The sequence below is a fragment of the Salvia miltiorrhiza genome, chromosome 2 (assembly GCF_028751815.1).
Source record: "Salvia miltiorrhiza cultivar Shanhuang (shh) chromosome 2, IMPLAD_Smil_shh, whole genome shotgun sequence".
Taxonomy (NCBI): Eukaryota; Viridiplantae; Streptophyta; class Magnoliopsida; order Lamiales; family Lamiaceae; genus Salvia; species Salvia miltiorrhiza.
The window spans coordinates 8,335,411-8,407,499 of NC_080388.1; the positions used below are offsets into that span (position 1 = coordinate 8,335,411).

Sequence of the window (72,089 nt, forward strand, 5' to 3'; positions counted from 1 at the left end):
CCATAGTCCTTCAACTGTTGGACTAACCATAGGAGTTGTGAACAACAGCTTCCCGCAGCAACATATTCAGCTTCAGTTGTGGAGGTGGTGACTGAAGTCTGCTTCTTTGAAAACCATGAGATGAGCTTGTTGCCTAGGAATTGATAGGTTCCGGATGTTGATTTGCGATCAATTTTGCATCCCGCAAAATCTGAGTCTGAATATCCGGTGAGCTTGAAGTCGTCGTCAGCTGGGTACCACAATCCTAAATTGGGTGTGCTTTTAAGATATCGCAAGATTCACTTTGCTGCCTCCATGTGAGCTTCCTTTGGATCTGACTGATATCTCGCACAAACCACGACTGCAAACGCAATATCTGGTCTGCTCGTAGTCAAATACAACAACGATCCAATGATTTCTCTGTATTTGGTTGACGATACAGATTTCCCTTCTGATCCTGGATCAACTTTCCAGTTTGTATTCATTGGGATCTTGACTGATTTCATGTGCTGAATACCGAACTTGGCGATCAGTTCCTTGGCGTACTTGGACTGATTGATCAGTATTCCTTTGCTGGTCTGCTTGACTTACAATCCTAGAAAGAAATTCATTTATCCCATCATGGGCATCTGGAACTTATTGGTCATGATGTCAGCGAACTTCTTGCACATGCGTTCGGATTTGGATCCAAAAATTATGTCATCGACATAGATCTGAACAAGTAGGAGATCTTCTCCTTCTTTGAGAGTGAACAGTGTTCTGTCCACTGATCCTTTCTGGAACCCTTGTTCAATAAGATACTCAGAGAGAGTATCATACCATGCTCTTGGAGCTTGCTTCAGTCCATAGTGCGCTTTCTTCAGCTTGTACACCTTTTCTGGACCTGCAACCTCAAAGCCTGGAGGTTGTTCCACGTAGACTTCATCGGTGAGCACTCCATTGAGAAATTCACACTTCACATCCATTTGGTGTACCTTGAATCCTTTGTGAGCTGCGAAGGCTAAGAAGAGTCTGACTGCTTCCAATCTGGCAACTGGTGCAAAAGTTTCATCGTAGTCGATTCCTTCTTCTTGACTGTATCCTTTTGCAACTAGCCTTGCTTTGTTTCTCACAACGTGACCTTCTTCGTCTTTCTTATTTTTGAAAATCTATTTCAAACCAATCACCTTTGCATTATCTGGTCGATCCGCAAGCTCCCAAACTGAATTCTGATTGAATTCATTGAGCTCTTCTTGCATTGCAATGACCCATTCAGTAGACTTCAGAGCTTCTTCAATATCCTTGGGCTCTGTGGATGATAAGAAACAACTGAAATTCTTATCTTCGTTGATGCAGTTCTGGTTGATATCAAAGACGAGGTTGCACATTGATCTTCGAGTCTTGACACCGTCTGATGGTTCTCCAATGATGTTTTCCTTGGAGTTCAAACCATCTTCGATACTTCTTGATTTCTTCTGGTGATGGAGGAGGTTCTTCAGTCAGAATGGTTCTGAGAAGTTGAGCATTGTTCTGAACTGGGGAGAGATGAGTTGGATCTTATTCGGCTGGTTCAGCTATTTCCTCATCAACTGGAGTTCCCCCTTGACTGATGCCATCTGCATTGGCTACAGTCTGAACTTCTGACCTTTGACTGATCTTCTAATACTGAAGCTTTTCAGTATCTTCATCTTTTCCGGGTCCCCACACCAAGACTGTAGAAGATTCGGTGTCCTGCTCTTCAGTTCTGGAAACTTCAGCAATCTCAGTTTCCTGTTTCCTGAATTCATCAGCAGACTCATCAAAGACAACATGTGGTGTTTCTTCAATACAGAGAGTTTGAGAATTAAACACTCGATAGGCTTTGCAGGAACGCTCAGTTCTAGAATATCCAAGAAAGATTCCTGGATCTACCTTGCTATCAAATGTGTTTAATCACCTCTTATCATTGTTGTGAATGAAACACTTAGAACCGAAAACATGAAAATAAGAGATTGAAGGCTTTCTGTTCTTCCATAGTTCGTATGGAGTTTTTCCATGTCTTTGAGTGAGGAAGGAGCGATTTTGCGTGTAGCATGCGTTGTTGACTGTTTCGGCCTAAAACTTCAAGGGGAGTTTTGATTCGGCTAGCATCGTCCTTGCTGCTTCCTTCAAAGACCTGTTTCTTCTTTCTGCAACTCAAGTCATCTCACACGGAAGGCTTAACAAGGCTTCAATTGTGCTACTCACAGAAAACGATAAATCCTAAACACTCCAATCAAAAGTTGGGTCTGGCACTATCTCGCTCTTTCATTCACCAAAACATAATTGAAAGGAAGCATATAACATTAAATAGGCAGTAGATAAGTAGCAACTAAGAACGTAGTGATAAAACATTAAAACTATCAAACTAGGGTTGTACTCTAACACTCCAAACCAAACGATCATAAAACCATAAATAACGATCAACCACTACCTAGGCAAGAGAATAAAATCAATTGTCAAATTCAAATTCAAAGAGAACTTTAATTGCCATTAGGGAGATTCCTTAACACACGCAATCAAAAAAGGGGATTCCGCAAGCAAATCAATGACGAACTAACTAAGCACTCAAATTATCAAGAATCAACCACATCAAGGAAAGTAATCTAAGAGCTCTAATACATCAAGAACATAAAGGAACAAGAAAGACAAACCAAAGGATTCAATAAACTAAAATGAGAAAACAAGTGATGTCTTACAAAAGAGTACGATCCAAAAATCCAATCAAACGGAATATAAACTGACATGAACTGTAATCTAACGAATCCACAAGATGTTGTTGATGTTTAAAATGCTCAAAAACTAAGGGAATAAGGGTGAAAATCCTAATTGTGGATTCGGCCGGTGTCAGGACGGCGGCCACCGTGAGACGGCGGTGGCCGTGAGCTCTATTTCCAAAAGTGCTCCCAAACGATGCCAAACAGCTCGACCACTCCCGATTCCTGCGCACAACAGTAACACCACCAAATAACATCGAGCAAGTGAAGAATAGAGAAAAAAGACACGAAGCATGCTCGAATGTACAACAAAAAGACCCACAAATATCACCCAAAAATGAGGTAAACATCGTTGAATCGGTGAAGATTGAAGTGATCCTTGAGCACTACTTATAGGAGAGATTTTGAATAGATCCGTTGGCAGAGAACGTCTTCAAGATTTTTTCCGTTGGAGAGCTTTTTGAATTTGGGCTGAGGCTTCAATCTTCGAGGTTCCTTGTTTGGTAGGAACGGCTATGTTGAAGAGCAGAAGATGCGACGCATTTGATAAAGTAGCCACCCAATAGGAATGACCTCTGCAGAGAGAGATAATCCTGAGATCTCTGCATTTAATGCGGCTGTACTATGTGAGTACGTGGCTTCCTTATGAACGTTGGAAGTTCAGTCCGAGAAAGAATGTTTAACTGATACTTGTCTTTAGTATTAGTCCGTTGAGTCCACGTGGCACGCATTAAGTAATCAGTTCCGAACTGATTCTTCAGTTGGTAACTTCAGTCTTCAGTCCTTCGTTTTTCATTCTTCAGTCTTCAGAACCGCAAATTAAACTAGAAACGGACTCTAACACTTGAGTTCAAACAATTCTAGTCTATTACATATTAAACCTAAGGATTTTGGTATCATTAAAACAAAACAAGATATTCCATGGGGTTCCCAACACTTAGGCGTTTATTTCAAGTACAACTCCCCGACAGAGTCCCTTCTTGAAGTTGTGTGGTCTAGTTAAGGTCCGTTTATTGGTCCCATTTTATCATAAGGATAAGTTGACAATGGAATGGGACCGAAGACTAGGTGTCTGGTCAAACAAAGAGCACATAAACGTCCACACGAACGTGGCTTGCGTGTACTTCGATTGGGCTAACGGAGGTTTCAATAATATTGTTTTATCAAAAGGTTACAATAACGTGTTTTCTAATGTGCGCTTGTTTGTTTATATTTCAGATATGACTGTTACCCCGCTATTGAATGTTTTGTCTGCAAAGCCGCTTACCGGTCCGAATTTTTCGGAATGGAAGCGCAATCTGGGATTTGTCCTAGACGCGGAAGAGTATAAGTTTGTGCTTACTACTCCTGCTGCCGCGAACCTTCATACTCGGTCTTCCGAAGAGCGAAGGGAGGCCCACAAGCGGTGGCTGCTATCATATTCTTATCGCATACATGCTACATTTTAGTAGCAAATCATAACATAGTTCATGAACCATGTAGAGACACAGATTACATAGTTCATGAACCATGCAGAAACATGCAGAAAACACGACACTTAATATATCATCATCCAATACTACTCATCTTCATCACATATCTCACTATAAACAACATGCTCATCTAGATGGACTCTACAATAAACTTAACATATAGTTCATAACCTTTCAGTTAACTTGTTAATCTATAACTCATCTCATAATCATTTTAGCTTATAATTAACTCAACAATAATTCAATGCTATCATGACAGTTCGTATAAGTAAATTACGTAAGGCATTACTCTATCCACATCATAATTGTTCATAATCATAGATCATGGATCACATTGCTTATCATATCCACACTCACATTTTTTAAAATAAAAAAAGCTACGCATACTTAGCATATTTCTTATAATCTTTTAAACTCATGAACAATTCCACAATTAATCATTATTAGCATAGTACTTCACTAAAGGCAATTATATCATGCTTAACTCACATTTTCAAGTAATTTATGTAGAGGTTAATTCTACAATTGAGGATGAAGTCAGCACGTCCGGATCGATTGGGCACTAGCAACTTGTCAACACAATAACACGTAAGAGCCCTAGGTTGAGCACCAGGAGGGGGTGTCTGATAAACATGCATTTTTATCTCTTGGTGTGTCATTTTGATGTTTAGTTATGAGGATTTTGTGTGTTTGATGATTTATTTGAGCTTATATTGGTTTATGGTCAAGAACTTGTCACTTGCTTATTGTTTGAACGAATTTTCAGAAATAATGAAGCCGAATTTGGAAGAATTGGATAAAATACAAGTTGTAGTTCATCTCGAGAGGAGTTTGTGAGCGCAAACAGATCATAAATCGGAGTTCGGACGAGGGAGAACGAGCCAAAACAAAATTTCTGCGCAAAGCGTTAGAGGTCGCACGGTCCGGGCATGCGGCCGCATGCCACGGCCGCGCGACGAAACAGAAAATTTTGGAACTTCATGCGGGAATGGGGCGCAGCCGCGCGAGCCGACCGCGCGAGTCGCCGTATTTTTGCCTTCAAGTCCGTTTTTTAGCTACTTACGCGATCTTGGGGTATTTTTGGAGCTACAAGACCTAGGGCATATAAATACTCCCCAATAACTTATTCTCAAGGACCTTTTATCACCTTCTATCATATTTTACTTTTCCTGAGAGCTGAGAGAGACAGAGAACGGAGCAAGAGCAAGAACTGAAGATTCTCAATTCTACTACGGTTTCATTGTTGAATGTTTTACAGTTTTATTGAGATATTGATTTTTAGTCATATATCTATATGTGGCTAGAATCATTTTCCCAGGGTTTAGGGAGTAGACATGATTTGAATTTCTGACTGTTTGATTCAATTAATTGAGACTGTAATTCCTTTTAATGTTCTTATTTTAATTGTTTGCTTTATTACCTAAACTAAGAACATATAACACATTTATTTTAATTCTAAAGGGAATGGATAATTGTGAAAGCATTAATCCTAGGAACTTTTAGGAGTTACGTGTTAGAAGTGCGATCCAGGGATGGTAGCCTTGCATGTAATCAACGGTTTGTATGCCACGGGAGTGGGTATGGACTTGCTTAGAGATTGCCTTAGGAATCATCTTATTAATTGAATTGAACATGTTAGTTAGGAGAATCTGTTGAAACCTTTGCCTTGGGAAATCTTCTCTTATCTGTTTATCTGTTTCACAGCTTGATTTATTTTGTTTCCTGTTATTTTTTGTATTTAGTTTTAAAAACAAAACTCTTAATTTCGTTTGTCCAGATAGAGTAGAATAATTTAGGATAAGAATTGGTTAATTCAGTCTCTGTGGAATACGACCTTGCTTGCTAATGTACACAATTGCACCCATACACTTGCGGCGTGTCAAATAAAATAGCGAACAAGTTTTCGGCGCCGTTGCTGGGGACTGTTTTTTTATCAGTACTATCTGTTAATTGTTTGAGACTAATTTGGATTTTATTTCTGTTTATTTATTTATCTGTTCTTTATTTTTCCTGTGGTACTAATTCTTGTATTTGGAGCTTTCCAGGTAGTGAATGAACACACGATCTCAGAATCTTCCTCTTGAAGATTTTGATCCCGAGATTGAAGCTACGCTCCGCCTTAACAACAACAAGAAATCTCAAGCCACACTCAATACTATGGCCACCGCAGAAGAAGTTCGTGCCTTGAAAGTGAAGGAATATTAAATTGAATTAATACTCGATTGCCCGATAATCATTTCTTGGATTATTATTAATTCATCATACAACGATTAATTCCTAACATGCTCCTATGAATTTAACAGCTGCACACAGGTGTTAGGAAAACTTACTTGAGAATCGGATGCACAGATGGTTGATGATCGCGTCGAATGATTCAGACTCCAGCTCTGATCTTCTCGACTGTATCCCGCTCAATTCCCAACGTTGGATGGACAACGAGCTATGAGAACTCCCAAGACAGAAAAGCCAATCACGTTTCTGCGCCTCCCTCTGCTCTCAAAACCCTAATTTTGATCAGTGTATTTACCTGAGAGCTGACAGCTGTATTTAATAGATAATAAAATACGTATGGGAGCGCTGCAATTCTTTGTGATAGGCGACTTCTGCCCTACTTGGGCTAGGAGACATTGGGCCAGCCCAGGGACCAGATACAAGGAATAAAGATGGGCCTCAAATAAATTAATTTATCTATGGTCAGCCCAGACCATAATTAATTTATAAATATCAGTTCATTCCACTAGAGAACCGATACTGACTTACCCCTTTATTGCCGGTGATGAGTCGGGGCTTGTATTTAGACTTATTAAATCTCCGTATTTAAAATATCCGACATCCATTAATTAATTAGAGCTCTGACAGCTTAAATTAATTAATCTCTTAATAATTCCTTAAGCAGTACCACTCAATCTTTATTATTACGCCTGAACTTAATCAACCTGCAGGGTTTAGCGCAATAAACCTTATTGAGCTCCTTAAGGGGATGTCATTATCCTATACCGGATACGGGTACTAATACAGATAATCAAATATCATATATTAACCGATATCACCCAAGATACAGAGTACTCGAGTTAGTATATAACTTTCACCCATAGTAAGTCAAAGTGATATACGAATTAACATATATATCTGAATACTTATTAGTATTAAGATTTATGAGTCACCGAGATCTTGATTCTTCACTTAAGTCAGATAGAAGAATACATCTCAAACTGTGGTCCTATCAATACGTAATGACGTACCAGTATAGACAAGTAGCCAAGACAAACTACTTCCATCTATACTGCAGCCTAAACCAATAACTTGTCCTAGAGTTATTTCGGCTGTGATCATATTATATCTCTTAAGGTTATTCCAATTATATGGTCTTCTGTGATCTACAACACACCATATAATCTACTTATACAGAGATAAAGAACATACATATGCAATCATGAACACAATCAGATAGGAGATAAGAATAGTGAATAACAGGAATCATTGTATACAAGCATAAAGTTCTTGCTTTCAGTATACAAATCCAACAATCTCCCACTTATACTAAAGCAAAACTTTTAGTATACAATGTGTCTAAATACTAGCTATTACAAAAACTTCACTTCATCTCTCCCACTTATACTGAAAGTTTTTCTCTAAGTGGGTGGCATCAACCGCAATCCCATCCCTCGAGCATGCTTCTCATAGGTCTTTTGCGGTAAGCTTTTCGTGAAAGGATCAGCTAGGTTCTCCAATGTATCAATCTTTTCTACTAGCACATCTCCTCTGTTTACGATTTCTCGTATGATGTGGTACTTTCTCTCTATGTGCTTTTGACGCCTTGTGGCTCCTGGGTTCCTTAGAATTTGCCACTGCACCCGAGTTATCACAATAAATTATGATACTCTTAGGCAAATTAGGGACCACTCCTAGATCCAAGAGGTAGTTCCGGAACCATACAGCCTCCTTAGCAGCTTCCGAAGCAGCTACATACTCGGCTTCCATGGTGGAGTCTGCAATGCACTTCTGCTTTGCACTCCGCCATGATACGGCTCCACCTCCCAAGGTAAACACATAACCAGAGGTAGATCTCTTCTCATCCCGGTCAGCCTGGAAATCCGAATCGGTGTAACCCAAAGGAAATAGACTGTCTGACTGGTAAACTAGCCTATAATCTCGAGTCCGTTTTAGGTACTTGAGAATATGCTTTACCGCAGTCCAGTGTCCTGGTCCAGGGTTCGACTGATATCTTGCAACCATGCCAACGACATAGCAAATATCAGGTCTCGTGCATAGCATCGCATACATGAGGCTACCTACGGCGGAAGCATAGGGTATCTTCCTCATCTCCTCAACCTCACTAGGCGTCTTAGGACACATGTCCTTAGACAGAGGAATGCCATGTCTAAAAGGTAGCAAGCCTTTCTTGGCATTTTGCATGCTAAAACGAGCAATCACAGTATCAATGTAAGACGCTTGAGATAAGCTCAACATCCTTTTCTGGCGATCACGAACGACCTTGATCCCCAGGATGTACGCTGCATCTCCTAAGTCTTTCATTTGAAACTGTTCGGATAACCACTTCTTTATGTCCGATAATAGCTCAACATTGTTGCCAATGAGGAGGATATCATCTACATAAAGTGCAAGGAAAACCACGTCACCATTGGCATCTAAACGGTACACGCAACTTTCGTTCTCACAACGAGTAAATCCATAGGATTTAATGACCTCGTCAAAACGTTTGTTCCATGACCTCGAAGCTTGCTTAAGTCCATAAATGGACTTCTTAAGCTTCCATACAAGATGCTCTTCGCCCTTCTTCACAAACCCTTCAGGTTGCTGCATATAGATGTCCCTTCCTTCTTCAAGGAAACCGTTTAAGAAAGCGGTCTTGACATCCATTTGCCAAATCTCAAGGTTCATGTGGGCTGCTATGGCAAGGAGTATTCGGATAGACTTGAGCATGGCAACCGGCGAGAAGGTCTCATCATAATCTATACCCTGTTCCTGGGTATAACCTTTCGCCACCAGTCTAGCTTTAAAAGCTGCGACTTCGCCATCCTGAATCTCTCTTTCTCTTGTATACCCACCTACTACCTATAGCTAAAAAGCCATCTGGTAGTTCGGTCTTTTCGTATACATCCATAGCACCCATGGATTCTATCTCAGAAACCATGGCCTCGTACCAAGAATCTGCATCTTGATCTTTCATCGCTTGTCTATAGTTATCAGGGTCGACATCCTTTTGTTCATCAACAGGAAGAAGATCCGAAGATTCTCCCAAGAACATAAATCGATCAGGTTGAACTACAACCCTCCCACTACGACGAGGCGGTGGTGGTACAGCTGTGACAATGGTTTGTGCAGTGTCCTGTGGTGCATTCACTTGCACACTTGGCTGGGGTGATGGAATCGCCTGTCCATTGCCTTCGATTTCTTGAAGGACAATCTCGGACTTAGACTTGTGATTATTTATAAAATCCTGTTCCAAGTATCGTGCGTTGGTGCTAACAACCACTTTCTGATCCTTAGGATTATAAAAATAACCACCTTTTGTTTCTTTTGGATATCCTACAAACAGCATTACCTCGCATCTAGGATCCAACTTTCTTGCCTCTTTGTCAAGCACGTATGCAGGACAACCCCATATCTTCACATGGCTCAGGCTAGGTATTCGACCTGACCATAGCTCAATGGGAGTCTTAGGCACAGATTTGGATGGTACTAGATTCAGCATGTAAGCCGCTGTTTCCAAGGCATATCCCCAAAACGAAATAGGCAACGATGCATAACTCATCATAGATCGTACCATTTCCAAAAGGGTTCTATTTCTTCTCTCCGCTACACCATTCTGTTGGGGAGTACCAGGTGCAGTCAATTGGGATGTGATCCCAGAATCTGACAAGTATTGCAAGAATTCGTTTCCGAGGTATTCGCCACCGCGATCAGACCGCAATGACTTGATAGATTTACCCAACTTCTTCTCCACTTCCGCCTTGAATTCTTTGAATTTCTCAAAGCATTCAGACTTGTAGCGAAGTAGGTAAACATACCCATATCTTGAATAATCGTCAATGAAAGTGACGAAATACTCATACCCTCCACGAGCCTTTGTGGACATCGGTCCACACAAGTCAGAATGAATCAATTCTAACACATGCGATGCCCTATTCCCCTTGGCCTTAAAAGGCCTTGCCGTCATCTTTCCTTCTATACAGGATTCGCAGGTTCTAAATGGAACAGCTTGAAAATCTTTTAAGATTCCATTTGAAACGAGCCTTTGGATCCTGTTTAGATTGATGTGGCCTAACCTTAGGTGCCACGCATGTGTATATTGTTCATGAGAATAATACTTCCTCTTATTTGGATTTGGAAGAATTTGTGATGTAGATGCAACATGGACAGAGTTATTCATTGGACATGTAATAGTATAGAGAGAGTTGTTCAAAATTCCAGAACAAATAATCTTGTTATCTCTCATGATAGAGACACCCCCATCAAAAGTAACAGAATATCCATTCAAAAACAACTTTGAAACAGAAATTATGTTCCGCCGAAACTCCGGCACATATAAAATATCTCTCAAAACTAAAATGTCATCACCAAAACATAAAGATAAATCTCCAATAGCAACAGCTGCGACCTTCGACGCATTGCCCATGGAGATGGTGATCTCATCACTTGCTAGCTCCCTTGTTGGCTTGAAGCCCTGCAAGGTGTAACAAACATGGTCAGTTGCCCCCGTATCCACTACCCACGAATGAGTAGAAAACGAAGCTAAACATGTTTCTGTTACTAAAACTTGTGACGTACCTTGTCCCTTTGCCTTGAGCACTGGACAATCTTTCTTCCAATGCCCAACCTTGCCGCACTTGAAGCACTTTCCCTTGGCCGTTGGCTTGTTCACGCCGCCGGTAGGGCCATCTACTTTGGCTTTACCGCTCCCACTAGCCTCATGGTCATGCTTGCCCTTTGGACCTTTCCACTTCTTTTTCCCGCCTTTCGACGAAGAAGTAGATCCCTTGGCAGCAACAAGGACCTCTTTCCCATTGCGCGTGCCCATGACTCCCTCCGCCGAAACTAGAGCATTCAATAACTCATTGAGAGTATAGTTGGCCTTGCTCATAACGACGTTGAGACGGAAGTTCTCATAGGATTTGGGGAGAGTGTTGAGGATGATATCGACCTTGGCTTCGCCTTCGATACCCCCTCCTAGCAGATCAAGCCTGTCAAACAAATTTGTCATATGCATGACATGATCGTGCACAGGACTGCCCTCGCTCATCTTACAAGATAAGATTTCTCTCATCAAGTTAAAGCGAGCAGACCTCTCAGACTCCCCATAAACCTCCTTGAGGTTTAACATGATGGTCGCTGCGTCATCCATGACCTGATGCTGGAGTTGCAAAGTTTGCGACATAGTCATCATAATATAGCACTTGGCCATATTATTCGACTTATGCCACCTTTTATGCGCCTCACGTTCCGCATCAGTCGACTCATCAGTTAAGGCCGCGGGACGTGGAGTAGTAAGCACAAAACTGTGCTCATCAGCGTCAAGTATGTACATAATATGGCGTTTCCATTCGGTATAATTAGGACCGATGAGAGGATTATTTGCTAGAATGTTAATGATCGGAGACATAGACATATCTGAAAGTAAACAAATAAACATGTAAGAACATGAAAAGCATATAATTCGTAACAATAATATTGTAACCTTTTGATAAAACAATATTAGTGAAACCTCCAACTGCCCAAGAAAACTCACGAGTAAGCCACGTTAGGGTGGTCATTTACACATGATTTCCTCAACCAGACTATTTACCTAGTCATTTAATTTCCATCCATGTCAACTTGACCTTTTGACAAAGGAAATTAATTGTTGGACTTTTAACTAGACCATATCATATTCAAGAAGGGACTCCGTTGGGGAGTTGTACATTGTACTTGAAATGATATCTAAGCAGCGACCACAATTTAACCTTGAGTATTAAATTCTTGAAATTGGCATACTCACTAGGACCATACCGCTTTCAATTTAATCTCTTGGTTATCTTATTTAAAATCCATCCTCTAAAGTACTTATGAAAATCATACGAGTAAGCCACGTTAGGGTGGTCGTTTACCGCATAACTCCCACTACTTAAACGGATCTAAATATTTTAATAGAAATCTCAACTTGACAAACTCGTGAAATCAAATATAAAGTAAGCCACGTTAGGGTGGTCATTTACTCACATTCTCAATCACTTGTCTTGAGACCGCATGTGGAGGTCTAAAATAATTTTTAAGTACTATAAAAATTATTAAACAGCTTAGTCTTTTTCTTTCAAAAGGTTTGTTCATGCTCAAGCACATAAACCTAAACATGCTTCTCTAGAACGCAACATGTAAATCATGCTCGCAGAATTCTAAAACATGCTTAAGAAAACGGCAAACCTACTATCATGCTTGTCTAAGCGCAATTAATAAACAAATATTAATAAACAAAGACGGGCAAAAGCAGGTAAAGAGCATAAGGGATTAACAACCACGACATGCAAAGAAACATAATTAAAGAATTAAAATTCTTCGTGACCCATTCGTGGAAACCCAACATCTATTCTATTACAAAATAAAATAGAAATAAATAAAAATGGACCAAAAAAGCCCAAAAAACGCCTAAAAAAGGCTGAAAAAACGGACCAGTCCTTGCTTGGGCCCAAAACGCGCGGCCCAGCCGCCCAGGCCCGTCCAGCAGCGGCCCAGATCCACAAGGAGCAGCCCAGGACCCGTCGACCCGCGCCCTGCCCGTCTGACCCGCCTCGACCCGCGTCTGGATTAGGGTTTGCGAGAAAACAGGCGCCGCCTAGGGTTTCGCCGCTTAGCGCGGCGCCGCCACCTTCTTCGACCGCTGCACCAGCTCCCTTCTGGCAGCCTCCAGCAGCAGCAACTCCTCGTCGAAATCGGCGACAGCAGCAGCAGCAGACCTCGGCGTGGGCGGAACAGCAGCAGCGGCAGCGGCAGTGCGTCGCCCGCCGGGCACGCCGCGCGGTCGCTGACCTGGGCACAGCAGCGGCCGCGCGGTCGCTGACCTGGGCGCGCTGCGCGCGGTGTGCACGCACCCGCGCGCGCGCCGCCCCTCGGCGCCCGCAGCCCCTCGCTCTCGGTCGCCTCGCCACGATCCGGCAGCCTCGGTGACAGCAGCACGCAGCAGCAGACGGCCTGACCAGGCGCGCGGCCCTCGGCGCCGGCAGCCCGTGCCGCACCGTGCCCGTGACGTCCTCCTTACACCTTCCTCGTCGTTGATTCGTCGTCATCCTCGTTTCGTTCCTCAGTTTTACAGATTTACAACGGAAAAACAAATACAATTGAAATCCTAATCTAACCACGGATTTTCTCGTGGTGAAAAACGATTACAACGTCAAACGACGTATCCCACGAATCAACGAATCACGAAGAACAACAGCAGTAAAAACAACGCACATTATTAATCGTACACAAATTAATAATAGAGCCAAGAAATTAATCCTGGGCTCTGATACCAATTGAAGGAATATTAAATTGAATTAATACTCGATTGCCCGATGATCGTTTCTTGGATTATTATTAATTCATCATACAACGATTAATTCCTAACATGCTCCTATGAATTTAACAGCTGCACACAGGTGTTAGGAAAAACTTACTTGAGAATCGGATGCACAGATGGTTGATGATCGCGTCGAATGATTCAGACTCCAGCTCTGATCTTCTCGACTGTATCCCGCTCAATTCCCAACGTTGGATGGACAACGAGCTATGAGAACTCCCAAGACAGAAAAGCCAATCACGTTTTCTGCGCCCCCTCTCTGCTCTCAAAACCCTAATTTTGATCAGTGTATTTTCCTGAGAGCTGACAGTTGTATTTAATAGATAATTAAAATACGTATGGGGCGCTGCAATCTTTGTGATAGGCGACTTCTGCCCTACTTGGGCTAGGAGACATTAGGCCAGCCCAGGGACCAGATACAAGGAATAAAGATGGGCCTCAAATAAATTAATTTATCTATGGTCAGCCCAGACCATAATTAATTTATAAATATCAGTTCATTCCACTAGAGAACCGATACTGACTTACCCCTTTATTGCCGGTGATGAGTCGGGGCTTGTATTTAGACTTATTAAATCTCCGTATTTAAAATATCCGACATCCATTAATTAATTAGAGCTCTGACAGCTTAAATTAATTAATCTCTTAATAATTCCTTAAGCAGTACCACTCAATCTTTATTATTACGCCTGAACTTAATCAACCTGCAGGGTTTAGCGCAATAAACCTTATTGAGCTCCTTAAGGGGATGTCATTATCCTATACCGGATACGGGTACTAATACAGATAATCAAATATCATATATTAACCGCTATCACCCAAGATACAGAGTACTCGAGTTAGTATATAACTTTCACCCATAGTAAGTCAAAGTGATATACGAGTTAACATATATATCTGAATACTTATTAGTATTAAGATTTATGAGTCACCGAGATCTTGATTCTTCACTTAAGTCAGATAGAAGAATACATCTCAAACTGTGGTCCTATCAATACGTAATGACGTACCAGTATAGACAAGTGGCCAAGACAAACTACTTCCATCTATACTGCAGCCTAAACCAATAACTTGTCCTAGAGTTATTTCGGCTGTGATCATATTATATCTCTTAAGGTTATTCCAATTATATGGTCTTCTGTGATCTACAACACACCATATAATCTACTTATACAGAGATAAAGAACATACATATGCAATCATGAACACAATCAGATAGGAGATAAGAATAGTGAATAACAGGAATCATTGTATACAAGCATAAAGTTCTTGCTTTCAGTATACAAATCCAACAGCTATTGAGCTTAAATATTTCAATGAAATGCAAACTGTTTATCCGATAAAATATTTTTGTGCACTCTGCTCTGTTTAAGGCTCGCATAAGTTAATCGATCGAGGTTCTCTCTTGACCTAACACATTATTTGAGAATTGTGTACACCTATTAGTTGACTCGGTGGGTTGATCTCCATTCGGGCACTAATCATGCATAAGGCGTTATAAGGGTGCTCGACGGGATGTGTTCCGGAGCATTGGGTCCCAAATGGGAACTTGGCTGGGTTACGCCTTCAGTTCAAGTAAGCAGGAGTAATGGATCCGTCGGTGGCTAAAAGGTCCGGGATCACAGCGAGTAACGGAAAGAGAGTGTGACAATTGCACGCAATATAATAAAATATTTTAACATGCTTAGAAGTTATTTCACTTAAAAACCTTCTAAGTCATGTCAAGTATAATTGGATAAACTGCTCTTATGATTATGAAATGTTTTTAAAAATGCTAGCCCACTAAGTACATTAGTACTTAGCCCAAAAATACTTTTAAATGTTTTTCAGGTTAATTGGTCGGTGCTGACGGGGCAGAGCTGAGGCTAGGGTTCAACTCCGTATTTTGTCTTCCGCTGTTGCACTAGCTCTTATTGTCTTTTATTCTCTAACTTAAGACTTTTATGTTAAATTCTGAATTATATTCCTTGTCGAGCTTAGACTCTAAACTTCTAGTACTATGTTATTTAACGTTGGTTATCAGAAGCATGAAATCAAACTTGTGATCCTGAGGTTTAGAATGTTGTTGATTGATTAATATCACTTGATTTCTATCTTTCTTCATTCAAAGGGCGTTGCTCGACCTTTTTATCCCATTATTTGAATTTCACAAGGTTCTTCCCTTATTTATTTCTATGATTTTAGTCGCACCTCGATTATAGTTTATTCCTTCAAGAATTGAGGTGTGACAATTCTAAATCTTACCATCCATAATCTTCCTAATTTGAAGGCATATAACGCAGGCATGAGATAGTGTAGGTGATAATTGTCATTTTCACAATTCAGGAACGGTTATTAAGATCTCTTTAATTAATATCAAAATTCCTTCCATATCTAATATAATCTTTAAACTCTATCTCCTAACCTAAACGTGAATGAGCAGTATTTTTTTTCTACAAATTTGTATAGTGACGTATTGTATACACATAATCTCATGAACTATGCATTAATATATTACGAACTCATTAAATATTAAAGTAGTTATCACATAATACAATACTTGTTTTTTTGTTTCTTCACTACCATATAATTCGTAACAAAAGTACTTTCAATTCGTAACATTGAATGAAAATTTTCCATGTTACATGAAACTATAATTCGTATCAAAAAGTACTTCCAATTCGTAACAATGGCCGAAATATATGATTCCTAGGGCACGATTCAGAAAAAAAAATGTTATTTTAGAGGAGAAAATAATATTCCTTCGTCTGTGAATTCATCTTTCTGAAAATATCAAAAAAATATACTCCCTCCGTCCACGAAATGAGTACCCATATTTCCTTTTTCGTCCGTCCACGAAATGAGTACCCATTTCCCTTTTTGGCAAGTGTACCCCACACATCTCTTTAATTAATACACTCAAAAAGTGGGACCCTTAAACTATTCATACTACACTCCATATATTTCTTAAAACCCGTGCCGTCCACAAATGGGTACTCATTTCGTGGACGGAGGGAGTAATTCGTAACAGATGACATTAGTACAAAGCATATAATTCATAACAGATGACAATAAAATTCGTAATGTACTATATTTAGACATATAATTCGTAACAACTACACAAAATAACACTTTGAAATATCATTAGACATATAATTCGTAACAAAATTAATGGCCGCTATTAGGTCCGGGGGTCTCGAATAGGTGTATGGGGGGGGGGGAAATACACCTATAGGCTATTTTTATGACAATCTACTAACCTCAATCAGAGGGATCTCAGTCAGAGATTAAAACGAAACTTTACACGCAAACTAAGACTCCTGTTTTACTGAAATCAGTTTTGATCAATATGGTTGACGACTGATACTGAAAGCTCTTCAGTAATGAGTTATCAGTTAAGTTACTGGAACTTAACTGATCCAAGTAAGGGCTTCAGTCGTGTTTGCTAAGATAGAGATGATATTGCTCTTCCTTACTATCAGAGGATAGTTCAGTCAGATTGATATCATACGCAGCGGAAATTAAACTTAGTTTCGCAATAGCCTCGGTGGAGCAAGTTGTTGGATTAAGGTTTCTCTTTGCTGTTAGTCAGTGTTCAGTTTTATCAATTGAAATAGCACAAGTATGAATGTAAAACTGAAAGCTGTAAATAACACAGAGACTTTTACGTGGTTCGGAAAAACCCTTTCCTACATCCACGGCTGGTTGATCAGACCAACAATCCACTCCGCAAGTGCTTGTCTGGTGCACTGCAAACCGTACTCGTGTGCTTGCATGGTGCACACAACCGTAAACTGAAGATAACCCCTCTTCAGCACCCACACACCTCGCGTAGGATTTCCCTGCTAAGCACACCTCGTGCTCAAACTTTTCACTCAGAGTTCAGAGTACCTTCCTGAACTCCGAATCACTCAAACACTCTTATGGGGGAGAGGTTTAAACGAGTGCCAACTATACTTACAAAGAACAAGTTCTTTGAAGCAAGTTTGACCTTTGGCTTCTGGGTAAACAGATATATGCCTAGGGTCTAAGAGAATGTATGTAATCAGCAGTGACTGATTTTGGCTTTGGAATTCTCTTCTTCGATTCAAGCTTTGGGCAATTAAACTTTAGGCTGAGTAGCTATTTCGGCAGAGATTCAGCTTATGTTGTTGAATCGGTGAAGATTGAAGTGATCCTCGAGCGCTATTTGTAGGAGAACTCTTGAATAGATCCGTTGGCGTAAATCGTACTCAAGATTTCTTCCGTTGGAGAGCAATTCGAATTTGGGCTGAGGCTTCAATCTTCGAGGTTCCTTGTCTGTGTGAAAACGGCTCTCTTTGATGGACATGAGATGTGACATCTCTGAAAAGTAACCACCAGATAGGAATGACCTCTGCAGAGATAAGATATTGAGATCTCTGCATTTAATGCGGCTGTACTTGTGCGTACGTGGATTCCTCTGAACGTTGGAAGATCAGTCCTAGGAGGAATGTTCAACTGATACTGGACTTTAGTATCAGTCCATTGCGCGCATTAAATAATCAGTCTTCAACTGATTCTTCAACTGATACTTCAGTTGGTATCTGCAGTCTTCAGTCTTCATTCTTCAGTCTTCAGTCTTCGACACCGCAACTAAACTAGAAACGAACTCTAACACTTGAGTTCAAAACGATTCTAGTCTATTACATATAAGTCCTATGAATTTTGGTATCATCAAAACAAGGGTTAGGATATTCCACAAGGTTCCCAACAGCCACAAATAAGCTAAAAAAAAAGGGTTAATAGCCGAAAAATACACGAAGTTTGCCCGAATTTGCAAATTGCACATGACCTTCAAAATTGGCCTCAGAATACATGACCTTTTGATTTTATCGTGATTTGCACACGGCGAGAATTCCGGCTATAATTAAAGTTGACCGGCAACAACGTGGCAATACGCGTGGCATTTTTAATGATGTGGCAATACGCATGGCATAAAAATTAAAAACAATGTAATTTTTTTATACATGTGGCATAAGAGAGAGAGAGAGAGAAGCAGACAAAATCGCCTAATTAGTCCTCTTCTTCTCCAGCATCGGGCGCGGCGGACGTCTTCCGCTTCTCCTGGTGGCACTTGTCGGAGGCCTCGCCGGTGACGAAGCTGATGAACTCCACGCGCATGGAGAGAAGGATTGTGGTTTCAGATCTGGGGATTTCTTCCCATTTGACTCCGATTGTTCCTCATCACTCCTTCGATTTCATCCGGCTCGACTCCAATTTTGGAAGGTTGGAGGCAGAGGGGGATTGTGGCTTCAGATCTGGGGATTTCTTCCCATTTGACTCCGATTTTCCCTCACCACTCCATCAATTTCATCCGGCTCGACTTCGATTTTGGAAGGTTGGAGGCGAAGGAGGATTGTGGGGGATTTGTGGATTTGGGGGTTCTGCAAATTTGGGGATTGTTGGCTCTTCGCTACTGAAATTCGTGGCATGGTGTAGTGCTTGTGTCGTGTCGTCGCTGTGGTGTTTGTGTTGTGGCTGGTGGAAGGCGGCGGCTGGAGACGAGGCCGCGCTGTGCGGTGCGGCGGAGATGGAGAATGGCGGCGGGTGGAGGATGGAGATTCAGGGAAAGGGGCGGAGATGGAAGATGGCGGTGAGGCGACATTCATATGAGCGAAGAAAAGGCGAGCGATGGAGGATGGAGGACGGCGGTGAGGCAGCGGAAAAAAAGCGATCGATGGCCTGTGACGGAGAAGAAGACCGCGCTGTGCTCGGCGGTGGCGGTGGTGCTCGGCGTCTAGAGAAGAAGACCAAGATTTTCCTCTTCTTTTTTTAAATTATACTCACTCCAGAAACGACGTCGTATTACTTGCCGGACGGTTAGTCCACGTCTGCAATTTCCGGCAGCCACGTCAACTAGACTTAAAGTTATGGTCAACGCATGTGCAAATCACAATTAAATTAAAAGGTCATGTATTCTGAGGCCAATTTTGAAGGTCATGTGCAATTTGCAAATTCGGTGAAAGTTCGTCTATTTTTTTTGCTATTAACCCAAAAAAAAAGTAGAGAAATGATTGTTAAGATATGAAAAATTAAAATTGCATTCACGTATGGTTCAGATATGGAAAATGAAATCCCAAAATTAATGGCCGCAAATTATGGAATGTCAACTTTATGCAATTCCCCTTACGCCCTTATTTTGAAAAATGCCACGAATTCAGAGCCTAACTGTTATGAATTGATCTGAAATGCCATCGATTAGGTAGAGATCTGTGGTGATATACGGCCATGTTCATCAGTATATATATCTTATTCATTACGAATTTTTTAAATTTTATTTTTCATCAGTATATACATCTTGTTCATTAGATATACGTTTTGTTCATTAGTATTATATGTCTTATTCATTGTACTCATGTTACACGAAAAATAGGGGGTCTCACTAGAGCGCGCCCCTATATATATATATATTATACTCTCCGTCCCATAAGAGTGTATCACATTTTTCATTTTCGTCCGTCTCTTTCATAAGAGTGTATCAATTTTATTTTGGGACATGACTCCACTTTATTTTTTTTTTATCCACAATCATTCATTTCTACATTACCTTATAATCAATTTAACCACAACCACTCGTTTTTACTAAACACATTATTTACCAACTTTTTAATAAAATTCGCGCCCTCTTATTTATGATATACTCTTACGGGACGAATGGAGAATGGAGCATCATTTTTTAAAAGTTCAAAATTAATATTCTACGTTGGAGGTCAATGGGACACGTCACAAATCCATAATTGAAAATTGAATAGCGAGGCTTTCTGGTACCTCTAATAAGTTCCTATTTATTGTAATTAATTCTCCCTTCGTCCTCTCTAATAGGCTCATTTTCTTTTTTTGGGAGGTCCCACTAGAATCGGCTCGTTTTTCATTTTGAATTAAAAAACATACTTAATCTCCATGCCCAAAAGGAGTAATAGTTTGAGATATTTTTGTAGATATTCAAATAGTTCATATTCTATTATAACTAGTACGCTCATGCGTGTGATAGACGACGTATATTGACATTAAACCATATATTTAAATAAATATATATAGATATTAAACAAAATTAAAATATAAACAAATACAAAATAAAATAAAATAATCGACATTAATTATAATTATTAGATAAATTTAAAAATTATTCGATAATGAAAATTAGTATTATGCATTAATAATATAGAATATTCTGTGTCATGGTAACTAAATAAATATTTTCAAACACAAACATAAATAAAAAGTTGTAAAATTTTAATGAAGAGTGAAAATAAAATATTTTAAATTTTAAATTTTTCATAATTTCATCGTTTTAAATTCCTTTTTGATGATTTTATACTATATTAAATTTAAGATGCATTTTGAATATTTTTTTATGAATCAAATTTGACGATATTTAGAAAAGAATTAAAATATAAAAGAACATGCAGAAAAAAAATAGTTGAAAAATTGGTAGGAGAAGAGAGAAAAAAACAGAAAAAATTGGAGGAAAAAACTCATCTTTTATATATTATATAGATTATTATACTTGTAATATTCAAATATACTTTATTATAATTATTAATAAATCAAAATATTTTTGTTAAATGACTCTTAGTTTCTTAAATTTGAATATGAACAAAATTATTCATACGCCATCCGTCCCTTAAAATTATGTCTTTATTTCATTTTGTTTCCCAAATATACGTACTTTCTATTTTTTCCTTAATGTGCCATCATTTCTCCACTATTAATATTCTCAATATGGGACCATTTTTCACTATCAATATATTTTACACCCTCCGTCTCTCAAACATCTTCCTCTCTTTCCATTTTGGTCCATCCCCAAAACATCTGTCGAACCTACTTTTGAAAATAATTTCACTCGCTATTATTCTTATAATCTCCATTTTTGTGTGTGACTCATTTTCCACTCATCTAATACACAACTAATTTTTATTAAAACCTGTGTCACCCTCCTTTAGGAAGATATGAAACGGATGGAGTATTGATTATCAATACTCTAAACAACTTTCTCAATCAATTTTTATTAAAATTTGTATCGGAAGATTTTAAGCATAAATATGAGGGACGGATGGAGCATGATCTACCTAGGATTTCCAAAACATGATATGGACTTTGCCAGTTTTTTCTTGGAAGATGTGACACCATTGGCTAAAGAATAAGGAGTACTCCCTCCGTCCACGAAATGAGTACCCATTTGTGGACGACACGGGTTTTAAGAAATGTATGGAGTGTAGTGTGAATAGTTTAAGGGTCCCACTTTTTGAGTGTATTAATTAAAGAGATGTGTGGGGTACACTTACCAAAAAGGGAAATGGGTACTCATTTCGTGGACAGACAAAAAAGGAAATATGGGTACTCATTTCGTGGACGGAGGGAGTATTTTTTTTATTGGATAAACATGTATAATAGTTTCCAAGGCATACAAAATAGATAAATTATAGTACATGATTTTCCAAATATGACAAGCTCAAACCTATGAACTCGTTGATCCAATTCAAATATGAGATATTTAGCTAAAAATACCCATTCCAACCCGGGATGAGATCCAGTGTCTCACGATCTTATGTGTGTCACTGTGTCCCATGTTTATATCTATTATTTTAAAAATATTTTTTTATAAAAATAAAATTTATTATAATACTATGAATTATATTTAATATTTATTTCAAAAAATTAAATTTTTTAAAAAGTATATACCATCACTTTGAATTTATCAACCTATTATTAGCTAATAAAAGTAAAATTAAATGATAAAAAATAATTATATACCCTAAATTGATGGAATAAACCCTAGTTAATAATCACAAAATAAAGCTAAAGCATATAAAATTGAAATTGAAGAAAATATATATAAGAAATTAAACAAAATTGAAAATGGAACACAAAGTGGGACATAAAATGTGGTACACTGAATCTCATTCCTTCCCACCCTCAACCATCCTCATGTCGTCTTTAATTTTTCAACCACAACTACTTCTATTCTACATTGAACATTCAAATTTTGTGTGCCTTTGTTGAAATTTCAACGTGCCTCTACATATGACACTGACATGTCATTTATTGAACAACTCTTGACCTCGTGTTGTGTCGGGGTTTTTTTAACCAATGCTCTCCCAATGGTTAAAGCAGGATTTCTTGGTGATTCTATGCTTCTTTTTTCGTTGTTCAGCATCCCAACAATATCAGAGATTAGTGGTCTATCAACGGGATTTTCTTCGACGCACAGTAGACTTATTTGAATGTATCTGATAGCAGTTGATGATGAACCATTGGAGAGTTCTAATATGGGATCGATGAGTTCATCAACACAATCACTCTTCCATAAATCCCACGCCTAAAACCAACAACAATATTCCTACATTATGAGAATTAATTAATGTAAATAATAATCTATTATCATTTCATTATTCACACTAGGACTTACGTATCTAAGAAGACTACGATACTCAGAACCGTACAAACCAATGTTCTTCTTTCCACTGATAATCTCCAGCATCAATATTCCGAAGGCAAACACGTCGGACTTCACAGAGAAAAGCCCTTCCATGGCATATTCCGGTGACATATAACCACTGCATTTGGGAAAATTAGCAATCTGCATGCAAATTAAAATTTCTTGCCAAATTGCAATATTTTACTTACTAAGTTCCAACAATCCGTTTAGTATTTGCTTGAGAGTCGTTCCCTCCAAATATTCTTGCCATGCCAAAATCAGATATTTTGGGATTCATGTCAGCATCTAGCAGGATATTGCTAGCTTTCAAATCTCTGTGAACTAGTCTCAACCGCGAATATTGGTGGAGATACAAAAGCCCTTGAGCAATGCCTGAAATTATATGAACGTGTTTCTTCCAATCTAGAATTTCTTTCTTGTTGTTGTCTGCATTCAAATCATAATAAATTTAATTAATCCAAGCTTTTGTTGGGCATGTATTCGTAGACTAGTATCATCTCATCTTTCTCGTTGCAGCATCCTAAGATTCGAACAAGATTTCTGTGCTGCAGTTTGGCAATAATTTCCATCTCAATTCTGAACTCCTCTAATCCTTGACCAGACCTTTTTGAAAGCCTTTTCACAGCCACAAACTGTCCATTCAGCAACTCTCCCTGCAAAATATTTTACTATCCTCAACTCTTGATTGTATGTAGACAATGCAAATAAAAGTGAGATTATAATATTACCTTAAAAACAGGTCCAAAACCACCATGTCCAAGCTTGTTAGTGATGGAAAAGTTGTTGGTTGATGCTGCTATGCTACTCAAACTGAAGACTGGCAACTCATGCCCACTTTCTTTCCCTTCTGCATTCGTCTTTTCAGATGAATTCAAATCAATCAGTAATAGGTTCTGATTTCTTTCCCCAGAAACTGAACAGAGACAATACAAAAATATATTAGCTAAAAGTTCATCACAGCAACTAGAAATGCGATTTGAACAAGAAACTTGTTAGTAATTACCTTTTCTTTTGAGCTTTGGGCAGATATAACAGAAGCAAAAACATGACAAAATGACCGCAGCAGCAATGGACACGACTAGAGCCACGACATGTACTTTTCTAGTATGAGCTGATTCTGTTCTGATATAAATATCCACCCCAACAGAAGTGTTTTGTGGGCTTTGCAGAGCCAACAAATCTCCTATATACCATAAACATGACCCGTCGCTATCATAGGCATAAGCAGAGCATGAGCAGTTTCTGGAGCATGCTACATTGCATAAATCATTTGAAGCCGTCCAGTGCTTACGGTTTGCAGGCAATCTAGCTACGGTTACCTTTATAAATCTTATTTTATTCTGGTCACATTGAAGGGGTATGTTTCTCTGACATCCATTAGAAAACTCGGATGAATCCCAATCTTGTTGAACCCGTGGTTCGAACCCATCCAAGCATCTGCAAGCGGGTGAATGATTTGCATCACATATTGTATTAGACCAACACATACGATGCGCAGTAGAAGCCACCACAATCCAATCCTGCGTAGCCTCGGACCATCCAAAACCGGTGAGTTCACCTCGAGACTCTATCACAACTCTCGACAGAAGTAGTGATTCATCGTAGAAATCATGCATGTCATATACCCCAACATCAGTAGAGTGAAGGGCAAGAATGTGAGATTTGCTAAAACTTGAGAGGTTACTACATATCCCTCTCTGCCAACCCCCACTTTTCTCCAACTCTACGGATATACTTCGGCTGTCTGCAATATATAAAGAGTACTTTCCGGAAGCAGGGTCGTTCGGATTCGTCCAAGGATGAAGTGGATATAAATATCCAAGAAAAAATCTTCCCATATCTGGCAGCCACGTGTCGGTCGGGTAGTCAAAGCTCTGCCATAGAATGCCGCCTGAAGCATCTCTCAACACGAAATTCCCAGTGTCGAGAATGACTGCCTCACTAATAATATTTGAATTATCGCCTAAACATCTCATAAGAATTTCCGCGGGCAGCAAACACAATTTAGAATTGTCATCGGGCAGGAATTGCAGTTGTGAGTTGTTATAGGAAGAGTAAGGTATAGGGAAGTCTCTATTAAGCACCCAAACAACAGTTCGAAGGGGTATGCTTTTGTACCATATGCCCAAGTAATAGTTGGTGGAGTTACCTGGATTGAAGAATCCCAACTCAAATTTGGCCCCTTTGGATATTAGTGTTTGATTTGGCAGGAGAGATTGGCCGGGTAACAAGGTGTCTGATCCATTGCAAACCAAACCCAACTCAAATACAATAACCGCAAACACCAATGTTAACAACACCACCATGAAATGAAATTTTGTACGACTGCTTAATGATCACACCGTTGGGAGAAAAAACAGAGAAAGGGAATCAAGTAAGGTTTTAAGCTAAGATGTCTTCCATGGGGTGAGCTACGTGCAGACGAAGAGATTACTGAAGAAAATGGAAGAAGGTGAGAGATTAAGGATATTGATTTATGGAAATTAGACAAGCTGAATCATAAAACAGAGTGAAGTATGCTACTTTCCACAATATTGGTGATTAATAATTGAAGCACCAATCTCATTGGGATGGCCTAGTGGTTAGGGTGGTTGCCTGTTGTCCAAGAGGTCACAGGTTCGAATACTCTCGGCCACAATAACCACTAGGTGGTGTGTGTGGTTTGTATTATTTATAATGTAATTTCATCAAAAAAAAAATAATAATAATAATTGAAGCACCAAGACTCTGGGTCAATCAACGACTTTGGAATTATCCAATTATTGTTGAATATTCCAACTCCTATTGTCATTGGGCGAATGTCACTTGCGCCAATGAAAGAGAATATTTTTATATTTAATGTAACGGATATTACATTATTTTACTAAGAAGACATTTATTTTGCATGATTGACTATGTTTATCCCCAAGAATAGGATATCTCCAATCTCACCCTTTCCATGGGATAAGAATTAAGCAAAATTAGAGGGTCTTGGGATATTCCAAAATTACAACCCATCAAAGTAAACAAGGGATTAGCCATACTATTTTTATCTATTAAGGCCAATCCTCCAAAGTAAACGCCTCCTACGAGTATCTTCAGCAGGGTGCGAGTGCTCTCGAGCCACCCCGCATCGCGCCTTGCTGCGCTGCCTGTTGTATACATGCGCCTTCAATTAAAAACAAATTGAAAATAAATATTAAAATTTGAAACTTTGATTTATTTTTTTTAAATTCAGACAGTTGGCAACAGTCTTATTCACCCTTGTTTTCTTTTTTTAATTTTTTTTAATATATCTATAAATATTTCACTTTCTACACACTTTTTATATCAAATCCTTCTCTCTTTTTTTAATTGTTATTAACTTATTTTATATAGTCTAAAAAAATTATTTTATATGTTATGTAATCTTGAATATATATTATATTTTTGCATTTCATGCTTTGCTATATAATTTATATCTTTAATATTTATGTATATTTTATACATTATACATTAGATCATTAAGAATAATAAAATACAAATGATAATTTTATTTTTACGCCTTTAACTTGATTAGCCCGATGGGCTAGCCCGAAACCCGAACGTTTAGGGTTAGGGTTGAAGATTTACAATCCGAAAAAATCTCCAGACCGATTAACCCGGAATCCGATAGGACTAGCCCGAAAATCCGGTGGACTGGCCCGATTGACATCCCTAATTGTGTATGCGTGTGTGAGACTGTGAGTTTTAAGAGAAAGGAGGAGAGGGTTTGGGTGTAAGTTGGGCTGCAGATGCTGGGCTATTTTTAATTTAAAGTTGGCCCTTGTTTTAAATCATTTGGACCATGTCTATTCTTTGAGGGTAGGGATGGCAGTGGATCCTGGACCCGGTCCAGATCCGTGGATCCAGATCCGATTTGACGGATCTGGATCTCAATTTTTTGGATCCGCGGATCTGGATCTCATTTTCTAAAACGGATCTGGATCTGGATCTTGACATTTGAGATCCGGATCCGACCCAGATCCGACCCGTGGATCCGATTTAATTAAAAATATATTATTTATTTTTTATATTTATTTTATTAATAATATTAGATATATTAAAAAATAAAAAAAATAGAATTAAATTTGAAAACCTAATTTCTAATTCATCTTCTTCTCACTCCTCGCGCCGCACGCCTCCATCTCTGCCATCTCTAGACTCACTCCCATCTCCCTCAGTCGGCGTGCCTCACCTCCATCGCCGGTCGTCTTCTCCGATTCGCTCGCCCGCCCGCCGCTGGAGTCACGCTCGCCGCTCGATCCCTGCTTCGCTCGCCCTCCCTCCCTGCTTCGCTCCGCCGTTGTTGCCTCGCTCCTCCGCTGGAGTCACGCCGCGCTCGCCCTCCCTCCCTGCCTCGCTCCGCCGCTGGAGTCACTCCGCGCTCGCTCGCCCGACAGCAGCAGCGGCAGTGCAACACACTCCAGTTCGCCGTCGTTCCAGTTCGGCTCGCCGCACTCGACCGCCGTCGCCGCCTCTGTCACTCCAGTCCGGCTCGCCGCACTCCACCGCCGCTGTCGTTCAGCCATGAGCTTGGACGGATCTGGATCTGGAAGCTTGTGAATTTATTTCTGAATTTAATTTGAAAACACTAGATCCATGGATCTGGACCCGCGGATCCGTGGATCTGATGGATCTGGATCTGGATCCAAAATTTTCAGATCCGCGGATCCAGATCCGGATCTGGATCTGGTATATGAAAACGGATCTGGATCTGGTATTGGCCAGACCCGGTCCAGATCCGGCCCGTTGCCATCCCTATTTGAGGGTGGGCTGCGAATTTTATACAAGAAGGCCTATTTTTTTTATGTGGGTCGGTTTAATTAAAGTATGGGCTATGTTTTTAATTAAAGCATGGGCTGCCCTTATTTAATTTTGGGCAGCCTCCCTATTTTTAATTAGTTGGACTACCATTAGTTTAATTGTATTATGTGCATTTTTTAGTGACTACTTATTATATGTTTAAGCATGTTATGAAATTGCACTTGCATTATGCAATAAAAGTATTTATGATATGATTGGTTTTATTTATAAATCCAATTAGTAAAGAAAATCGAGTAAGGATATTGTGCGGTGGATTCTCCGTGCAAATAAATTTATGGTTTTCCTATGCCCACAGCTAGGTTCCGCTAGCGGTAAGTATAGGGTCAATCCCACGAGAAGTTGGTGTATTCTTCACTCTTGTCACGGTCACGATCACACACTCAAGGTTGTGCCCTGATCAGAGCACTGGAAACAAAGATCCTAAAATAAAACAAAAGAAAAATCATAAATAAAAGCAACTTAGTTTGGGCATAGTCTCGTCAAGTCTGGGCACAGTCATCGCTCATGGGTTCAAGGATTGTCATTGTGCCTTCACGTCATTGTTTATGGGCAGTCGATCAATAGGCTGGATCTCATTGGTAATTGTCACGTGCGCAGCCTACCCCGCCCTCATCCGCTCGGACCCAATTGACCAATAAGCATGTCCGAGGACATTCGATCACCTTTCCCACAATTACCGTACTTCGTGGAACCGGATTTCTCATAACTTGTGCCCACATACTGCTTGTAACTTGGCTGTGCCCGAGCATTACCGTCCGCATAAAATACCGTGTTTGTCCAAGTTATATTGGAATCAGGGCCAATTGCTTCGGGAACGTGATTGCACAAATCTTGTGCCCACATTAGACCTCACGATTTTCCTTGCTCATAGTTAACTCGATGATAGCCCAAACCAAACAAAACAATTACCTAGACATAATTAAATAAAATAACACAAAATAAATAAACGAAATAAATATACTTGAATTAAAATAGATGTTCATAAATAAAAGCAATCTTTGGGCAACACCAACTCTACCCAAAGCAAATAAAAACAATACATAAAATAAAAAGGTGCCCCAAAGGGCTTGTTTCTTTTTTGGCTAGACTCTAATTGAAAATAGAATTACAAAATAAACTAACCTAAAGTGAAGAGTGGTTGAAATTATGTGGTGAAATTCGTATCCAGCTCCCCAAATCCGTCATTTGGGCGCAGGGGGGTGCTCCTTTATATAGAGAATGGTAGTGGGCCTTGGGCGAGGTCCATGCAGATTAGGGTTTCTGGGCGCAGCACCTAGGGTTTCTGGACATGGCGGCTACGGTTTGTGGGCGCAGCCAGATTGCTGAGATTCTTTTCCATATATGTTAGCCTAAATCAAATATGCATCCCATAACTTTGGCAAGTAAATTAGGTCAGATCCTCTTATACATGGTAAGTGGATATCCACCTTCTTCTTTCCTTATGTTGATGGGTGCGCGATGTGCCCTTGCACGCCAGGTTGTGCCTCAAAGTCAGCATCATAATTCTGCTTAGTTTTCGTTCGATCTCTGACTTACGGTTGTGCCTTCATTCTTGGAGCACAACTGGATCCCGCACGGTACTTGGTTTGGGCACAAGAGTACAACTATTATGAGGTCAATTTATGGGGAGGTGGGGTGGAGAGTCGATGGGTCGTTCACCTCGGAGAGATGTAGGTCGGCAGGTGGCTGGTGGCCGAATTTAGTGGCGAAGGCCGGAAGTGGGGGCGGGGGGTGGTTTCGGGATAATGTTGAAAGGAAAGTTGGAGATGGGCAAGACACTAAATTTTGGGACCATTGTTGGGCAGGGAGTACACCCCTAAGGTTAGTTTTCCCAAGATTATTTCACTTAAGCGCGAATAAGGAGGCGTTGGTGAGTGAGATGGGAAGCGTGGGAGTGGGATCTGAGATGGAGAAGAGAGCTCCGGGAGAGAGATGTTGAAGCTACTAACAATTTGGTTGCTTGTCTCTTCGAATCTGATCCTTGTGCAGGTACCAAAGATAGATGGATGTGGAGAGCAGATAAAGATGGGGAGTACACGACAAAATCTGCATACTCGGTGATCAAAGCTTCAAGGATTACTACCTCGCCGGTGATTACTAATAAGGAGGCGCTGGAAAAAAATTGGGACACACCCGCGACACAAAAAGTAAAAGTCTTAGCTTGGAGGATCCTGAGGCGAAGATTACCAACTTGTGATAATCTTAGGAAGAGGAATGTGTTGTTAAACGTGGAGGAGGCGATGTGCAATGCTTGCTTTCACAACCTGGAATCGACTGAGCATGTCTTCTTACTCTGCCCAAAAAATGGACTGCTGTGGGACAAGGTCCAAAACTGACTCTGATGTAGCGCGGTTCGACCTCAAAGTATCTTCTCTCATTTCCATACCTTTACTCATTTGGGCAGGGGAAAGGAATGTGAGTTTTTTCTTAAGGCCTTGTGGATGTGCACCAATTGGGTGTTGTGGAAGAAAAGGAACGAAAGTCGCTTCGAAGGAAAAGGGTGGCAGATTGGTGGTGTTCTCATGGAGATCAAAATGAGATCATGGAGTTGGGCTAACGAGTTTAAGAGTTTCGGTAAAGATTTCAGTTTCTGTAATTGGTGCTCTGATGACTTGTTGTCAAGACTGGTGTAAGTTTCTTGTTTCTGGTATCTCTGGTACCTAAGTTTCCTTTTAATAAAATTTCTTGATCAAAAAAATATATATATACACGTTTTCAACACAAAAATGCATATATTTAAATTTTATTTTAATATTCACATATATAATAAGTATTTATCTATTTAAATTATGAAATTATATTAGGACCAACAAAAAATTACTATATTGTGAGATGAAAAGAAAATTAAAAATATTTAATGTTAAATTTTGATATTATTATACTAAATTATAAGATCATGTTATAATTGCTATTAAATTGAAAATTGGTGTATTTTCTGGTCAGGTTATAAATTCATGTTATAATTATGATTAAATTAAAAATTGATGTATTTTCTAGCCAAATTATAAGGTCATGTTATAAATTAGAAAATTGGCAAACTATGAGTATTTTCTGGCAATGACCCCATGATAAAAAATCATCCATCCGTTAACCATTAGAACATATCACCTATATTATCTTCTCAATAAACAATTCATCAAGTATCGTATTAAGAAATTTTAAGTTTTCTTATAAAAATAAGATCTCATAAATGACACTCAGCTTCATGTCAGCGTATAATCAACAAGGCCAAAAATAAGACATGCAAACTTGATAATTATGAAAATAATACTATTGTAGACTCTAAAGTATGCAGAATTAATATGAAGTATAAGGAAGAAATATTATAGCGAAAGAAAAGAGAGAAATAAACCTTGTGATCGGAAGCATAGAAGAGAAGACAATTTAATATTTGGGAGAAGAAATTAGTTCCAGTTTCCACAACGCTAATCTGTTGTAGTGTGCAGGAGGAGTAGGAGTAGGAGTTTAAGTTTACGTAGATTGAGGTTAGTTTTTCTTTTATTTACTCTATTTTATATAAAAAATGATGTGGCAAATATTTTAATTAATTGACTTAAATGGAATGACTATGTAGATTTTAATTGACACATGGAATAAATTTATTTGAATTAAAAAACTTAAATGATACCGAAAAATACAAGTTTAGTAGGAGTATTTGTTTTGAAACAAATTAAAGTTTGGTAACAAATTTGATACAAGTAGCATAGTTTGGTAACATTTTATGCAATTAACCCCCACAGAGAACAATAAAGAAGGAATTAAAAAGACATCGAACTTGCTTGCGAAGACAGCTGACCTCCTCGTCAAAGTCGTGCTCGATTCACACCTAAAACTCATCTGAATTGCCATCAAAAGCCGTCGATCTGGTATTTAATCCCTTTCTGCGATCAATTATCCCAAATCAAACCGCAACCACAAAAACACCATAAGCCATCTCGATTAATTCTTTTTATTTAATTTTTAAAAAATACAAAATAGTTGTGAGGGATAGATTTGTGGAATACCTCGATAGATACGGGCCAACCATTAGATATTACGTTAAGAATTACAAAATTAAGGAAAGGAGCTCTGTTGGAGAGGGAGAAGGAAAGAGGCTAGGGTTTGTAAAAGCAAGAGGTATAGGAAAATGATGAAGGAGACTAACTACGTGGATTTTCTTTAGTTCGTAAATTCAAATGAAGAAAACTGCAAAATTAAAGGGAAAAAAAAAGTTTTTGTATTCTCAAAAAAGTGAAATTTCTATTATTATTTTATTGAGAATAATGATAATTTAATAAAGAAATTTGATTTTACCTAGTAGACATAAGTTTAAAAATAATATTTCCCACAATTATAAATTTAAATATACATTTATATTTAAGGGTAAATATCATGAAAACCCCTAAACTATACCCGTTTTATCAAAAATACCCTGAACGTATCAAAATATTCTCTAAACCCCTAATCTATCAGGTTTTTATCAAATATATCCCGCATCTATTTTCCGGTCACCGGAAACGTGACGTGGCTCGCCGGATGCCACATTGTAATTTATATTTTATTTTTTTTAATCCATGTCATTTTATATTCACTTTTTTTAATCCATGTCACTTAATAAATGAAAATACATCTGGAAATTAAAATTCACTTTTATTAACTTGGAATTAAGAATAATCTATTTTAATAAACCCTAATTGTGAAACATCTTGGCGATTTCAATCTCTAATTGCGCATATTCCAATCCCTTCAGAGTTCGATCATTCAGACTTCGATTTCAGACTTAAAATTCTGGCGATTTTGTACAACATCGATCATCGGCTTCAAAGGTATGGAACGAATAGACTTTCTTCATTTTGTTCAAAGGTGGGAACTACTTCCTTTATAGTGTTTGATAGTGTTTTTTTATCTATTTTGTAGTGTGTTGTTTGTCATTCTTTTACGCGATTGGTCCTCACTTTTCAAGGTTCAAAGGTATGGAATAACATGGGTTTTCACTTTTTTAATCGCTTTTGTCGTATTAGTGAATAATTAGTCATTAAGTAATATTTAATTAATTTTTTGTTTTTTTATTTTTTTTGGGTTTGACCAAAAATATTCTTTGCCAAGCATAAAAATTGTATTGCCAAAACTCCCTACCGATACCATGAAAACTCGTAAATTGAATGACAAATACTCTTGAAATTATTTTTTCTAAAAATAATGAAAATTATTAATGTAAAATGTGCCGATATTAATTTCATCTAATAGACATAAATTTAAAAATAACATTTCTCATAATTATAAGTTTAACTATATATTTATATTTAAATATATCTCTGTCGTAGACAAATATAATTTGTCGGCATAAAAATTATGTTGCCAAAACTCCTTGCCGATGTCATGAAATGTTGAAAACTCGTAAATTGAATGATAGTTGCATCTTGAGCAGATAAAAATTGAAAATTGAAATGACTTCAATGATTACATAAACGGAAGATAAAATAAAGTTAACTTTTAATACTATTTAAATTTAATTAAACTGATAAATTGAAAGTGAACACTGGCATCGGGAGTAGGAAAATTTTCCGTTGCCGACAAGCTAGACTTTTTTTTATGTGATAGATAAGTATAATAATACTATTAAAATCCGAAGCAAATTAATAAATGATATGATTAAATCCTAAACAATAATTGTTGATTTGGCGTTTCACAGCGCGGCATATCAGGGGGCGGAGGCAACATCTTCTCATTGGGGCCTTCCCCGTCTCTAACGATGAACACCATCTTCATTCCCCAAGTGTAATGACGTTCGAAATGACAGTGCATGTACCACACTCCTGCGATATATATTGCAACTCTACTTACTTAGTCATCAGACACTTTGCTTAACTCAATTTATAAAGGGGAGATGGAAAGAGAAAATCAAAAAACCTGGATTGTTAGCCTTAAATCTGATAGTGCTCCATCCATTTTTCGGAACGGCAACCGTGTCCATCAACGGCGGGTCAACGAGATTATAGTTTGGCGGATCCGTGGTTGGGTCGAAGTTCCCGAATCCAGTTCCGATCACGTAGAAGTTGTATCCATGTAAATGTATGGGATGATCGATTCCGATGCCTAAGTTGGTGCTTTGAAGCACGATCTCAACTTCCGAGTTATAGTCCAACATATACACAGCCGTTCCGAATTCGGAAAACCCCTCATCCTCTGGCTTATAGCCTTGCGTGAAGTCGAATATTGTTGACGGCTTGGCCGGGAAATCGGCCGTGAAAACTCCTCCGATCCCTTTGTAATAGGCCTCAAGAATATTTAGGGTTTGCGGGTACAGCATGGAGATGTTGTTGATGCTGGCCAGCAGCCTGTCGCCATTCTTGCAAGAATTTGAGAAACAGGGCCCCACATTGATGGAGAGAGCGAAGAAGAGGTGGTGTGTGATGTTCATAGGAAGTTTGATGGGATAGTTGTCGTTGGCGAGGCTTTTGAGCCTCTTGCTGAAATGGGTGGACTCCGCCCAGCCTTGGAATCCCGGGAAAGAGGGAAGCGCCGGTGACGAAGGCCGGGTGTAGTTACCGACGTACTCGACGATTCCTGTGGTGGGGATGTAAGTATGCCAATAGGGGCTGGCCCATACTCTGGCGGCCATGTAATAACGGCCGGGCGGCTGGTTGGCTTCCAGAAGGAAATCTATGGTCTGGCCCGGGGCGATCGCGATGTGATCGGTGTTCAGCGGCTTCGTGTAGGCGCCGTCCATGCCCACCACCGTCACGTTGTGGTCCTTGATTTTGTAGTACATAATGAAGTTCATCATCGCGTTAACCATTCTGATCAGGTAAGTCTTGCCCGGCTCCACACTCAACTTCAATGTATCTGCATTGCATCAAACCAATGTTTGGCTAAGCTTATTTTAAAGAGCTTATAAGATGTTTCAAGAGCTTATAAGTTGTTAAAGTGTTTGGATAATTGAGCTTATAAGCTAGAGAGCAAATTTTTTTCCAGAGAGATAAAATATTTTTTTAGAGAGACAAAATCAAAGAGAATGAACTTGAATGATATATGATGAAAATAATAAATTATAGTTGAAAAATATTTGTAAAATAATTATTAGATATGAAAAAATAAATTGGGGTAGAGGAACTTATTTTTTATGGAGCTTAAATTTGGAACTTATAAGCTGTTTAGGAGCTTATTTTGCCAAATACTTTGAAGGAGCATATAAGCTCCTGAACAGCTTATAAGCTATTTTGAGGAGCTTATAAGCTCAGACCAAACACCCTCTTAATTAATTACTAAAACTTCCTATTTGTTTGGATTTTATCTGGAGAGCTACCTTGTTTTGAGCAGGGATACAGGTCGCCAGGTTGACCATTCATGAGGAAAGCATCAGAAAAATCGGCAGCTACTCCTTCGTTTATAGACTTCTCGAAAACTTGTTGCACATCAGCATTCCACCACTCTCCTGCAGTGTTATTCCGAATTTAATTATAAAAATCCAACACAGTGAATATTGGTCGAGAATCAATTTAAATTGAAGCTACCTAGTAAGATGGGAAGTTCAGCATGAGGCTTAGGGAAAGGATAAGTGTGTGCCTTGGGCGGTAGGATGATGATGGCGCCATACACAGTAGCTCGAGACCAATCGATGTGGGCGTGCCAAAATAAAGTGCCTTCTTCGTTGGAGAGCAACATCCGTTGTCTAAACCTCTTGCCGGGACTAATAGGACACTGCGTCACATGGGTGACGCCGTCTGTCCATGGATATCTCGGCATTTTGACTCCATGCCTGAAATCACAATGCTACATTACTACTAAATTAATTAATCATAGTATATCATGCTTTAATTTTACGTACCAATGGATACTTATATTTGCATCGGCGCGATTAATAACATCGATTACCACCAATTCTCCCCTTCTAGCATATATAGTTGGCCCCGGGAACTGCCCGTTTACTGTTAGCATGCTTTTGGTGCTGCATAGCCTTGTGTGTGAAGATCTTCTCACCTGCAAACTTACACTTCCAATCAGCTAGCTTTTCTAAAATTAAAAAACATATAATTAAGAAAGTGATATATATGATGGGGAACATACTTCAAACTTATGAACTAAAGCATGCACTGGAGCGAGCACAATAATACCAAGGTAGCACAGGATGAAAACCTTAAGCTTCCTATAAGAAAACATTTTTTTCAGTCTATTTTCTTTTTCTGGTAGAACTTCTCCATAATATTTATAATGTTGATTCTAGCTTACATCTTTCCACTTCCTCTCATTATTTATTTCTGAAACTTGAGCATTTAATTATTTCTTCACGTGCATGCATGACTTTCGCGCGCGCTTTCTATATTATATTGGACTTGAATAATATAAGTGCAGAATCTAGTTTACCTAACTTAGAGATATATTATATATACTCCTCAAGCGGGAGACATGCGCACCAATTTAGGGATTCGTATATTATATTAGAGCACAGAGTAGTAGCTACACCTAATTCTCAACTCATACATTGTAATCAGTAGGTATAGCTAACCTTCAATAAGCATATATCAACTCTATATTCTCAGTAGAAGAACATGATTTAAAGGTAAAATCAACTATAATTAAAAACTAGCTACACTTAATATATACTCCACGAGTCTTCATTTCTTCATTTCTCCTCGAATACCACACTATTAGCACTTGAACCACTCAAATCCATAGCATTTTCTTGAGGGCCGGGGAATCATTTGAATGAGACACATCAACACTAGAAGACTTCTCACTACCAACCTTTGAAGAGCACGAATTCCCTTGAATAATTTCATCTTCTTGAATATTAAAACTGTTTAAGGTTAGATTGTTTTATCATTCCTTTTGAATTTTTTGATTTAGATGCATCACTCTTCATTTTCTTTATTCAATATAGGAATAAATATTATAAAATAAAATAAACATATTCATGGACACATTTAATAATTAAGCATAAACAAAAATTTCTACCAATTAAATATTTAAACAAAGTTCACCATTCAACTAAAATAATTGAAGAATAAAATATTAATTTTGGATTTAAAAATTAATACCTTGAATTATATTTGAAATACCAAAAGATGGAATGAGAGAGAATTTCTTGATGACAATTGGCACAGCCGCACATGCGATGCTCGATAGTCGGAACAGTAGGAGCAAACGCTGAAAAATATTGGATCATCACTTTATGTGGAAGACTGGATTGTTTTCCTTTGTTTTTTGATTTCCCGTAGAAAGTACTCCCTCCGTCCCACGAATCTTGACATGTATTCTTTTTTGGGTCGTCCCACGAATCTTGACACATTTTCAAATAAGGTACTAATAATTATTACCTTCTATTTCCTACTTTATCACTTTTATTACATTATTTCTTCTACTTTATCACTTTTATTACATTCTCTCTCCTACTTTATCAGTTTTATACTTTATTAACTACACACTTAAAACACTAATCTACAACTCCTTAATTCTCGTGCCGAAATCAAATGTGTCAAGATTCGTGGGACGGGGAGAATAATTTAATTAAGAAGTGAGGTAATAAATTGATGGCATGATGGGCACGATCAAAAGAAATAAAAGAAAGAGATTATGGGCTTTCCTTTTAATTGGGCCAATAGAATTTAGGATTGGGTGATTCTATTCACAGCCACCATTTTACTTGATTTTTTTTTTTGATCAGTAAAATTAAATTTTTATTGAGATGAAAAGCAAGGCACAAGAGATGCCAATCAAAACAAGAATGAAAGATTGAAACCCTTTGAGCGCCACCATTTTACTTGATATAGCCTCTCATATTAAATAATAATAAAAAATAATTATAAATTTATTATTTTACCCAATAGATTATAATTTCTAAATTAAATATAATTATTTTTTTAACTAAATTAATAAAATCTGTCTATATTTTTTATTTTTTTGAAACGTTCAAATCTGTGTGTATTGTAGCCCCAATCTAAGAGAAAACCCCCCTTCATCTTCAGATCTTCTTAATCAAATCCGTGTGTTGTATAGCCCCCAATCTAAGAGAAAATTCATCTTCATCTTCTTCATTCTACCGCAACTCTCCTATTCCGGCGAATATCACCGCCGCTTCGACCACCACCATCGGCCCTCTTCTTCTAACCCTCTCTCTTTTTTTTCTCACGACCCAGTTGACGCACGCACACAAAGAGACGCGACCCATTAGTTTTGGGCGGTTCTTTTCCAAGCCGGCATTATTGTATTTAGAATTCGATCACATGATTTTTGAATCATGTGTTGATCAACTGTATATTATGTTGAAAGTAAATCTACAGAAGTCAAGATTAGCAAGCAGCAAAAGTCAGAAGCAGCGTGCCTTTATTTATCTGTCAAAGATTTACCACGGATCCCTTAATCATAGGGATCCTGGTAAGACTTTAATATCATGTAATACATTATAAAAGATGATAGAATTCTTCAGAAATAAGGAGCAATACAACATCAAGAGAAATACAATAACAATCATTTGCTTCTCTTTATCTTTCTCTATGCATTATGATAATAGCATGTTTTAACATGGTATCAGAGCAGGTTCAGCAGGTTCAACCATAGGAACTCAGAAACGAATCATCATCGTTCATAATCCAAAACCAAAACCATTCCTAACCAATACACCAAACCAAAACCTCTGTTCTTCATTTCCTGAAAAAAAATGCCAGGAGAGATTGAAGCCATAAACCAAACAGATTCAAATGAATCAATTCAACAAATCCACAGAATGGATCGAACTTACCCAAATCCACTCGACTGGTGTGAAGAAGGGATCAATAAGCACAGAAAACTGATCGGAAATCACCGATTATTTCAGTTCCTCTCCGGATTTGATAGGAGATATGACAGACTTCGTCGGGACATTCTCAAGGAAGTTCCCTCAGCCGAGTCGGCATTCTCAAGAGTGAGATGGGAGGCCGCCCGGCTACAGCCGGCAACCAACCCGGACCCTTCATCATCGGGAGCCATCGGGACCGGGATTGCCACCGTCCACTGCCATACGCCACGGCCGGAAGACGGTTTTCAGCCGACCACCACCGGCAGAGGTCAGCCAAACCGCTCAGGCAGCTCTTCATCGAACTCTCCGAGATATCAAATTCACCGTCAAACAGCAGCGGCAACTCCTCCGCTGCTGCAGCTGCTGCGGCGCGGATCTGATCAACGGCATCGCCACGCCACGGCCAGGCAGCAACATGTCGCTGACCGCCGACGTGTCGGTGAAGAACCCCAACTTCGCGTCATTCCGGTACCCGGAGACGACGTCGGCGCTGTTCTACCGCGGCGCGGCGGTCGGCAAGGCGCGCGGCCCCGCGGGGAGGGCGCGGGCGCGGCGCACGGCGAGGATGAACGTGACGGTGGAGATGATCGCGGATCGGGTGCTGGCGCAGCCGGATCTCGGGTCGGATATCAACTCGGGGCTCCTGACGCTGGGCAGAATGGAGTATCGGGAATTAAGGGGGAGGCGGCTGGAGGAAATTGGGGAGAATTAAAAGCAGGTATAGGGTTTGGTGTAAACCCTCCATCTTTTCCTTATTATCATAAAAGACCCCATTTTATGCCAACTAACCCCCCAAGTTCCGAGATATTACAAAAGCCACCCCTTGATTCTAATGAATTGCAGAAATTACCCCATGTTATGCAAAAACACCCACCTACTCTTATTAAATATCAGAATAGCCCCCATTTGCAGCCTAGTCCCTCGAAATTTAGGGATTTATATAGTATACCCCATTTTATGCAAAACCAACCCCAAAAAATGCATAATCATGATATTGACCCTAAAAGGCCTTCAAACTTTTCCGCTGTGTACCAGATGTCAGGTAATAATAGGGATAGAGATAAAGGATGGATTTTTGATTGTGGAGCCACTGATACAATGACTTTTGATAAAACTGATATTATTAAGTCATCAACATCACATCGTACGCATGTTCAGACTGCAAATGGTGATTTGACTCGTGTTAAAGGAGCCGGAACTATAGAAATTTCCCCTACTTTACGTCTCTCAAATTGTCTTTATGTCCCGTCTCTTTCACACAAACTCTTATCTATTAGCCATGTTACAAAAGAATTCAATTGTACCATGATAATGCATCCCCACTTCTGTTTGCTTCAGGATATCAGGACGGGGGAGATTATTGGGCGTGGCACTGAGCGGGATGGATTGTACTATGTGGATGAGATAGCTCAACAAGGCAAGGTGATGCTGGCTCACGGAACTGCTGACCGGGAAGCCTGGCTTTGGCACCGTCGGTTAGGGCATCCATCCATGGGGTATCTTAAGCTTTTATTTCCTAAATTAATAAAAAATTATGAGAATTTATCTTGTGAAACTTGTGTTTTAGCTAAAAGCCACCGAAAATCTTTTAAGCCTAATGACACACAAGTAAACTCCATATTTTCTCTTGTTCATTCTGATGTTTGGGGTCCTTCACCCGTGGTAGGGGGACAAGGTTTTAAATATTTTCTGTTATTTATTGATGATTGCACTAGGATGACATGGGTATATTTTTTAAAACACAAATCTGAAGTTTTTGAAAAATTTACTCATTTCCATACTATGGTTCAAACTCAGTTTCAGAAAAACATCCAAACCCTTAGAACTGATAATGGGGGGGAATTTGTTAATAATTCAATGAAAATATTTTGTCAAACAAAAGGGATTATTCATCAAACTACTTGCCCCCACACTCCTGAACAAAACGGAGTTGCCGAAAGAAAAAACCGAATTTTACTTGAAATGACTCGTTCTATGATGATTGAGTCTCATGTTCCCTCCTCTTTTTGGCCCGAGGCCGTGAAAACCTCGGCTTACCTTATTAACCGTCTCCCTACTAGGACTCTTAAACTTCAAACACCATTACAGAAATTGTCTACTCTGGCCTCCATACCTCTTGCCCTTACACTTCAACCACGGGTCTTTGGGTGCTCTGTTTTCGTTCACATTCCGAAACATGAACGCACCAAACTCTCTCCTTGTGCAGTCAAGTGTGTGTTTGTAGGTTATGGAGTTAATCAAAAAGGATATAGGTGTTACAATTCCAAAACCCGTCAAATCATCACCACCATGAACTGTGATTTCCTTGAAACTGAGTATTTCTACGATAACCACCTTACCAGTCAGGGGGAGAGTGAGAGTGAGATCGACTTGTTAAGTTGGTTACCAATGCCAGTCTCGGAAGCAGATCCAACAGAAAAAGTTAGCCTTGCCACCGAGCATGTTTCATCCACTCCAGAACAATCTAGTCCGCTGCATGAGCCTATATCTTCTCCGCCACTGATATCTGAGGTAAGATCTTCTGAACCTACTATTGTGGCTTCTGATTCTGCTGATAATATTTCTCAAGTCATTGAAGAAGAACAGGAGGATAATACAGTAGATGGAGATACTGGGAGATATGTGCTACCACCCAGGAGTAATCGGGGTGTACCTCCTAAACGGTATACCCCAGAGAAAATTGTGAGGAATTCGCGATACTCAATTGGGAATATTGCCAAGGGAAACTTGTCCAAAAATGCCACAGCCTATGAAGCGGCCTTATATGATGAGGAGATTCCACAAACAGCAGAGCAAGCCCTGAAGATCGAGCATTGGAGAAATGCTATGAAGAAAGAGATAGGAGCCCTAAACCGAAACCATACATGGGAGAAGTGTAGACTACCAAAGGGGAAGAAAACTGTAGGATGCAGATGGGTCTTCACAATCAAAAGGAGACCGGATGGATCTATTGAGCGTTACAAAGCTCGATTGGTCGCAAAAGGATACACACAGATGTATGGAATCGACTATGAGGAGACCTTCTCACCTGTTGCAAAGATGAACACTGTCAGAGTGCTCCTCTCAATTGCTGCTAATAAGGACTGGGATCTTCATCAGTTCGATGTTACAAATGCTTTCCTACATGGAGAGCTTGAAGAAGAGAGAGAAGTCTACATGGAGGTGCCTCAAGGCTTTTCAGGAGATTTTGGAGAGGGTGAAGTTTGCAAGTTGAAGAAAACCTTATATGGGCTCAAGCAGTCTCCCAGAGCTTGGTTTGGAAGATTCACCGCAGCCATGAAGAAGTTTGGGTACCAGCAAAGCAACTCAGATCACACCTTATTCTTAAAGAAACGAGGTGATCTAATCTCTTGTTTGGTCATTTATGTTGATGACATGATTATAACAGGGGATGACACAGAGGAGATTCAAAAGTTGAAAGAAAGCTTGTTCAAAGAGTTCGAAATGAAGGACTTAGGAAAACTAAAATACTTCCTCGGAATTGAAGTTCTCAGATCAAAGAAGGGGATCTTCATCAACCAGAAGAAGTATACTCTAGATCTCCTAGCTGAAACTGGGATGCTAGATTGCAAGCCAGCAGAAACTCCTATTATCGTAAATCATGGGCTACAAATTGTGGAAGGAGCTCAGTTAGCCGATCGAGGACAATATCAGCGTCTGGTAGGGAAACTTATCTATCTTTCCCATACTCGACCTGACATTGCTTATGCTGTTGGTGTTGTTAGTCAATTCATGCACCAACCACAGGCTGACCACATGGAAGCTGCGCTCAGAATTGTGAGATATTTGAAGAAGACTTTTGACTATGGAGTGCTGTTCAAAAAGGCTGGACACCTTGAGATACAAGCTTATACCGATGCTGACTGGGCAGGAAATCCAAATGACAGAAAGTCAACAGCTGGATACTTTGCATCTGTGGGAGGAAATCTTGTCTCATGGAGAAGCAAGAAACAAAAGGTGGTTGCACTCTCAAGTGCAGAATCAGAATTCAGAGGAATCAAGAGTGGGTTAACCGAAGTCCTTTGGCTAAGAAGATTGTTGATGGAATTAGGCCTTCACCCAACAAAGACGTGCCAAATGTACTGCGACAACAAGGCTGCCATCAGCATATCTGAGAACCCAGTTCAACATGATAGAACTAAACATGTCGAAGTGGATAGGCACTTTATCAAGGAGAAGATTGAGGAAAAGATTGTGGAGCTCCCGTTTGTGAGGTCCGAAGATCAGCTCGCTGATATCTTAACCAAGGCTGTGGACTTCAAAAGTTTTTCAGAAGTTCTTTCCAAGTTGAGTATCGGAAATCCCGTCACTCAACTTGAGGGGGAGTGTTGAAAGTAAATCTACAGAAGTCAAGATTAGCAAGCAGCAAAAGTCAGAAAGAGAAGCAGCGTGCCTTTATTTATCTGTCAAAGATTTACCACGGATCCCTTAATCATAGGGATCCTGGTAAGACTTTAATATCATGTAATACATTATAAAAGATGATAGAATTCTTCAGAAATAAGGAGCAATACAACATCAAGAGAAATACAATAACAATCATTTGCTTCTCTTTATCTTTCTCTATGCATTATGATAATAGCATGTTTTAACATATTACTCCATCATTTCATATGCTATTACTTTGTTGATTTTCTCAAAATTGTAAGATGACCACGTGCGTCGTCATCATCACCATAGTAGAAGAAATCGACAGCTATTAGATTCCTCAAATCATTATCATCATCTTTCCAGTCACATTAATTCATTTCCGATTTCTACTGTATAGTTTGGGGCTGTATATAATTTGAATTTTAATTTGATTATAATGAATTATATATATTTTTTGACAAAATTATAATGAATTATATTTAATTTATGGTTGTATAAATTATAGGGTAAAATTGTAAAATTTATAATTATTTATTATTATTATTTAATATGAGAGGCTATAGGGAGTAAAATGGGGGCTGTGAATAGAATCACCCTTTAGGATTTTAAAAATTGGACTTCTATTTTATTTTGGGTTAAAACTCTTATTTGGGGGTACAAACATTAAATTTAAAATAATTTAATATGAATATTAATACTATTAAAAAAAAATTATTTTGTTTTGGGGATGGATGCACCACATTGAATCCGCCGCTGGTAGGTCCGTAGGTAGACCTTACTTGTAAGTGCGCACCAATTTACACACCAAAAACAGAGCCCCATTTTTTTTGATCAGAAAAGGATTTTATTAAAGAAAGTTCATGGTACCAGAAGTACCAAACAGGTTACAACAGAAAATGGGAAATAGAATTGGAGAACCAACAACTAAAATTAATCTCCTCTTCTAGCAATTTAAAAACCTTATTCCAACTCCAAAGCCTCGCTTTGATTTCGCCCAGCATTTTCTTGACTTCCCAGTTCTTATTCTGGAATCTACTCTCATTACGGCCTTTCCAAATAAGCCAAGTGGTGCAAGTCCATAGAGCCTCAAGGAATTTCTTACTTTTCTTTCCTCTTCCCTTGTGAATAAAGGAGTGGAAGTGCGCCTCAATGCAGTCCGCTCGATCGGTGTAGAGCCCAGTCCAATTCTGAATATCGTTCCAGATCATTTCTGTCTTCGGGCAGGAGCGAAACAGGTGGTCCGCTGATTCTTTTTCGTGGCAGCAAGCATTGCACATGGTTTCCATGTCGTCAAGCGAAATGTTTCTCTTGCTCAAGTTGTCGCATGTAGGTAGTCTATTCCGAAAAATTCTCCATGCCATTACCTTAACTTTTTGTGGGGCGCTGATGTGCCAAAAACAGAGCCCCATGTCTAAAGGATAATATATTTAAATAAATATTTATTGCGAAAGAAATATTTTTCATAAATATAGCACTTTATTTATGTTTTTCAAGTCTTTCTCCTAATCATTATATCTTTGAATGGAAAACACATAAAAAAAATTCAACAAATTCCTCTACTATAGGTTGTATTTCACATTTATTGCGACGTTGAAATAAATAAATCAAAAGATTAGAATCAAATCCCATATTTATTATCCATTGTTTGTAAATATAAAAATCAATCAAGGGCCAGTACCCCATTCAAAGATAATAATATAAAAATCGATCGAATAATTCATGTTATGTTATAAACTAGAGAGAAATGAGAGAATAAAAAAGAGAATATGTATTGAGCGTATTCAATATGAGGGCCAAAGGCCTCTATTGATACAAATAGGAAAGTTAGGGTTTTAGGGAGATTTCTTGGTCAACACACATAAGATATATCTAGAAGATATATTTACAACACTTCCCCTTGATTGACCAATCCCTAAAACAAAAATGTTGCCTCATTAAAACCTTGCTAGGAAAACCCAATGAGACAAAACCTAGTCGAAGGAAAAAGAGTACAACTGCTTCCCCTGAACTTGAGATCATTGAATATCTTTGAGTCGACGCATGCCGATCTTGTGTACCAACTTTTTGAATGTCGATGTTGGTAATGCCTTTGATGAAGCTAACCCGCACGACTCTTGGATATGACTCGTCACATTTCTCAACCATACAGATTCTCGACTTAGTTTCGTGGATTGCAATGATTTCAGAATGATTTGAGGATGTTGCAGTCAAGGTTTGCTTCACAGACTTCCATGATATAGCAGTTCCACCACATGTGAAAACGTATCTAGTTTGTGACTTACCTTCATGTGGATCGGATAAAAATCCTGCAGCCGAGTACCCCACTAGAGTATTATCAGATTTTTCTTGATAATATAATTCAAGCTCAATTGTACCCTTTAGATAATGTAGAATGTGCTTAACATCATTCCAATGTCTCAAAGTGGGTGCAGCGCTAAATCTTGCTAGAAGATTGACAAAAAAAGCTATATCTGGTCTAGTATTATTAGTCAGACAAGTCAACGCTCCAATTGCACTTAGATATGGTACTTCTGGACCAAGTATTGTTTCACCCTCTTCAATTGGTTGAAATGGATATTTCTTAGTATCAATAGATCTAACGACCATGATGCTAATGAATGTGCATTATCCATGTAAAAGCGTTTCTAACACTTATTTTGTATATGTGGATTGATGGATAAACATTCCTCCACGGATACGTTCCATTTGCAAACCAAGACAAAACTTTGTCTTTCCCAAATCTTTCATCTCAATTCTTTCTTCAAATAGTCAGTAGTTTTATTGAGCTCTTCAGGAGTCCCAATTAAATTTAAATCATCAACATAAACTGCTATGATTGCAAATCCACTTTCGATTTTCTTAATGAAAACACAAGGGCATATATCTTTATTCTTATATCCTCTTTCAAAAGATACTCGCTCAGTCTATTGTACCACATACGACTATACTGTTTCTACCCATACAACGATTTTTGTAGTTTAATTGAATACATGATTTTGGGTTTCGACTGCAATCCTTCAGGCATTTTTTAAATCAATCAGAAATTTTCATATATATGTCATTATCTAATGACCCATATAGATAAGTAGTTACTACATCCATAAGGCGCATATCAAGCCTTTGTGACACAGCCAGACTAATCAAAATATGAAACTAATAGCGTTCATTACGGGAGAGTATATTTCCTCATAATCAATTCCTGGTTTTTGTGAGAAACCTTGTGCTACGAGTTTTTCTCGATATCTCGTAACTTCATTTTTCTCGGTTCTCTTTCTAACAAAGATCCACCTGTATTCAACATGGATTTTAGATTCCGAAATTAGGGCTATATATTCAAATACTTTCCGATTATCACAGGAATTTAATTCCCTTTCTATAGCTTCTTTTCACTTTGGTCAATCAAGTCTTTGTTTGCATTCTGCAACAGATTTTAGTTGAGGATCCTCATTTAAAACATGAAGAGCTATATGAAAGGCAAATATATCATCAACAATGATATTTTCTCTCTCTAGTATCTGATGTAAATAATGAGATCTCATGATTTTTTTCAGATACTTGTAATTCTTAAGAATTACATCGCTTTCATTGGTTGATTAGTCATTTTCGTCATTGTTTGGTTTCTTTGTGTGAATTGCATGAGTGGAGCAATACCCAACTCTATCTCTAATTGTTCTCAACTCACAAATCTCTCACTTGAGGAGAACAAGTTCAATGGCTATATACCTACTCATCTCGGCAAACTAAGGCATCTCTACCATCTCTCTTTGTTTAGCAACAGTTTTACCCAGACACCATCTTCTTCGTTCATTACTTCATTGACAAATTGCAGGTTTCTAACTGATTTGGAATTTTCCGATTATCCTCTATACGACATCATTCCAGCTTCTGTCGGGAACTTATCTTCCTCGCTTCGAATATTCGGTGCCGACAACTGCAAATTCAGTGGCAGCATTCCGATTGAAATAGGCAATCTAAGCAATTTGGTGATATTGAATTTATCTGACAATGATTTATCTAGTAATATTCCACTTACTATCAAACATCTGCATGACCTTCAAGGATTATATCTCGATGGTAACTTGTTGGGAGGCTGTATTCCACATGTTATATGCGATATATCTAGCCTTGACACTTTTTCTATAAGCCAGAATCAATTTTCAGGTCCAATTCATGAATGTCTGGGAAATGTCTCTTAGGTCTCTTTCTAGACTCCAAGACTCCAACACGTTGAATTCAAGCATACCTTCAAGCTTATGGGGCCTAAAAGATTTGATCAATCTAGACTTGTCCTTGAATTCATTGAATGGGTCATTACCTCTAGAGATAAGTAACTTAGGAGCAGCGATCTACATAAATCTAGCGATGAATCAGTTGTCAGGGTTAGTTCCGAGCACTATTAGGAAGTTGCAGAATTTGGTTAATTTGTCTTTGGCAAGTAATAATCTAGAAGGTTCTATTCCTGCGTCTGTGGGACACATGATCAGTTTGGTAACTCTTGATTTGTCTTACAACAACCTCTCTTCTTCAATTCCAAAGTCTTTGGAATCACTTCAACACCTCGACTACTTTAATGTTTCTTTCAACAATTTAAGTGGAGAAATTCCTAATGGTGGTTCTTTTATAAACTTCACTATGGATTCTTTTAAAGGTAATGAGGCATTATGTGGAATCCCGAGGTTCCATGTCCGAATTTGCCCTATAGTTTCTAGTCATGGATCAAAGACGAAAAAGGTGGAACGAGCTTCATTTATTGTTTTTGGGGGTGTGGCCTTTATCTCAGTTGTTTCTTTAGCCTTTATAATTGTCGGATGCAAAAGAAAAGATAAGACAACTAAAGAAGTTGATGAGCTGATATCGATTGTGCCGGAAAGAATCTCTTATTATGAACTGCTGCAAGCAACTCAACAATTCAATGAAAGCAATTTAATTGGCAGTGGGAGTTCTTGCTCTGTTTATAGAGGAATTCTTAACAATGGGAATGATATCGTTGTCAAGGTGTTTAATATGCAATTAGAAGGTATTCTGAGAAGATTTGATGTCGAATGCGAGATACTACGTAGCATTCGACATAGGAATCCGACCAGTGTCATAAGCAGTTGCTCCAATGAAGAGTTCAAGGCATTAGTACTTGAATATATGCCAAATGGAAACCTTGAAAAATGGTTATATTCCCACAACTATTGCTTGAATGTGATGGAAAGATTGAATATAATGATTGATGTTGCATCAGCTATGGAGTATCTTCACCATGGTTATTCTACGCCCATTGTCCACAACGACTTGAAGCCTAGTAATGTGCTATTAGATGAAGACATGGTTGCCCATGTAAGCGATTTTGGGATAGCGAAGTTGTTATGCGATACATGAGCAACCATGTCTTCATCTAATAGCACATTACTAAGCTTCAAGTCGCTGTGGACAATGAGCGTTGAATAACCATGGTGAAGATACTCCATAGCTGATGCAACATCAATCATTATATTCAATCTTTCCATCACATTCAAGCAATAGTTGTGGGAATATAACCATTTTTCAAGGTTTCCATTTGGCATATATTCAAGTACTAATGCCTTGAACTTTTCATAGGAGCAACTGCTTATGACACTGGTCAGATTCCTATGTCGAATGTTACGTAGTATCTTGCATTCGACATCAAATCTTCTCAAAATACCTTCTAATTGCATATTAAACACCTTGACAGCGATATCATTCCCATTGTTAAGAATTCCTCTATAAACAGAGCAAAAACTCCCACTGCCAATTAATTTGCTTTCATTGAATTGTTGAGTTGCTTGCAGCAGTTCATAATAAGAGATTCTTTTCGGCACAATCGATATCAGCTCATCAACTTCTTAAGTTGTCTTATCTTTCCCTTTGTGTCTGACAATTATAAAGGCCAAGGAAACAACTGAGATAAAAGCCACACCCCCAAAAACAATAAATGAAGCTCGTTCCACCTTTTTCGTCTTTGATCCATGACTAGAAACTGTAGGGCAAATTCGGACATGGAACCTCGGGATTCCACACAATGCATCATTACCTTTATCCCAAATAAGCATCAATGTACTTGTTGCCACCTTATTCATCTTCTCGCTCATTTGGAAAACCTATTGCACAAACAATTCGTTGATCTCCCTGATTTCCATAAAGTGAGACCTTTTTTTCACTTATACATTTTTATCTAATATTTCTTAAAACTCGTACCACTCACAAATGTTTTTTTTTTTTTTGGGGAGAATCCATCAAAGCAAAATATGTAAATAGCACAATGTCAATTTTTTTTATGCTAAAGATCAATCGACAACAGTAAAATCAATGTTCACGTTCGTCAAAAATAAATTGAAAGTCTTGGAATTCTGTGAACATCAGCTACTTAGCTATGTTTTGTCGATTTGGTATTAACTTATCTGTGTATTTAAGCCGGGGCAGGAATCATGTCTAAGGCCTGCAATATAAAAGTAAATGTGAAGGCATCTTCCTGGAGTTTTTCGAACCTGCAATAGAATGGAAAATCAGAGCCCCATACTAACAAAACCAAAATAAATAATTTAAACATAATAGTAAGGGAATTTTTTTACATAGAAGGTATAGATTATCCAAGAATTAATATCAAAATCATGGGCATTGATGATCTAAGAATTGATTTGGTTGTTAATTAATTAATAGGTAGTTTCTGTAAGAAAATTGCTACGACATACAGCGACTTATCAACTGCCAACTACTTCAAGTCAGTTTTAGAATATGACTCTGCAAAAGGGCAAACACTAGATGCCAATTTAAAGACTAGAACTTGACATCAAATGAATATGCCTTTTTTATGTGTACTTGGCTAGACCACCACCATCAAATGTATCGATTTAGTTAAACAATAACTTTTTAAAACCTTTTTTGCCAAATAAAAGGAATATGCATCATCACCTTCCTGACTTCGAAAAATGCCCCGCACCAAGTAAGCATTTAAAGAGTAGAGCATTATCATCAGTCTTGAAATCTCTCAACTTTGCCACAAATTTAGCCGGTTCGGAGTACATAACCCGCGTATCTGCATAACATAAGCAGAGTCCAGTTATAACGTAATACTATAAAATAGATCTTGGTTTGGTTGACAATCAAAAAAGTTTTACCATTTATGTTCATTTAGTCTTGAATTTTAAACTTAAAAAACAGAACATCAGGCAATGGCTGATTTAAGATCGAAGGCAATGCTCAAATATAATTAAGAGGATCAAAAGAAAGGAAATTTTCACATCTAAAGAAGTCTACAAAAATGTCTATTTTTCATCAGAAAGTAACTAGGAGCCTTCAACGAGCTTGAAGGAAAACCATTCACATATAAACCCAATCCATGCTAATAAAAAATTGGATGAATAACATGCTTTCAAGCTTGTACTGTGACAGGATTTTAGAAATGATATAAACATAGGGCTAACTAGAAGGAAGAAAGAGAAGAAACGCTGGAACTCTTCAGCCTTTTCTATCTTGGTATGCTAACAAGAGATATAATTCTTTCATGACCATAGGCACAAGTCTTAGCATTAGCTCCCATACTTACCATTTAATCCGGCAGTGAAAAGAAGAGCTGGATAATTTTGTGCTTTAATCTGTAAGAATAGTAAATCAATTCCAAAAATTAATGTAAATTATCATATTTGATGAGCTGAAAATAAACCAGTTAAATATAGTTGCTCACGTTGGTATGGAAAATCTTAAAACATGATCTAGGTTCAAACTCACATTATCGATCGGGGAGTATGACTTCATGTAGAAGTAAAACTCTTCTTTTCGAGGATCACCCCATTCCTGTAACGAGTAAGAAACGTAAGTTGAGATGCTTTATTTGCAACTTATAATCCTCTCCAAAGGAAGAACTGATAATGGATTAAACCAAAAAGCAACTAGGATGAGAACTTGAAGGAGGAAATAACAGAGTAAAACATGGAAAGCTTACATGTTACTAGAACAAGACATGCATATTCAAACTAAGAGAATACGGGTGGCAACTACGAGCGAAGAAGACCCAAAGAATAGTATATATCACCAGGAGCGGAAGCCTTATTACAGCCAGGTTCTCAATTTCTGTAATCTCTACTGGACCCTACTTTAAGAGGTTTGCTTCTTTTGTCTAGGCACTTATGCAATTTATGATGTCTTTCCCACTGGCTAATACAGCACAGTGTCTAGAGTTACGGCATGATGAATATAGAGGGAAAGCTCTATGAGTTATATATGCTGCACTAGTATTAGGATAGTTTTATAGCTAGTGATGAATCAATACTGAAATTACCGTGCATGCTAGGTTTAAAACATTTGATTATAAAATCTTATCCTTAAATCATCTGTGTAAATATTCTGTAGAGGGGTTTTACTAAAGAATCAATTATGCCATTACTTCAAAAAAAAGAAAATAAAGTCAACACCATGAAAAGCAGCCTCACCTCCCACTCTGAAGTTGTAAGAGGGATTGTTGGATCAAGCATAGTAGTCAATACATCAAGAAAAGGCACCCCGCCCACAGCAGCCTTAAATAAATCAGGCCGCATGTTAATAACAGCACCAATTAGCAAACCACCAGCGCTTCTTCCCTCAATGCAAAGTTTTTCCTTGGAAGAATACTTCTTTTCTATCAAATATTCAGCACAAGTAATAAAATCCGTGAATGTATTTTTTTTCTTGAGCAGTTTTCCGTTTTCATACCACGGTCTCCCCATTTCACCACCTCCACGAACGTGAGCAACAGCAAAAATGAAGCCCCTGTCCAACAAAGACAACCTTGATGGCTTGAAGTATGGATCTATGCATACCTGTTAAAAGTCAGTCGGTTAGAAGATGAATCAAGAGAGTCCTACAGATTCTGCCACCCAGAAAGTATGACAGTTGTTGCTTCCAATAATTTTGAGTGTAAATGATATTTGCAGATGTCCGACCACATAAAAGGCGATATATATCTCCCTTTAAGGGGCCGAGTGTTTCATGCAATTAATTCAGATAAACCTTCAATCAACATTTGGTGATGGGTTAATTGCCAAATAAATCACCAGTTTTGACCATTTTTGAAATTTAAACACCACTTTTCAAACATTTCAATAGCCCCCACCATTGATATATAGCAATTTTGACATTCCCATTTTTTTAAGCATTGCAACATAATTTCAATGGTGAAACAATGTTGTTTCAGGAAAAAATAATGGGAGTGTCGAAATTTCTACAAATCAAAAAGTGGAATCATGATTGAAATGTTTGAAAAGTGGTTTAAAATTGCAGAATGGGTCAAAAGTAGTAATTTATTTGGAAATTAACTCTTAGATGAATTACCTCATAGGAACCATAACCATAGAGAAGTAATGGATCTGAACCATCAAGCTTCACTAGATCTTTTCTATATACAATTGAAATGGGTATTTGAGTTTCATCACCAGCAGTAGCCCACTGTCTTTCAGTTGTGTAGTTAGTAGAATCAAAGCCTCCCAGGACCTAAAAAAGTGAGCAAACAATTATATGGGACATTCTTTTGCTCAGTACTGGAAAATTTATTTTAAGATGAAACCAAGTTCATTTGATAATTTGCAATTAGTGAGTACATTTAGTGCACAAGTCATCCACCTTAAGGAGAGACAAATCAAACAAAAATGCTAAGCTCAAATTTGATGCCCATTCTTCTGGATCCATCTTTCTCCTCCATTTGATGAATTTCATCATTATTCTACTATATATAGGAGCAGTCACATAATTCATCTCATGGGGGAGTACCATGAAGACAAAAGAATGGGCATCAAACTTGGACATATATATCTATATAGAACAAACAAACTGACAAACAATAAGTTGCGACACCCGAATAAACTTAACTTTTGAGCATACAGTTTCTCTCTCCAAATCTTCAATAAATTATGAGCCTGGTTTGTTCTGTGTCAGATTTTCTTAAGCTATTACATGCATACTAAGGAGAAGAGTGTCATATGAACCATTACAATTTCAATAAACCTACATCACAATTTTTTGAAGTTTATGGACCAGTGAGAGGGGCAAAAAGACCAGAAAGTCAAGTTCTTTAATTACGAAAGATAGACCTTACGACAACATGACTTTCTATATCCACTTACCTTTCCGGAGGACATATATGTGTATGTTCATAACCGTCCTTTGAGTAAATTCATTTGTAGGAAAATACAGCTCATGACAAATAATCAAGAATCACTTTCATTTACAAGAGAATAATTAGTAAAAAAAATGGACAAACCTATCAAAATTCTTCTATCAAAATGTGGTATTGATCGAAGAAACACAAATATCATTTTAACGAAATTCATTCACCATTTTCAAGAAATTTTGTCTAAAAAAATCATCAGTAGGTTTAATGGATCCTTAATCTGAACTAAAAGACTATGAAATCAACCCACAGAGGTACTGTGGTAGTCAATTTATGCCTGAGAATAATCAAGTGGGAATCCTTTGATTGATTAAGATGGGAGGATCATTGTGCCACCTTGTATTCCTTGAGGCAGGATATTACAGCAAAACATTTTGACCTTTTAATTTCAATTTCATAACCACCATCAACCCCTTCTTTAATCTTCATATCCCAATACTGAGACTCCATTATTTCCAAAAGTATTTTCCTTGAACCAACAACGAGATTCACTGAACCCTAAGTCACTACTTTTGAGCATAACTTGCAACTCATTAACCTTCTTAGACCCTTTCTGGGAACTATATCAGGGTTGGATAGATTATATCTGGGGCATCGACCTCCCAGGGCACTCAAACCCCCAACCACCCCATAAAGGAAGAATTATATATCCTATAAATGGAAACAGAAAGACGGAGATAACATTATACAATTGATAATCCCCTGGCAACACCAAAGATAATTATTTATAATAATTACAATTATTTTTAAAAAAATATTGGGGAGAGGGGAGGACGGAGGACAATGGAATCATAAACAGCTTTGTTATTGGAGAAAACAGCTATATAGCTTTGTGTAGAAACCAATGTAAAGAAGAATCCAATAAACACATAAAATAAAGTGCACATAGAAGGGAGGGAAATGCTGTATGAATTCAAAGCATAAACAAGAGCAAGGAGATTCAATCCTAAACAGATAGTGATGACGTGATGTGGTTACTTACGGTTTCAATCTTCTTGAGAACTGAAATGCCGGAGTCCATATCATAATCATAGACGGAAGGAGGTGTCCTCAATGAGCTATAATGATATCTCAAAATACTAGAAGAGAACAGTGACTCCGAAGGATCTACTGAATATATAGGATCAATAAAATCCACAGTCCGACCACCTTGAAGTTTGTCCAGAGGCTCCCCAACAGAAGGAAGGCGATATATTGTTATCTTGGGCAGACCATTTTCACGCTCATAAACCACAAGATGATCAGTAAATAGTTGCATGTCCTGAATATTTACACTGGTACAAGTACAAAAATGTCAGCTTAATTCATCATTAGATGTCAACTGGAAAGAAAAAAGCAGGCTTGGAAGATCTCTGTCCACAAATTATTAAAGTTTCAACACAAGCGAGGAGATAAATTCCAGTCTCTTGAACAATTTAGCGTTGAACACGGAAGAGTTTCACTTTAGTCTTTCAAGCTAACTGATAAGTTATGAATATCAGTCCTGAATAGCCAACATGTTCAAATGGTAAGACCATGGATTTGCAGACCTTAGTTAAGGAACATTCTGGTACAGGTAGGATTCGCAATGATTATCCTTCTAGCTATCTCACCATGTCTGCAGCCACAACATGAATCATCTCCACTTGGAAAATTGATGGACAGACGCATCCAGTATGCAATATGATGGTGAGACTGGGTTTTCATCTTATGAGTTTGTATTCTGATTAAGCATTGGAATTTCTTTACATTGTTTAATCTAAAATCTGAAGTGCTTCCAGTATCTTTCAGCTGTTAATTTTATTGATGTTCACAGTCTAAAGTCCAATTAGTTAACTATCATCCATCAAACTTTATGAGGAACAGTATTCATTTATCTTGTTTATCAGATTAAGTTTAGACCTCTAGACTAGCACTTATTCTTTGCAGCAGTGACTAAAAACAACTGTATTGAAAGCACAGTGATAAATCAACTAGAGGCATCTATAAAAATTAAAAAAAATGCACTGAAGGCAAGCAAATATTAAACTTTAATCCACACACCTTAACTTCAGTTAGCATCTGTTATAGAATTATGAGGAGGAAAAATATAGTAACAGATGAGAATCCAGGTACCGCAAAAGCAAAACAATCAAATGGATAATTTTCATCCCTGAGTCCTGGTATAATAATATGATTAGTTGTTCTGGATTATAGTTTCCCACACACATTTACTGTGCATTTGTTGAAAGGACAATCACTTTGTAATAGCTTTGAAGCATCCGGAGAAGCTTCAACCCACAACTAAGGTTCAGTGCTTTAAAATACTATTAGGGTGCGTTTACTTTGATGGATAAATTTATCATGGAAGAAAGAGGGATAACAAAAATTTATGCCTTTAAATGTCTCCTTTCTTTTCCCACATTTTATACAAAAGAGAAGTTCACCATCTGTCCTTCCTTATTTTCACTTCAAAGAGGGATAATATTAGCCCTCCAAGATAAATTTATCCATCAAAGTAAACGCACCCTTAATAGATAAGGGAACTAAGTGTAACAGGATAAACAGTTGGTTCTAACTAATTACTAGTACTACTATGTATATTTCTAAGTGCCGGTGGTCAAGTTGAAATAATTCGAAGTCACAACAGTTGAGAATTTGACAATAAATATAAGAAAATATCATAATTTACATTTAAGGACGGCTATCTCAGCCGCACAAGTTTTTACCTTGGCCGGTGAGGAAGGATGACTGTGGTAACTGATGTATTATCTAATGGACAAGCAAGTATTTCGGAATTGAAACACTCGTCACTTCTTCTCTTAATAAAAAAATGATTTCCACGGTGACTTGCTGATGTGTCTATGCCATCCAACCGGGGTGTCAATACAGTTAGCCCACCTTCAGGCTTCGAGACGTCAAGGTAAAAGAGGAATTTTGTAATTTTGCTCTCAGATTCAACAAATAGGAACTTCTTGCTCTCAGAAGAAGCAAGATGAAGAGAAAACATGTCATCCTTTTCATGATAAAGGCAATGGTCCAGAGATTGTTCAGTCCCCAGCTTATGCAACCATACCTGCCAAAAGCTACACAAGATCACTAATAGGTATCAAATATTGGTAAAATCAAGCAGGCACACATGAAAAGAAACAATAAGCACATTATATACAAAAGATAATTACTGTATAGGTTATCCATTAAGAAACCAAGAAACATTTCCATCTCCTGGCTAAATAAGATCACAGGACATTTTGACCCTCAAATAAGAAAAGGAAGTCTCAATAGATCCCTGGAGTACCGCATGCCTTCTCTCTGATAAGGCAACTCTTCTCTGTAAGGGAGGGAGAAACAAAACACTCTGATCCCATAATCGGACAGCTTCTCACCCTCTATGCAGCATCGCTCCCATCCTTCAACCACAAGCACTCAAATCTAGTCAACTGTTCAAATTTACACCAAATCTTTATCACTACCCTCTCATTTATCCACAATTTGTTGAGTGACAAATATAGCATCTTCGGCTACACCTAATCAACAAGCCCTGCATTGCCATTCCCTTTTCCTCAGCATCCACCTGTCATGTCTCCCCAAGTTCTTTACTTTACATTCGTACTTTCTCCGATAAGAGACTTTGGGAACTTGATAATTTAAAATTCAAGTGGAATTTTCACATCTCTTAATATAATGTCGCAGCTACTTGTTAATCAGTATATCATGGCATAAAAAGTTTGTTCAATATGTAGTGTTGAGTTAAGCTTGTTTATTATCAAAATGAGAACATACAATTCATTATATATTCAATGAATATCATCCCCATCATATGTTCAACTCAACATCCATACCTTGTCAGGCCGGAGGATCTCATCTCTAGTGGTGTAGACTAGCGCATCATCACCAGCCCATTCAAGAACTGAGGTAACTCCAGACAGAGGCTTGCCTACTGGTGTTTGAGACTCAGCATCAATGACATAAACTGTGTAAATTTCATCTCCTTTTGTATCTTCTGCATAAGCTACCAGTTTATTGTTTGGACTAACCTACAAATGAGGTAAATGAATCATAATAACCAAGTGAGAGGCAATACAGTTAAATTAACAATGAATAAATTGCTGTTAGGGGCAGTATACTGAGAAGAAGAAAGAAAAAGAACATTAAGAGGAGAGCATAAGTGATTTTGCCTTGAAAGCACCAATAATGTAAAAGGCATGTTTTTGAGCTTTGACATTTTCATCAAGAATGACATGCTCTGGAGGGGCATCGGGTCCAGTTAACATGGTGTCATAAACGGATGCCGGAGCGTTACTATTAGGCACAAGACGGCGGCAGTGTTGGGTATATTCTTTACCCTCCAAGGTGCGTTTATAATAATAATAAGGTCCCCTGCGTAAAGGTTCTGATATGTCATCTTCCTTCACGCGGCTTCTTATCTCACTATAGATCTGATCTTCTAATTTTTTGGTTCCTGAAGAACAAGCAACTAAACAGTTAAATATCTCATGGCGTGAAATAACCTTACTTGGATATTTGAAAATGATAAAACAATTTAGCTATTACACTTTCAAAAGTAGTTCCGGAGGATCTTAGATTGGAATATACGTGAAGTGTGTGTTATTCTACGATATTAAATAGTGGGATGCCGGTGACTTCATCTCGTATACCATCGATATAACCCCAAAATCCTCTAAATTAACGAACTCTCTGAGTGAGAGGTGAAAGAGAGAGAGAGAGAGATGAACAGACCAGACATCATATGATCCACGTAAGCATTCTCCTGACGAAGATGCACCAAAACTTCGGGATCGGAGCGAGAATCGTCGCGAAGCCAGTAGTAATTGTCGACTCTGACGTCGCCGAACATCTCCATCTCGTGCTTCACTTTCTTAGCCTTGGGAGGCTCCATTTTCGACGACGACGAGACTCCGCGCGTGAAACTTCTCCGCTGAATGTGAGATGCCGACGAAGAAGATTGGGATTTGAAAAGCTTATAGTTAGTGTAGAGTTGAAGTGATGTGAGCGAAGAAATTGCAGCTCTGGTTTGGGTTGTTGAGATTGAGAATGAAAAATGTGATACGGCAGCTGATAAAGGCCGCTCATACCTCATTTGCACCGCCGCCGCTGTCGTCTTTCTCGCTCTCGTTCGCGCCGTCGTCGTCTTTTCGTTCCTTTTATTTTATTTTATTAATAATTGATTATTTCACTTCTAACTTAAAAAATATCTCTAGTTTATATTTTAAAATACAAATTTATTCAATGAAATATAAACAGATATATTAGAATATGATCAAACAACTTAAATGTACCTTTTTTCTAAAAAAAATACTTTAAGTTAATATAGTTTATATTAATAAGGGCTATTGATATCGTTTTATGTTTTGTCTCCTAAATATAAAATTTAAATAATAAAAAATTCATTTTTAAATTTTGTACTAGGAAATCTCAATTGCAAAAATTATAAATTTAATTTTTATTTTCAAATGTTTAAAACTAAGGTCGAATTTACAAAATAAGTATAAGTTTGTGATTTATTTTACAATTAATCATTGTAATGCACTACTGATTTATTCAGAATTATTTTTATTTTCTAATGCATGTTTGTGTATATCATAAGGACTTTCACTATAGAAAGGTAGTAGTCTACGTGGAAGGGGTAGTCAGGGCCGGTCCTGACAAAAATAGGGTCCGGGGCGAACTAGAAAAAATGGGCCCTTTATTTTTTATAATAAAAATACAATATGACAATTATATATATACATATATATATATATAAGGTTGGGTTTATGTGGATCCCTATGCTTATAATAGATCCGTAGATCCAAATCTAGACCACACATTTATAACATGTGGCACATCAAGATAGTGACACGTGGCAAGGTATTTCAAGGCAAAATTTGGAGAGGGGTAAAATTGGAATGTAATTTTCGGATTTAATAATTAAAAATATATACTCCCTCCGTCCGCAATATCGTTTCCACATTGTGGACGGCACGGGTTTTAAGAAAAGTGGTGGATAGTAGTGGAAATGTAGTTAGTGGAGTTTGGGTCCCACAATTGTTGTGAGTGGAAGATTGTGGACCCTACTTCTATAAATGGAAGTGGAAACGATATCGCGGACGGACCGAAATGGCAAATGTGGAAACGATATCGCGGACGGAGGGAGTATATTTTTTTTAGATTTTCTCAAAGTAGATATATTTTAGATGCATATAGTTTCTCACGAAGATGCATAAAGTTTTCACATGAAATGCATAACTTTGAACAGAAAAATGCATTTGATTTTTACAGTTTTGGTATTTTCACCACCCCACCCCGCACCACCCCCCAACCCACCCCGCACCACCCCCCAAAATAGTCATGTTTCACATGCAAATAAAATCAAACAAAAGTGCATAAAGATTTTACATAAAAATGCATTAAATTATACAAAAAATGCATTTCATTTTAATAAATCTGGTATTTTCGCCACCCCACCCCTGCCCCCACCCCCCACCCAATTTTTTTTTTTTTAAATTCAAAACTGATTTTCTGATTGTTGAGTCGCTGACCCACCCACGCCCCCCCCCCCCCCCCCCCCCGCACCCCCCACCCACCCTCCAACCCAAAAAAATTATATTTTTTCAAAAATGTAATGCATTTTTGTGTGAAAGTATATGCATTTCTGTGCGAAAGTATATGCATGTAAAACATGTAATTTTTTTATGCATGTAAAAATCAGTTTTTCAAAAAAAAAAATTGGGGGGGTGGGGTGGGGGGGTCAGTGGTCAGAAAATCAGTTTTTGAGAAAATAAAAAAATAATAAAAAAAAATTTGGTGGGGGGGTGGGTGGGGGGGTGGGGGGTAGGGGTGTGTCAGTGGTCAGAAAATCAGTTTTTAAAAAAATAAAAATTTTTGTTTTTTTTGGGGGGGGGGGTGGGGGGTAGGGGGTGGGGTGGGGTGAAATCTTATGCATTTTTATATGAAACTTTATGCATTTTTATATGAAAGTTCATGCATTCTCGTATGAAACTTTATGCATCTAAAATATACCTATTTTGAGAAAATCTAATTTTTTTTTTTTTAATTTCGAAAATTACATTCCAATTTTACCCCTCTCCAGATTTTGCCTTGAAATGCCTTTATGCATCTTGATGCGCCACATGTCATAAATGTGTGGTCTAGATTTGGATCTACGGATCTATTATAAGCATTGAGATCTACATGATCTCATTCTTATATATGTATATATATATATATATATAGGGGAAAGTTCAATTGAGAAGCTCAAATGTGTTGAGAAGTGAGAAGGAATTTACAAGTTAGTACATTTTCATGAACTTTACTGTATATTCTTATAAACTCGCGGTTGATCTGGGGTTCAATTCTTGGCTGTAACATATTTTTTAACAAATTAAATAGATTTGTGGGTTCGTCAGTTATATTGAAAAGTTAAAAGAATTTATTGAAAAATTCATTAATATCATTTACAGCTTCTCACTAGAATTGAACCCTATATATATATATATATATATATATATATATATATATATAAATTATTATTTTTATTATACAAAATGATTTCTTCAAGATTTTTGACTTGCAAAGTCATTTATAATCTCATTTGTTTCTAGCATTTCTAAAACATCTTTTTCAACAGACAAAATTGCTAAACATCTTTCAACTCCCACTAGCCATTGCAATTGAACATAATTTCTGTTACATAAAAAAATATAATTTATTAATTTACTAAATAGAATCAATAATCATTCATATAAAATAAATACTGCAATTAGAATTGAATAGAAAGCTTTTTTATATATATACAGTTCACATACACATATCAAATATATGGCCTATTATAATAGCCTATGCTAAACGCCTAAGAATCATTAGCCATTTATCTATTACGGAGTATATTTTAAACTTTACCGCAAAGAATCATTCAAATGCAATTAGTGATTTTAATTCTAACATTTAGAATCATTCAGTTTCGAAAATCAAATATTTCAACAGAAAATTAAATTGTACTAAATTGAAAAAGTGGAAATCAAAATTGATGATTGCCTTCAGCCTTCCTTTCAATTTGATCTCAATTTTCCAATACAGATGATCACTCACTTGATTGTAGAATGTAGATGAAGATTTTCAGTATGTAGATTGCAAGGAATTGATAAAATTGTGGTTTGTAGATTGAAGAATATTCTGAATATATAGTTCATTGTTAACGATAGAAAATTTTTGGGAAAAGATTTCTGGGATTAATTTGGGCGGCTGACTGTTTGCAGAAAAGAGGAGAAGATGAAAAGATTAGGGGTGAACGCTACAATCCCATAATTATATCTATCGAATCTGATCTGCTAAATAATCTTTAAAGTTGTTTTATTTATTTTAAAAGAGTATTAATAATTATGATATTTTGAGCCCTAATTAATTAAATGGATACAATATTCTTGGGCCCAATTAAAAACATATCAATATACAATTATATTTTTATTTAAATCGGGCCTAAAATATAACATATATATTAAAGGTATATAATTTTTTTGGGGGAGGCGAAATTTAAAATGCCCATTCTCTTTTGCAAAATTTGAAAAATGCCCTCTCTTACTATGTAAAGCAATCCATGCCCTAATTGTGTGAAGAACCAAAAATGCCCTTTGAATGTGATGGTTGTGCATTGTTTTCCACAAAGGTTCTTACACATCTATGACAAAGCCTTACAAAAGTTGTTAAAGTATAAGAAAAACATCAATGTCATGAATTAAAGATTGAAATCGGTCAAATTATTGTTGGAACAAGTGAAAGTCCGAAACAAAAAATAATATTTATTTATTTTTGAATTAAAATCGAAGGTTTTAGAAGTAAATCGTAGGCTAATTAATCAATGGAAAATAAATACTAAAAATTAACACAATCGATATTAGCACTCAAAACACACGTTGGAACAAAAAAAAATGTGTCCGACCGGAAAAAACAAGTGTCCGACCGGACACAAGGTTTCACCGGTCAGACACATATTTGTTCCGGTCGGACAGATGTTTTTTTGGTTCCATTGTGTGTTTTGAGTGCTAATATCGATTGTGTTAATTTTTAATATTTATATTCCATCGATTAATTAGCCTTCAATTAATGGACATAATTTTTTTTTTTTAAAAAAAATTGATGATAAACGATAAATATGATGTGAAATAGCCTTGTCAGTAAAGTATTCATGTCAAACACTCTAATTTCATTGAAATTCACGTGAAATGAAGGAATCTTTGTTTATATATGAGTGAATTCTCTCATCCGATAGAAATTCTCTCATCCGAACACTCAAAGTGAAAAAACACTCAAACTCAATAGCTATTATCTTTGTTTATAATATTTTCCAAGTGGTGAAGCTATTATTTGTGAATTCTCTCATCCGAACATTTAAAGGTATGTCATTTTACGTTTGAAATGTAATTTAAGTTGGTTATTGTTTATTTTCAATGTTTTGTTTGATCCTATATGCTTATGTGAATTATTAGCATATTATAGCATACTATGATTTAAAGCTACGTTTGAAGGAAATACATGTGAATTAGAGCACATTCTATCATGTTTTAAAGTATTAATTAGTAATTATTACTTACATTTTAGTTCTATACATATATATTGCTACATAACTCATGTTAATATGCTCGAAAATCATGTGTCCGCCCGGACAAGTGTCCTTGAAAATGTGTCCGGCCGTGTGTAATTATATATTATGTAATACACGGCCGGACACATTTCCTCGGAAACTTCCCCGGGCGGACAGATGTTTTTCGAGTGTATTAACATGTTATATGTTGTATTTTTACATTTTATTCCCTTTACATCATATATTTATTTATTTATTTATTATTTTTTCTGTAGATGAATGAATATGAGAGATACTTTGTGGTTAATTATGGAGGTGCCTTCAATGGTTATGAGTACATCGGCGGCTCTTCTAAGAGTTTGCATATTTTCGGAGACACAATGGCCACTACGGTGTACATGATAAATCACCTGATGTTGGAGAATTCATTGAGCACTAATTACAGCTTGTATTATTTGACGAATGGATTAAATGGCAGGGTATACAGTAAAAATCTCCTTGCCAATGACAATGATTTGCTTCAGTTGCTGGTGTCCCAGCCACATTTTCCTGAGATTTATGTTGTCGAAGACGATTATAGTGGAGGAGTGTATGTTCCTTCGTTCGATCTCCCTCAATCTTCTGGGTATGGAGGTGAATCTAGTGCAACATTCGAAGGTGGGGACGGATTGGAAGGAATCCAAAGATATGCTTATTTAGACCTATCAGCCGGAGATTCACCGGCGCAAGAAATTGGTGAACCGTCGGTCACTTGGGGTAATGATCAGTCAACGGGTTGGCCTTCATGGGATTAGCCAAATCCGTACGATTACGATCACCTAACAACTGATCGTTGTTGGGGTCCAGCTGATGATCAATATACAAACGAGTCTCAGTTTGTGGAGAATGCTGGTAATGTAGATGAAGATTATGTTCCATCGTCTGAAGCCGAGACTGATACAAGCGCCTCTGAAGACTTGTCGGAGCCAGAGAACGTGAGAAGGGCAGGGATTGAATATGCAGGTTGGCAGAATTTGCAGATCGATGACGATGATGACGAACAGGTTCCTGGAGCAGATGAACTAACCAATTGGTTAGTTCCGGTTATCCCGTTGGACGCTGCAGCAGCACTTGTGGATATTGAAGATTATCAGCTACTGCCTTGGGAGTTGTCAAAGAATATGTATTTCAATAGCAAAGATGATCTGATCGTTGCAATCGGTCTGTGGAACATGAAGCAGGGCAAGGAATTTTCTGTCACCAAATCAGACAGCAGACGAATTTACTTCAAATGCAAGCATTCAGATACGTGCCCCTTCAAGCTCCATGCATCGTCTCAAGATGGATCCATTTGGGGAGTGTATAAGTTCACCAATGAGCACTCATGCGACGGTGATCTAGGGCGCATAGCGCGAATAAAGGCCCCCGCAAAAGTCGTTGCAACATATTTAGCACAGAAAATACACGATGATTGCGAGATCTTGAAGCCGAAGGCCATCCAACTGGAGCTGCGACGTGAGTTTGGCGTACAGATCAAGTACGATGTTGCATTGCGAGCCCGTAATCGAGCGACTGAGATGGTTTATGGTCGACATGATCAGTCCTTCGAGATGCTGCCCAAGTACTTATACATGTTGAGACAATCCAATCCCGGTTCGATGGTGGAGTGGGAAGTTGACGATGATGGCCGATTCAAACACTTATTTGTTGCTCTTGCAGCTTCGGCTAGTTGTTTCATGTTCAGCTTACGGCCAGTGATTGTCGTCGACGGCACACACTTGAAGGGCAAGAATATGGGTATTTTGTTTGTTGCAGTGACGAAGGACGGCAACGAGAGTTTATTCCCACTCGCGTATGGTGTTGGCCCGAAAGAGAACGATGAATCGTGGATGTATTTCATGTCGCACATTCGACGTATCTCTGATCAACATATCTCCATTGCCAATGCTATCAGGAATGAGTTACCAAATGCCACCCACGGCCTATGCTACTACCATTTGCAAAATAACCTGAAGCATTACGGTAAGGCAGTGGTAGAGGTGTATCGACAAGCTGCATTTGCGTACGAGAAGTCCGACTTCACTAGGGCTATGAACGCCCTGAAGGTTATGAAGAGAGCCGCGTACGATAAACTAATGGGGATTGGGCCGGAAAAGTGGGCTCATTCGATGTGTCCTATGCCTGTGCGACGCTACAGTTTTATGACTTCAAATGCTGCTGAAGCTTTTAATTCCAGATTGTTGTGGGCAAGAAGACTTCCTATCTACTCGATGTTAGAGGCAATCAGACTTGTTATTGAGAAATGGTTCAGCGAGCGACTAAGGGCTGCACAACAAAACGAGGAAGTCTTGACTGCTGAGGCCGGTAAAAGGATAGCTATTGAAGTCCAAAAAAGTCGTCGATACACTGCACAAAGGTTGAGTGGCATAAAGTATAAGGTGCAAACTGCTGACAGAAGCTTTAAGGTGGATCTGGAGAAGAAAAAATCCGAATGTCGAGTATTTCAGCTAGACCAACTGCCATGTTCTCATTCAATCGCTGCAATAAGGTACGAGCATTATTTCTAAGGTGGGTTCATTGAAATGTAAATATGTTCTAATGTTCGTTATATTGATTAATGTCGGAGTTTGTTTTTATAGTGAGGCCGGTGATACGATCGCGGAGTATGTAGACTCGTACTACACGAATGAATTTCTTATCGATACTTACTCTGACGAAGTTAATAATCTCCCGCCGAGACACCAGTGGTTGGTTCCCGAGCACATCGCTGAGCAGGTTGTATTACCTCTGATTGTAAAAGGTCAATCGGGGCGCCCAAAAGAAGGTAGACATCGAGGTGGTGGTGAAGGCAGCAGCACACAAGCAGATGAGTCTTCTAGTATCAGGCGTCGTAAACCAAAGAAGTGCAGCATCTGCCATGAAGAAGGACACAGCAAGAGAACGTGCGCTGGCAGGGCGACTGAGCCCAGGGAGTAGTGGTTTGTATTTGTGTGTTGTAACAGTTAATGATATTGATTGAATTATCTTATTATTCGATAAGCTGAAATGATTAACTGGAAATAAAGTTCGTTGAATAACCAAATAAACCACACATGAATGTAACAATATACAACACTATGTAAAACCAAGTCTAGTGCATCGGGCCTTCCAAGTTTCACACAACGAAAATATAGATCTAGCAATCTTGCTCCTATATGCCCTAACGTTGCTATTACCCCACTCAATGGATGGAGAGCCAGATATCAGTCGTTCAGCATACATGCAGATGAAAGGCCCGCAGCTGACAGCGTCCTGCTGCTGAAACTGAACCTCCGCTGGAGCAAACTCCGTCGTCATAACTGGCCACCTCTCATTTACCACTGTCGAATCAATGGATGTGTCGTCTAGCCACCTCGACAACTGAAGGACAACTGGAAACAATCTCAGTATAGGTAGTAGTTCACTATATCGAGCACTTTGATGTTGAGCACTAAGATTGTGGAATACTGGGTCATAGACCTCGCAAACGGCTTCTCCTAACCGAATCCGACATAGGATAAAATAGTGGCCAATTATGACTGGCATGAGAACCTATGACAAACCACAATGAAATGATAAGAAACAACGATAAAGCACAAATGATTAATGACAAATAATTGTTTAATATATCTTTAATCATTACCTGTGTGGCATTCATCCATCCGGTTTGACCAGGAGCAAGTTCATGGCCCAGAAGTGGTTTTCCACGTACAACGGAGATCCAGTCTATCTCAGGCTCCCAACCATCAGCTATTGCTGTATGCGTCAATACATGATACTCCCTGGGGCTGAACTCACTTCCTGCCCACTTCACCAATAGAGCGTCCCACTCTTTCTTGAGGTATATCTACAAATCAAATAAGTAATTAATAATTTATATCCGCACCAATGAAAACATACTCCCTCCGTCCACGAATTAAAGCCATACTTGCACTTAAATTTTTGTCCACCAATTAAAGCCCTATTGTGCTTTATGTACCTTTTTACTCTTCTTCTTTTCCTATATTTACTACCCTTTGCCACTAATGGACCCACCTTACAACAACTTTATCATTTTTATATTCTATATTTATTACACTTTATCACTAGTGGACCCACCACACAACACCTTTAACACTTTAGTCAACTACTTTATCACTTTAGTCAACTACCCTTATATTTCATCCACAACACCTTTTTCTGCTTTCTTAGTCTCCGTGCCCACCCTCAAACGGGGCTTTAATTCATGGACGGAGGGAGTATAAATAATGAAAGTTTACTTACAAACCAATCCGTGTCTACTATGATTGTGTTATTCATATTTACGTCATCAAGTAAATCCAGGGAATCTCTAAGTCTATTTCTCAAGGTCAAAAAATACAAGTCAATATCCTGCAACAAAGTTAAAATCAGAAAGTTAGTAGAAAATAATTTAACAATGTTAAAATCAATAGATTATTTACCCCAGTTGTGAATTCCTGGCTGACATTCTCCACCCGCGCGAAGTCGTCGTACTCCCACACACCACCACTGGCCTTGACATACACCTCACCACCCCTACCCGCTCGATATCTAGCAATTCACTTCTCATAATGGTCACTGCAGTGTTGTGTCACTGGACGTGGCTCTCGGCTATTAACCCAAGGCGATCTTCGAAAGTTAGACAGACGCCTCACCCTCTGGCTGCGACGCTGTGGCTGCTCTGCCGGTGGCTGCTCTGCCTGGGGCTGCTCTGCCTGTGGCTCAGGCTCCTCCGTCTGAGCCGACCCTGCAGAACTAGACAGTCCCCACTCAAGCGTCGGTGCAACAGAAGTGAGCGGCTCAGCAAAGTATATCGGGGGCTCTGTCCTATACTGCGGTCGCAGGAATGGGGAAGAGGCATGAGGGTAGACATAGGTCGACCAGTCAAAATTCTGCTGGGCCGGTGTGTAGTCGCTCTGACCAGATTGTATAATGGCTCGCCACTGCTCGTTGTAATCCCGGGTCTCTGCTGGGCGAGAATCATAATCTGAAGGGCGTGCAGCATAATGCTGGGTCTCTGGATGGCGTGGTTCCTCATCGCGGGGGTCGTCGTCGCAGGGACGTGAAACGCTTGGTGGGGAAGCGTCGGGCCCTAAAGCACTGGGATCGGCTCTATGCTTTGGAGGAGACCGTCGCTGGTCATCATCAGGGGAGTTAGACCCTCGAAAATGTTTGCTCTTCTTGCACCTATCCTTTTTGCCCTTGCCCTTGCCCTGAAGTTTATCCATGAATTTGTCGAAGAACTTCTTGATCTCCTGACGGATCGTCTTCTTGACCCATTTACGGTCCACCTCACCCTCGTTGGGACTGGATACAGGCCGAGATCCGCTCGACGATGAAGAAGTATGCGGCGTTGGGCGCTTTCCCGGATCTACTGAATGACGAGCCGGCTCGTGGGGTTGAGCATCCCTCACAGGGCCCCGAACACTCTGACTGCGAGTCATACGAGGTTGTCTAGGTACATCCTCCTCGTCTCCGCGCTCCTCCACAACACGGGCTCTGGTGTGCTGTGAAAATTGGACACCCCGAGCTAATGGGTTATCGGGGGCCCTGAAGCTCACCGAGAGTTCGCCCGGTGCCAGCGCTGATATGAAGTAGTGACTCGACAGATCGTGCCCATCGGGCTCCAGAGGCAGGACACCACCCTAGAAAGCAACATAGATAACATCTTAGAACATAAATAAAACCAGTAACGGTGAAACACTAAATCTGAAATAACTGATTACCTGTCCCTCAAATAGATCGCGCAAACCGTGAAGCCGGGGCTTACCCCTGAAATTCCATCTCAAACATCGAGGGTGCGATGTCGGATCACCGCTAGATGCTGCGACCATCTGTCCGAAGCCCGGGACGCGCTCCAATGCCCAGACATATAAAGCCCACGAAGGACCGTAGAAGTGATACTTCTCGCCGGTTCCTATATCTGTCGTATAATGGCATAACATCTTATACGAATACGCGCCCCAGGGGAATCTATCAAATGCAGCCAGATCATCCACCAACACCCAAAGCCACGGCTGTACCCGTGCATCCAACCCAAGAACAAGGGTGTGAGCCACACACACGAGGACAACACGAAGGTACAGGCTCCCATCCTCATCATCCACTCGATGATCCAAATCGCACACGCGTTTAATGAGCGCCTGTACGGTCATGGTTCGCCCACCGCAGAATCGTCAATATGCCTCCACGCGACTGCAGTCATGCTGTAATGTCGCATCGAATCTCGATCCCCGAAATTGAGCCCAGTCACTAATGCGTAGTCCGCGGGGGAAAATCTGACTCGTGCTCCGCACAGAAAGAAGCACATCTCATCGGCTTCTGACACAATCTGCCTCGATACAATCTGGTGCAATGCTCTATTGCTCTTCGGGCCGAGCCTCCAATCAGTGAAATGCCCAAAACATGATGCTCTAAATCTTCCCAATAACCCTTCATTGCACTCATTGCCGACCACATTTAAAGTTTCAACCAGCTCTGGAAAAGCAGAATCCCTATAGTATGTGCTGATAGCAACCTCCGTCTGGTCAATAGTGTCGGGACGAAGATATGGGACATTCGCCTATTCATTTACAAAATGAAAACCATATTAAATTCAGTAAAATATTAAAAAATAATACAAATAGAAAAATACATAAAATGCCTAATTCGAAACTCATCTAGATCAAAATGCACAAACTAACATCTCACATCTCATGTATATAATTTCATAAAGCAATACTAATTCTCGATGAGTTTAATATGCACAGTCACTATATAGGCATAGAATATTTTATTTTATTCAATTTCATAAAATAAACAAAAAAACTGTAATTTAATTAATACCAAGCAATAATAATTCAATAATTAATAATTAAACAATTATAATTAAATTAAATTCAGTAAAATAGTAATAATTAATATAAACATACAGATAGATTGAATAAAGTATTTTATGCCTATATAGCAACGGTCCGGCCGGTGAAGTTGTGACAACCCGCTCTTTTAGTAGTATTTAATTCCAGTATTTCGTGTTTATTTATCTATCTGCCAGTAAATGAAGCACCTTATGTTTTCAGCTATGTTTCTGAATTACGTATTTTGGAGACAGAGTCACTACACTAGCAGTATGCATTTCTATTTAACTTCGCGTGTTTAAAACCGCGACGAGAATCTTTGAGTCGATGAATAATTATTATTACTCAGGTATAACCAACTTAGCAAAGTTGGGTTAATTATCAAAATGGAGTTTATTTCATGTTGTTACTTAAGTCGTGATTTATTTCCGACTTTGAAGCTAATTAAATCTACGGATTTAATTTAGCATGATCGATTTTAACAGAAACGCGAAACCAGTATTTCAAATACAGAGAGAGCAACACTGAAGGATTTAACTTAGATCTTTTCTCTTAGATCACATCACCACCTACGCCACCCTATCCGCCACCTGCCAATGCCACAAGTAAGGAAAAGAAGGAAAAAGGGAGAAAGGAAAAGGTGGAAAAAGGTGCTACAGCAACAGCCATTGGCTGGGCAGCCGAAAGGCCTCCCACACAAGCTGCAGCAGCAGCTCTCCTCCCATTGGATGGGCAGCCGAAGGGCCTCCCACGCAAGCTGCAGCAGCAGCTCTCCTCCCATTGGCTGGGCAGCCGAAAGGTCTCCCATCGCCTCACCTGCTGCACCCCATCCCACGCCACGCAATCCTACAACCATGCCCTTCCTTCGGCACTCAAGTACACATCAGCCGAGCTCCAACTATAAATTCACTCTTCAACCCTTGAGCCACCCCTTATCCTTCCAACACTTAGAGTTCCAGCAGCAACAGCGAGGAGTTTCATCTCTCTCGACGCCTTGCACGAAGGGGAGTAGAACGAGATTCTTGCTGCCGACTTGAACAAGGTAACAACTCGGCTTAATTTTCCTCCCCTCGCCATGTTTCTTTCCACCTGTTTTCGGCCTAAGATCAGCAGCCATTTCACTTTCAGTTTGCACCTCGACGCTCGAAAAAAAAAAGAGAGAGAAACCATCGTTCTTTACCCGACCAAAGCACGCGAGATATCAAGGTAACCTTCGACCTCTGTTGCTACTCCAATCGACATGCATCACGCTAGCAGAAATCATGTTTTATGGGCTGTAAACGAATGAACAAAAAGCATGTTAAGTCACGTTTTAGTGGAACCTACAACTTGAACCTTGATGAACGACGAGAACTTTAGCTTTAAACGTAGACGAACGTGAATAATCACAGCATGCTCACATAGGTAGAGATTAAGGTCTGTATACGAGTGAGAATCGAGGCGAGATAAGGACGAGTCCAGCGGGGACGAGTCCAGCGGGGACGAGGCCAGCGGGGATGAGTCCAGCTGGGACGAGGCCAGCGAGGCCGAGTCGTCCAGTCCAGCGAAATCGCCTCGCCAGAGGAATGGCCAGAGGAATCACCTCGCCAGAGGAATCACTTCGCCACAGAGCTAACTCAACCAGAGCTAACTTAGAGGCCAGAGCTGACCTCCAGAGCAGAAAGCAAAGAAGCAGAGCATACCGCGCGCGCGCGAGAGAGAGAGAGAGAGAGAGAGAGAGAGAGAGAGAGAGAGAGAGAGAGAGAGAAGAGAACTTAGGGTGTTTAAATCTTTATTATTTCCTTTCCCTTGCTCACGAAGGGGGACTATTATGTTTTACTGACAGTTTAGAACACCCTATGAGAACGAATCAATGTAGTTAATTACTTGACTTCATGGGACGGAACCTAGTTGGGTTAATTGGTTAATAAAAAGGAATATGAGCCATGCATAATTACATTACGCATCCTCATTTATTTTAGAATTTCCTCGGACTAAGACCTTACGTTATTTCTTTTCCGAATCAACGTTGAACGCAAGAGTTTAAGGCTTAGTCGTGAGTCTCCACTACCAGGTGGGCATTACTTTTACTATATGTATATGGAGATCCCCTGCGTGTCGTAGGCCTCTTATACGAATGAATGCATGAGATGATTTAACTGCTAATTTCAGTTTTATATACCTATCAAACGAGTTTAATGCTACATTTGAACAAGTTATTTCGTTACAAAATCTTTGAACTGAAAAATATTACTAATGTTGTCTTGCCATAAAATGTTTAAATTTTAGTATGATATCTATCTGATGTGGCTTTGCCAGTTATGTAATCGAATTCGGGTCCTGAGCAGTTGATAGCTATCCTGCTAGGACTAGTGTACACCAGTGACCGTGAGTCATCTAGCGGGTTGGCCGGCCAAGTGTCCGTGAGAGGTGGCCACCTCTCCGGTACAAAGTTCCAGATATGATAGATTACAAGAGAACTTAGTC

At 38.7% G+C, this 72,089-nt stretch overlaps 4 protein-coding genes, 1 long non-coding RNA gene and 1 pseudogene across 6 annotated transcripts; 2 read left to right on the forward strand and 4 right to left on the reverse strand.

Moving 5' to 3' along the window:
- Positions 1-22,513: 22,513 nt before the first annotated feature.
- LOC131012920 (receptor-like serine/threonine-protein kinase SD1-7) lies at positions 22,514-25,717 on the reverse strand (annotated as a pseudogene).
- A 7,663-nt stretch (positions 25,718-33,380) lies between these two features.
- LOC131012921 (laccase-14-like) lies at positions 33,381-36,361 on the reverse strand. Its single transcript, XM_057940891.1, has 6 exons — positions 36,028-36,361; positions 35,789-35,940; positions 35,475-35,719; positions 35,267-35,395; positions 33,871-34,806; positions 33,381-33,776 (listed from the first exon to the last, which is right to left on the reverse strand). Exons 1-6 carry the CDS (start codon positions 36,118-36,120, stop codon positions 33,613-33,615), a joined length of 1,719 nt encoding a protein of 572 aa, XP_057796874.1. The 5' UTR covers positions 36,121-36,361; the 3' UTR covers positions 33,381-33,612.
- Positions 36,362-38,278: 1,917 nt separating this feature from the next.
- LOC131012923 (uncharacterized) lies at positions 38,279-39,413 on the reverse strand. The gene is made up of 2 exons (XR_009097524.1): positions 38,699-39,413; positions 38,279-38,607 (listed from the first exon to the last, which is right to left on the reverse strand). It is a non-coding gene; the product is annotated as an uncharacterized LOC131012923 (long non-coding RNA).
- A 7,877-nt stretch (positions 39,414-47,290) lies between these two features.
- On the forward strand, positions 47,291-48,472 carry LOC131007946 (probable LRR receptor-like serine/threonine-protein kinase At3g47570). The gene has a single exon (XM_057934856.1). It carries the CDS (start codon positions 47,291-47,293, stop codon positions 48,470-48,472), a length of 1,182 nt encoding a protein of 393 aa, XP_057790839.1.
- Positions 48,473-49,347: 875 nt separating this feature from the next.
- LOC131012924 (uncharacterized) lies at positions 49,348-58,371 on the reverse strand. Of its 2 annotated transcripts, XM_057940892.1 has the most exons (12): positions 58,307-58,369; positions 57,951-58,149; positions 57,389-57,672; positions 57,053-57,247; positions 55,940-56,286; positions 54,235-54,526; positions 52,418-52,576; positions 51,541-51,906; positions 50,840-50,905; positions 50,658-50,706; positions 50,024-50,147; positions 49,348-49,599 (listed from the first exon to the last, which is right to left on the reverse strand). In XM_057940892.1, exons 2-12 carry the CDS (start codon positions 58,108-58,110, stop codon positions 49,521-49,523), a joined length of 2,121 nt encoding a protein of 706 aa, XP_057796875.1. In that variant the 5' UTR covers positions 58,111-58,149; positions 58,307-58,369; the 3' UTR covers positions 49,348-49,520. The 2 variants fall into 2 exon arrangements, with proteins under 2 accessions (XP_057796875.1, XP_057796876.1); XM_057940893.1 differs by having other exon boundaries at positions 57,951-58,371.
- A 5,178-nt stretch (positions 58,372-63,549) lies between these two features.
- LOC131007948 (uncharacterized) lies at positions 63,550-65,745 on the forward strand. Its single transcript, XM_057934857.1, has 4 exons — positions 63,550-63,592; positions 63,637-63,902; positions 64,011-65,317; positions 65,409-65,745. Exons 1-4 carry the CDS (start codon positions 63,550-63,552, stop codon positions 65,743-65,745), a joined length of 1,953 nt encoding a protein of 650 aa, XP_057790840.1.
- The last annotated feature ends 6,344 nt before the right edge of the window (positions 65,746-72,089 follow it).

Bases quoted from the DNA above. Each gene is read 5' to 3' on its own strand.
- LOC131012924 (XM_057940893.1), bottom strand. From the start codon at position 58,311: ATGAGGTATGAGCGGCCTTTATCAGCTGCCGTATCACATTTTTCATTC. The intron at 51,907-52,417 runs GTAATTCATCTA...GACTTTTAACAG, and splicing joins ATGGTTATGGTTCCTATGAG to GTATGCATAGATCCATACTT. The intron at 50,906-51,540 runs GTGAGGCTGCTT...TACTCGTTACAG, and splicing joins TTACAACTTCAGAGTGGGAG to GAATGGGGTGATCCTCGAAA.
- LOC131007948 (XM_057934857.1), top strand. From the start codon at position 63,550: ATGATCAGTCAACGGGTTGGCCTTCATGGGATTAGCCAAATCC. The intron at 63,903-64,010 runs GTGGATATTGAA...AACATGAAGCAG, and splicing joins TGGACGCTGCAGCAGCACTT to GGCAAGGAATTTTCTGTCAC. The intron at 65,318-65,408 runs GTACGAGCATTA...TTGTTTTTATAG, and splicing joins CATTCAATCGCTGCAATAAG to TGAGGCCGGTGATACGATCG.
- LOC131012921 (XM_057940891.1), bottom strand. From the start codon at position 36,120: ATGTTTTCTTATAGGAAGCTTAAGGTTTTCATCCTGTGCTACCTTGGT. The intron at 35,941-36,027 runs GTATGTTCCCCA...GTAAGTTTGCAG, and splicing joins CTTTAGTTCATAAGTTTGAA to GTGAGAAGATCTTCACACAC. The intron at 35,720-35,788 runs GTACGTAAAATT...TTGTGATTTCAG, and splicing joins GCAAATATAAGTATCCATTG to GCATGGAGTCAAAATGCCGA.
- LOC131007946 (XM_057934856.1), top strand. From the start codon at position 47,291: ATGTCTCTTAGGTCTCTTTCTAGACTCCAAGACTCCAACACGTTGAAT.